The sequence below is a fragment of the Pomacea canaliculata genome, linkage group LG5 (genome assembly GCF_003073045.1).
Source record: "Pomacea canaliculata isolate SZHN2017 linkage group LG5, ASM307304v1, whole genome shotgun sequence".
NCBI classification, from domain to species: Eukaryota; Metazoa; Mollusca; class Gastropoda; order Architaenioglossa; family Ampullariidae; genus Pomacea; species Pomacea canaliculata.
The window spans coordinates 10,037,734-10,109,822 of NC_037594.1; the positions used below are offsets into that span (position 1 = coordinate 10,037,734).

Sequence of the window (72,089 nt, forward strand, 5' to 3'; positions counted from 1 at the left end):
TTCCCAGTTTACTATGGTGTAGTGGCGGAAGAAGGGGATGGAGTTGCATGCTTGCTGGACCACCATGGAAATCTCAATCATTTATTTTATGATCAGTAAATGTATTATATAATTTTGTAGCTACAGATTAGAAAATGAATTTATTAAAACTAAATACACACGCGCGAAAAAAATCACACACACAGTTTTTTTAAAGAGTGAGATATCTGTTAAAGAAACGAGAATTAAATCTAACTAAAAGCGAACACCTGTTAGTGTGTCTGCTGTTCACAAACGATGCTAGCAGTCGCAGGTCGCACGTGGCAGGTCGCAGGTCGCAGGGTAAAGGTCGTTCATAAGCAGACACGCAGATTCCACGTCTTTCCAAAGATTTGAGACTCGTAGTCGCTTGAAACCACCTTTATAGGGAGGGAAGGACATGGTTCTCATAGTCCCCTTAGGCATCGGGTCACGTATAGTAGACCGTCTTCTATAGTGTGTTTACGAAACTAACTGACCTTTTAATCAGGCTTACACAAAGATCATTACTTATCGAAACATTAATAAGTATAAATAAACGATTATTATGTTAGACTGAGAGAACACATCCAGAAAAAGCTCATGTATGTCACCGTATGAATGTATATAGAATGTGAATAGTGCCTTACTCTCTACCTGCGCGGTCACCTGATGTACAAGTAGGCGCATGTGTGTGTCTTTCTGTCCTTAACACACACACTGACACGCTATCACAATGACCATGATGTCATGTCATATCACAGTGACTAGCACACGTCTTCACACACAAAGTCGTTGCAGCCAAAATAGAGGGAGGAAGATAGGAAAGGAAAGAGAAGGATCAGCTTTCCATACCTATGAGGTTTCCTACACACAGCTGCCCACAGCTGCCCACGGCTATCACTGTGAAGGGACTGTCACCACGATACAAGACTAAGAATCACTGTAAAGCGACTGTCCGACACACTAGACTAGAAATGTTACTTTTTCTCTAATTTCTGTTGGAGTAACGGAAGTCAGCACCGGGAGATGAAGTCTGTCTCCACTAATTCCAGTCTGTCGAGCAAACAGAGCTAATTATGAATCACGTGATACACGATAATGTTTCAAGGTTACTAGTAAACTGTGTGGTGTAACACACTCAAATTTCTCAAGTTCAAAAATATTTACAAAGAAAATTGAAAAAATCGAGAATTAAATCAATGTTCTTCATTTTTTTAATGATTAACAGACAGTCAGCTGTCAACAAAAAAACAGGTACATCTTTGACTATGGATGTCTTAAGTTATGCATGGGAGTAACTATGAATCGCAACGAAGTTTTTTAACTAAGAAATAATGTATTTACATGACAGTAATGCACATTTTATAAATCTGATAAAAACAGTTTCCCTCAAATACAAAGGATAACTAGAATGTCCAAATGATGTACATCTACATAGCTACTCTTGATCTCTTCTACACCTGCAGGTCAAACATTTTCCGATCAGCTTTTTAAAACGAGAACGGAACTTCTTGGAGGCAGCAAAGTATATCACAAAGTCTACAGCGTAGTTCGCTTCTGATAAAGCCTACTGCTATATGCAATAACATTCTCGTAAACCCAGTTATCATATTCACTACGTTGAATGGTAGCAAAAGGTAATAGAAGCACATCGGAGCGAAGGTGACAATGACGACGATTGCATCCCACACCACCATCACAGAGATGGCGACCTCAACTCTTGTCTGCGTTGTCTCCCTTGACGTAACCGGGGTTGTCCTGACCATGGCCTCGCGTGCCTTTCGTTGCCGCCTGAGACTGACGATGATGAGGCAAGGAAATATGAGCAGGAGGATGAAGGGAAGAAAACAGTAGATGAAGGCTTTAATCCAGTACCAGTAGGTTATGACGAAGTCAAGAGAAGACTCCGGATAATAACAGTATGTCTCCTCTTTGTGGTCTAATTCAAGGAACTCATAAAGATAACACAAACACAGTATCATCCCCAGTAACACGGCGATGACAAAAGCTCTCTTCTTGGTGAAGTAGATTTTCTTCTTGAGAGGAAAGCGAATGGATAAAAGCCGTTCAAAACAGACCAGCACCAGAGTCCAGTTGGCGTAGCAGCTGACTAACTGTACAAACACATCGGCTTTACAAACAAAGGTATTTAATGTCACATTGTGAATGAAGATCTGGTGAGATATAAGCCTCAGTACCAGAGCCAACAGGTCAGCTACGGCCAGCAAGGACATGTATAAGGTGGCTGTAGTGAGGGTCATGGATGTGGTTACTAAGATGCAGGCGACATTGCCAGGCACACCCACACCTACCAGCACCCAGATGTACACTTTGTAAAATAGATACTGAACGGTCCAGTGGTATTTGTAGAGCTCCCATTCAGTATCGTTTGTGTTGTTCATAGTCATGTTGCTGTAGTCACGCAGAATACTGAAAACTAATCAAAGCAGAAATAGCATGCATTATTCTCAGTAATACAAATAAGTTTACAATAGTTGTAATATACAGCTAAGGCTGTTGTTTTATTTTTGTTTTGTTTTGTTTTTTGTTTTTTGTTTGTTTCTTGTTTAACATTTGTCATTTATTTTATCACCTCCAAAAAAAGTAATTACATAAATGTCTTGTATAAGGTTAAGTTTACTTCACCATCAATCGCTCTTTTTTGTCCATTTTTTAAATGATAATCGAGGTCAAAGTTCAATACTTAATCACCGTTTACAACATTTCAATCTGCATGTGAAAATGTTCGAGATGATTTTTAAGAAAGACCGCTCTCATAGAAGGTTTCTTCCACCTGGAATACAAAGCCCATCTAAAAGTAAAGCAGTAGAGTTTAAAGCACAGGAAAGACTCATTGAGCTATTTATAAAACACTAGAAGGAATATGGAAAGTTTTTGTTTAACAGCATGGAAATATCTGTACTTTTGTAAATAATCACAGCTCAGCACAGAAGATGCATCAGTCTGTGGAATAGTGAGGGGCAGACTATGGACCATGAAAGGTTCAGATTATATTCCAGAAACAGAAACGTATCGACTTAAAAATGTCCTCGGTTGTGTTTTGCAGAATTAATGACAGTATAAACATTTCTCTAAATGTACCACCATAAACACATTGCACTATAACAAAGACATCCTTTCCTGGAAAAAGGCTGCTTTAAACATCCCAAAAAATATGGAAGGTAAGAAGAACAACTCTCTGTCAGAATGATGTCCTGGAGGGAGGACTACAGAAGACAGAAGACAAGCGACTCCAAAACATCCTCCAAGTACAACCCTGTGAGTCACGACCTCCTTCATTAAGTTTATTTTTTAACGAGTACATGTGTTGCTCTGACATTTGACTGTACAGAGACGGTTCATCCTCCAATGACATGCTTCATCTAAATCGAGTTGGTCAAATGTAGAACTGTCTGGCAACCTACGACGTGGACGTCGTGTCTACAGGAACTTGCTCATCACCGCAAAGACAAGCACAACTCGCGAGCTATGACATTTCAGAGAAGCAAACAAGATGTGCAAAGTTTTTTTTTAACGAGCTGTTAACAGTTCCAACTCATAAGAACAAGAGGGGAGCTTTTTACTTTGTCTTTTTTTCCCATTGCTCCAGGTTGCAGTCACTGCAGTGTGTGTGCAGCGCTGACTCAGTCTCTGGTCCCATGGCCTCTCTACCTGCCCGCACCACAGGACGATACACAGTCCCACAAGACGAGTCTTGCTTGATTGTGCGGTAAACTTCTTTTGAAATAAGTCAAGAAATATAATCTGCCACACGAATGACCGTTGTGCAAGATGTCATCCTATCAATGTCAGTGTTTATGGACGACAAAAAAGAAAAGAAACACTGCGCTGTCAACAAAGAGCACGTAGATGAAAACTGAAGAAAAACTTAGCAAAGCTCCACGTCAGACGCCCTCGTCCCGTGCTTCTTGTGTACAATATATAGTTGTTGAAGAACATAAGAAAAAAAAGAAAAGAAAAAATTTTATACCACTTTTCTTACTGTAGTAAACCTCAATTTCTAAGGACTATAAAGTGAATACAAGTCTGACAACTACACAAAAGAGAGGAGTGATACGAAGAAATAAAGCGAATGCTATAGCAAGAGATTGAAGTAATTACTAGTGGATAGATACACGAATGGACGTGTACATGATTGGATGACGGATGCTTGATGATGTGCAGACATTAGACACACTTCTCCATATAAAAAGTACATGCGAAGACACGCTGTCTTACATACTAATCAGGAAAATTCAAAGAGATTATCTCGAGCAACATTTAACCTATCACCTAATGAAGACAACATACTCACGAGCACGGGATGGTGTTGTGTGTCTGTGTGTAACAGTCACTAGAGGCTACAGACTGCTCACACTGTTACATAACAGACCTGCTCCAACAGCAGCTACTGCAACGATGCTCGCTGAGCTCGTGCACAGAAACGCCTTTATTGCTCTCCACTGAAATCAGCAAACAACACTCGCAGCATCACCTCGTGCAGTCAGTGCATCAAATTAACCACGTGATCACCGCGCGCTGCTTAATGTGTCCGCACCTCAGTCTGTCTACGTCATACAACGTTTCCTCAAATTCTCTTCCGACAACCTTCCTGTCGCTGCTGTGTATGAGCAATAGCAGGGTGACACACGGAGAACTCTAAATTGTCCTCCACATTTGTTCATATTCTCTAACATTTGCCTTCTTGTGGAAGTTTGCATGATAGTAGAATTCATGGAAGCTGTTGTGAACCTGATGCAGCTATTTCGCGTGAAACTAATTAACTTTAATATGATTGAAGCTTTTACAGTAAAAAAAAAAACTTCATGAAAATAGTGACAGATGTACATCTTATTCGAAATGCTGAAAACGGCATTAAAAACAACCATTTTAAGGTGTGAAAATTAGATAGGGGACAGATTAAAAAAGTGTAGAAGTCAGGACTTAAGCATTAAATACTGAGATATTGCGAAGAGTAGAATATTGAAAACACTTCGCATCAAAACAACGATCAGCCCAGCTTATTACAGTGCTGTAGAACTATCTTGTCTTTGTAACAGATTAAACCAAAACTAAAAACTAAACTAAAAATTTATTTTATCCTTACTGACCGTACAAATAAACCTATTTATAGATTGTCCAAGAACTCCTGCACAAACAATATATAAGCAACCATTTTTTTTTGGAGGACGTTTTTAAAACAAAAGAAAATTAAAGAAACAACAGTTAAGATTTAAGCTCGTTTAGCTGTGGGTATTATTATAAACATCAACATACCAGTCGTCAAAGGGAGATTACCTATGTACTTAGAGTTGTATTTTCAAGACGACTTCTTGCGACTGGATTTTGTCTTTTTCGAAAAAATTTTTCTAGTCATCTTGCAATAAATGGATTTTTTAATCCAGCTGATGGAAAGTCGCCAATCACGCAAAATCACTCGTTTTAAATTCTAATTATTTCATGGCCTTTTAGCTACAGAAATATCACTTTTAAATCACAATAAAGAATAACCTTTGGTCATTCGTTCACAGCATGTTTTTGTTTTGTGTGACGGTGCGAATAATGTGTGTTTTGTGAGGATAAATATAATATTTACTATAAAATCTTTACTTTAAAAAATATGTTTTATGTTTATTTAGTAAATTAGTATTTGAACGAAGTACTTAAAATATGATGTCTTCAGGACCAAGCGCAAAACTCGTTTCCTTTTTAATTTAAATATATATCTTTAGTAAGTCTGTTAATAAATCAGTTTTTTTGATCACTTGAGTATAATTCAGTGTTGGTAGAGACTATTTTCTTATATTTTTCGGTACTATTTGTATTAATTTTGTGTGCCGGTACCTAGTTGTAGAGAAAGTAGTTTCGGGCCAGAGTTTGTAGCAGAGGATGATGATGTGGCAGATAAAATATCGTATATGAAATGTAACAAAAAGTAAAACTAGTGATTTAGGCAGTAAGAAGTTTTGGCTCTTACAAAGAAAACGGAAACTCTTCTTGTCAGGAGTTTTATACACAATAAAATTAAATTTAAACTCAATCACACCTGCCAGTAAAAGTGCATCCCTGTCTTTATGTCTCACCCACTCACATCAGCAGAAGCACCCAAGCGAGGGCGAGTCTCGTGATGCTGTTAGTGATTATTAGCATGAAAAGATAAGACTCCTCACATGAGATACTCGTAAACAAATCTCGTGTCTTATAAACCATTACTGCCTGTAATACGCTCATCTCAAGCCACTCCTTCCCCCCGTCTCGCCACATTACTTTTATTTCATGCACTGTGTAACTACTCAGGCATCACCCTCCCTGTCTTTACACCCCTTGAGGTGAGGCAGATGTTGAAGAACAACACGAAGAGCAAAAGATAGTTTACGCGATCGCAGAACGTAGCAGTAAGCGTAGGCGGAGCGGATAGCTGGTGGCTAAAAGAAATAGGGTTCGAAACCGTATGTGTGCAAAATAGAAGGTTCTAAACTCGTGACACCTAGCTGTGAAGCTGGTAATTAACTCCTATGAGGTTTGGTAAAGTTAAAGTAGCAAGGAAGGTACAAAACCACAAAACTTTGCCCTGAAGATAAGGAGCGTTGTGATACCCCAGTCCCTCTATGAGAGTACAATCATCGGATTATCTTGACCTTCACCATGAGTGCAGGCGAATTTACTAGCGTACTCACATTAAATCACAACATTAGTGTTAACAAATACCACGAACAAAATGGCATCCGAGGTAATGTGGAGACGACAATTAGCAGACTTGTTTATTAAAAGAAAAGCAGACTGAAAAGAATTTCAGTAGAAAGAGACGAGGACGGGTGTGCAGCTTGGGTACCAGCACTAACTACGAGTATATTTAGTAGCATCCTGTCCTGACAAATCTGATGAGAGGTAACCGTGAACACTCGAGCCAAGAGGTCTGTGACGCCGAACAGGAAGCTGTGTCAGGTGGCCTTAATAAAGGTCATTAGCGTGGCTGTGATAATGAATGAGATATTGTCAGGGGCGCCGCCAGCAACAAAGATCCTACTGACAAATATCCTTCCATTATGTTACAACAGTCATCACAAAGATGACTGTTATTATGTGGCTCTTATTGTGGAGACACATCACACTTTTCAAAGTTCAGATGCGCTTAACAGACTTGCCATTAGTCACCAGCGACCTTTGGTCTCCCACGTCAACTGCAGTCACATCTACGTAGTAAATCGGTCAGTATGTTCATTAAAAATGTCGGTAAATGTGTGCATCTATTTAAGTTCTTATTATTTTGTTATTTTGTCCCATCTCGGACTTTTTGCTTACTTTCTTGTTGCTTTCTCAATATGTTTTTTATAACGCACCTTTTACTTATTAGTTTTCCACTTTTGTTCAAACAATCAGCGAAGGTAAGGGTCTAAAGTTAATTCGACTTTGAAGATAATTAATGTTTGAACAGTACATTTAGAAAATAGTGACAGGAGGGCATCTCATTTAAAATGCTGAAGACGGCTGTGAAAGCAGGCAACTCAAAGTATCAAACAGAGTTAGGTGACAAAGGCGAAAAGTGGAGAAGGCAGGACTTGAGGTATTTTAGTGTTGCGATAATACATTGGAGGATAACACTGACGATAATTGACGTCAAAAGAACGATAAGAACCCCACAGTCAGTGATGCACACAACAGTGTTGTCTTTCGAGGAGATTAAACAACTCAAAGTTAGCTTTCATGATTACTAAATGACTACAAGGTGGTGCAACTAAAACTACATTCTAACTGTTCTACTCAGTCTCTACATTTTACTTGTCTGTAGCAGTACGCTGCCTCATTAAAGTCTTCATTTACAGGAAATACTTTGACCACGTGGAATCAGCGGCCATTTTCTGTCATTTGTATTCCGAGGGCGTTATTGTACAGAAGCAAATGTGTACTGAGTTGCCTCCCTGTGCTATGTAATTATAATTATAATTATGTGATCATAGCGTTGTTCTTCTCAGCGTTGGTCTCCATTCCATATGCGTTTGTCAGTCTGTAAGACATTTCTTACAAGACTCAGTGGCGGATACAAAGGGGATGGGAGTTGCATGCTTTGCTGCACAATAATAATCAGTGACAATGGAAAGCTCAATTATTTGCTTTATCACACAATGCAAAACAAAAATGGTATTATATGATTACTGTAGGCACTTCGATCAATAATAAAGTTGAATTTATTGAAGTTATTTGTAAAGAAGTACATAAGACAAGTGTCAACAATGACATGGATAGAAAAACCTGTCACATGATGAAAAAATTACAATCAGCATATGTGTACATTGAAATATCCTCTACATTATAAAAATACTTACCAAAGATATTTTCTTACAGAATGCAAATTAATAACTGAATTAAACATCATTTAGAAGGTATCAGAGAAAGTATTTTACGAGGATTCTTTCAAACATGCAGAACTTAAGCAACCACCAATGTCACACGCAATATTGCCAAAAAAAATCATATAATTCTTTTTTCAAGCAAATTTGAAATTTGAGCTAGAAAATGATTGCAAAGGTACTGACATTGTTTCGTAAACGTTTCCAAATGTTTACAAGAATGACCAAAAATTACCAAAAGGTTCTTGCGAGACCTCGCTGTTAACAGAAAACTTTCTTCAGTTAAACCGCTAACAGTGAGAAAGTGGGAAGCCGACCTGTGTACAGTACAACAACAAAAACATGTTTTACATTTATTTACTTAAATAGTAGGTTCCAGAAATATTTACACTGAATCAAACTGTTTGGTATGCCAGTTTACTATTTATTAGAAATGCGACTCCTAGAGCTTTGTCACTATATCAACTTATTATCAGTAAATGTTAAACCAGATTAGAGTAAATGTTTTTCTCTCACCCTTAATACACACATGGGCACGCACTTGCGAACACACACACACATATTATTCTAGTATTTTTACAAATGTAACCTTTTTTCTCATTTTTATTTGTCTTTCTTTCAGTAACTGAAGTCAACACCGGGAGATGCAGTGTCATTAATACCAGTCTCCACTAATTCCAGTCTGCAAATCGAGCAAACAGAGCTAATATCCACTGAATCACGTGATCCTGGGTACAAGATCCGGTCACAGAGTGATGGACAAGGCTACTAGTAAACTGTCTGGTGTAACACACTCAAACAACCGCCTTTGCTAATGACAATGTACGTAAGTGTTCTCAAAACAAAAATCCTTTCGATGTGAGAAAGAGAAATTATTTTTTATGGCATCAAAGAAATTATCGCATTTTGACTTTTGGTTATTATAACAGACATGTGTCATGTTGATGAATGTTTGTTGCATGAAATTAAAACTTAACAGAACAGTGACACACTAACACAAGCCAGCAAAATCCTCTCGAGAAAAAAAAAACGAAAGAGTGTGATGTCTGAGCCCAACATGTACAGGTAGTCACAATATTAAACAATCTTAGAAAAAGCATTTTTTAAGTGATGCATGGATGAGTAGACTATAAAAGCTCCCAATCCCAGTCAGCCACGTTTAGCATGTCCAGTGAAATATTACTTCAACAAAATGCTGCTAATAAATATAACGACTGAACATTGAAGACTTCAAGAGGAATATGCAACGAAGTCTTTAAGCCAGAAATACTATATTTACATGACAATAATGCACATTTTATAAATCTGATATAAACATCATGTTTCCCTCAAATACAAAGGATACCTAGAATGTCCAAATAGTCTACATAGCTACTCTTGATCTCTTCTACACCTGTAGGTCAAACATTTTCGGATCAGCTTTTTAAAACGAGAACGGAACTTCTTGGAGGCAGAAAAGTATATCACAAAGTCTACAGCGTAGTTCGCTTCTGATAAAGCTATTGCTATATGTCGTGACATCGCCATCGAAAAGGTTGAGCGAACTGTATCAAGATTCACTATGTCGAATGGTTTATAAATTTCCAAAATGCAGATCGGGGCGTAGGTGACGAAGACGACGATTGCATCCCACACCACCATGACAGAGATGGCGACCTCAACTCTTGTCTGCGTTGTCTCCCCTGACTTGTCCGGGGTTGTCCTTACCATGGCTTCTCGTGCCTTTCGTTGTCGCCTGAGACTGGCGATGATAAGGCAAGGAAAGATAAGGAGGAGGATGAAGGGCAGAAAAATGTAGATGAAGGCTGTAATCCAGTACCAGTAGGTTTCGACGACATCATAAAAAGACTGCGAATAAACACAGTATCTCTTCTCTCTGTGGTCTCTTTGGATGAACGCATAAAGATAACACAAACACAGTATCATCCCCAGTAACACGGCGATGAGAATAGCTCTCTTCTTGGTGAAATAGATTTTCTTCTTGAGAGGAAAGCGAATGGATAGAAACCGTTCGCAACACACCAGCACCAGAGTCCAGTTGGCGTAGTTGCTGACTAATTGTACAAACACATCCATTTTACAAACAAAGGTATTTAATGGCACTTTGTAAACGCCGATCTGGTGAGATATAAGCCTCAGTACCAGAGCCAACAGGTCAGCTACGGCCAGCAAGGACATGTATAATGTGGCTGTAGTGAGGGTCATGGACGTGGTTACTAAGATGCAGGCGACATTGCCAGGCACACCCACACCTACCAGCACCCAGATGTACACTTTGTAAAATACATAATAAATGGTCACGTACTTTTCATAAGTTTTCACGTAGTTTTCGTAGAATTCATAATCAGTATCGTTTGTGTTGTTCATAGTCACTGTTGCTGTAATCACGCAGAATGCTGAAAACTAATCAAAGCAGAAATGTAATACAGTCAAATCTCGCTACTATGCCACTCTCGGTATTATGCCACTTTTGCTCGGTCCCGACTATAAATTCAATGTAAAAAATAAATTTACTATGCCACCCCTACTCTCGCTACTATGCCACTTTTTTGTGATTGTTAAAAGACACAAGTTGTGAAATTCCGCGCAGTGCTCGATTGTTATACTGTATGGTAGTGTGGGACATCGCAGTTAGGTGGATGGAACATAGCACGCACACAGGGAGGGTGGAGGCTGGCAATGTGGGGGGTGGTGGTCGCTGGCCGGGTGACAGTCAAGTGACAGAGGGAGAGCAGGAGGGGTTCGACTAGCGACAGGATGCAGGTGCGCGGATGTGGTTGGGAAGGGGGGGGGGAATTGGTGTTTTACTAAGGCTATATTACGGCAAGCAGCCAGCCCTGTAAACAGATGCCACGTGCAGAGAAAGAACAGCGTGCCCGAGACGAGAAATGAACTCTGGGCAGCCAACCTTCACTGTATTGGTGACAGGGGCTAACCGTTGCGCCACCGGACCGCTGGATGTGGTTGGGAGGGGTGAAGGATGAAGAGGTGAGGGGGAGAATGAGAGGAGACAGCTAGTGCCAGCAGACGATTCTTGCGAGCTTTGGGCTGACGGGTAACTTGAGCAAATAAAGCCGTTTTTACGAACCCTGATCGCTATACTATGCCACTTTTGCTCGGTCCCGGTAGGTGGCATAGTAGCGAGATTTGACTGTACATTATTCTCAGTAATACAAATAAGTTTGCAATATGTGTAATGTCTAGTTTGTAGTCGGTTTGTAGTACTTCTGTTGCAGACATCATTGGGTTTGTTTTTTGTTTTTTTGAGGAGGTTGTTTGTTGTTGTTTCTTTTTTGACATTTTCTGCTGTCGTTTTATCACTTTCTAAGCATGTAAATATGCATAAGTCTCGTATAAAGTTGATTTTACTTAATCGTCAATCGCTCTTTTTGTTCATTTTTTCAAACGATAATCTAGGTCTAAATTCAATACTGAATCATCGTTTACAATATTTAGAACTGCGTATGAATGTTCCTGACCGCGTCTCGAAAAAAAAGTAAAAGTTTGCTCCACTCTGGAATCCATATGCAATCTTAAAAGTAAAGCGAAAAATGTGTCACACGTAGAAAGATCTCGTCGAGCTATAAATAAGTGTCGGAAGTGATTATCAAAGTTTTTTTTTTTTTTTGTAAAATAGCATATAAGGACTGTCCCTTTGAATAATAATCACAGTTCAGCATAGAAGATGCAGCATTCTGAAAGTGAGGTGACTATAGACTACCAAACGTTCAGCGTGATATTCTAGACACAGAAATGTGTAGACCTAAAAGATCTTCGGTTTGTATTTGCAGAATTAATGACAGTATAAACATTGTCTCTAAACATATTGCACTACTAGAAAGACATCCTTGCTGGAAAAAAAACAAGGATGCTTTACTGTCAACATATTAAAAATGTATATCTCTGTGATTAAAGGAGAACAGGGGTGGAGTGAAAAATAGAGAAGACATAAGCAAGCTATTCCAAAGCATCTTTCAAGTATAACTCTGTTAGTCACGACCTCCTTCCTTTCATCCTATAACGAGTATATGTGAAAGCACGCACAAATGCATTTCAGTGAGAAACAAAGAAACAATTGTTGCAAGAAATCTCCGACATCTAATGAAGGTGTTACCTACCTTTGCAATTAAAATCAAACCACGCGTTGTCTCTCTTCTTTGTTCTGTGTAGAGGAGGAGAGGGGCGTCAGCATCGAGAGTCTGATCTCACGCTCCTCTGACGGTTGTGTGCGTTTTGACAGCTTCCAGCAACAAGCCTTTGCCAGCATCAGTCTTCAAGCCTCAGACTTTCTTGTTCCTCTCATTAACTGGCGGAGCCCACCAGTGCGCCTACCCTCGTCGGCACCGCGAGCTTTATGCTATTAACCCTCTAGAAAACTTGTGCCAAGCCCGTCCCCCTCACTCACACACAAAGAGAGAGAGAGAAGGAGTGGGAGAGAGCATCTCCTTCGTTCTACCTGCCAAACCAAAACAACTCTTAAGCAGCAGACACACGAGAAACCAAACTCTGCTTGGAAAACCTGGTTTTTTCGCAAACAGTGGTTTGCCAAGCCCGCTTGCCAGCTGTCTCACAAAGCAGATTTGGGGACTGCTGGTCCCACAGCAAAATGTTCAAGTACAATGTTTCGAAAACTTTGTGCGCAAAAATAGCTGATGACAAAGTTCATCTGATCTGCTCATGTTGGTTTGTTTGTTTGTGTGTGTGTGGTGCATATTTGTTTTCCACTCTTTGAACAGACCTCCTCGACATTTCCATGTACGTCTTAATTACTTTTCTTGTGTTTTCTTCTGGTCCTGCTACCTGCACGCCAAGGCTCGTGAGAGGTGCAGTAATGCAAAACACAAGCTAAATCCTCACCGTTGTGTGTCAGCAATTAAAGTATATTTTTTAAGTGTTGTATAGAACTTTCTATATCATGGAACGTCTTAAATAAAGCAGCCAACACTTTTATAGCGAGCCTCACGTGACCTAGACCGCCATACAGGTAAAACAAATATTACATATATCAGGTATAAGCCACAACAAGAAAAATCAAGCACTGTGAATTTACTTCCATAGGGAAACGAATTCAATGCTGGACTCGAACGTAAACAAACTAAAGGTAATCAGAGAGGCAGACGAAAGTGTTGAAAACACCTTATTATCGTGCTTTGTTTTTCATCTGCCACTCAGTCTCATGTTATTTAAGTAGCAGCTGGCATGTGCTTATCGTAAATCTATTGTTTCTTTTGGCTGTTTGTTGTGTTTAACAGCAGTTTAGTCGATACTGACAGATTTTCTCCAGTGTCGGAATAGAACTCCTCCAGAAAACAGTTCAGCTTGTTTTATACAGGTAGTCCTCGGGTTACGACGGTCTCGAGTTACGACGTTTCGTGGTTACGACACTCATTCCCACTTACAGCGACAGTGATAACAAAGCAACTTAGTGGGCTTATTATTGAGGTGGAAAGATTATCGGCGCTTTGGTTGCAAGACCAAACTCAACGCCGTATCCCTGTGAGTTTTATGGTTATTCAGGAGAAGGCTAGGCGACTGTTTGAGGCGATGAAAAGAGAAAAGGGAGAAGGAAGTGAAAGTGAAGAATTTGTGGCGAGTAGGGGTTGGTTTATGAGGTTTAAGGCTCGTGCCAATTTCCAGAACATTAAAGTGCAAGGTGAAGCTGCTAGTGCTGATGAGAAAGCAGCAACTGAGTTTCCTAATGCATTGGCTAAGATAATTGAGGAGGGTGGTTACGTTGCTCAACAAGTGTTCAACGTGGATGAGACAGACTTGTGTTGGTAACGTCTGCCTAACCTAACACTGTTTATTACTGTTACAGCACTTACAGTACAGTATATATTTCATTATTAAACGTACTGTACTACAATATTTTACTGTACTTATGTTTATTGATAATGATGTAGGGTACTGTGTTGGGATAGGTGTTTGTATAGGCTAAGTGTTTGCAGTACTGTACTGTTATTATGGTACAGTACTGTATGAAAGTATGATCCGACTTACGGCGAAATTCGGTTTACGACGCCGCGTTAAGAACGGATCCCAGTCGTAAGTCGAGGACTACCTGTAAAAGGTAAACATGGTTAAATGAGTACGTCTAGTTTTGGTAGGTGTCTGATAAACGCTTGTCTTTATTTTTTTTCTATATTGTAGACGTTACAGACGAAGAAGCAACAGTCAGAGAAATAAATTCAAAGAGAGAGAGAGACGACAAGAATATCGGCGGAATCCTCGTGTGTCGCTACCAGCTGTGCTCGACAAGAGTTACCTTTAGCCACCAGGTGTCGCTGTGGCCAGTGCTGTATGACATGTGTCACTGTGGCCAGTGCTGTATGACATGTGTCACTGTGGCCAGTGCTGTATGACATGTGTCACAGCTTAATCAGAGGAATCGGTCCTAGGTTTAGTTTTTGCGCGTCACAATAGTGTCTCTGTATTCGGTTTTCATAATAGTAAAAGAGTGTTTTTTAAGTTAACAATGACAACAATGGGTTTTTCTGTGAGTGTTGTACTTCTTTTTAAGAAATATTTAACCCTAAACCGATGTAAGTATCAAACAAAAAATGTTTTTCCCAAATTTAATACTAAGATTTGTAGCTTATGCCGCTGTTGTCTCCTCAAGAATGACAAACTACAAGTCACGTGATAACAATGATTATCTTTCTACTGACAGTAGTTTTCTTTGTCAAGGGCGCTTTAACAAGCAGATTAGGCTCCTCTTCCAAGTGTTCACATCAGCTCTGGAATTCATTGCCCCACCATGTTCAACACTCCTCTCTCTCTCTCTCGGGGTAGGGATGGGAAGAGGGCCAAGAGGAGCGGAGCAGTTTAAGATTTGAGGGTTAGTTTTGCGAAATATTTTTAGGAACTGCAACCATCCCGGCGTGTGCCTTCTAATAAATTAAGACACATCACAGACAGCCTGTACTAATTGCAAGAGGCAGGTCGTAAAATGAAGGAGAGGAGTGGCATGGGCCCCGTGCCTAGCTCTAAGCACCAGACGTGCACGGGTAGCTTTGAGAGTTAATAAATCTGGTATTCAGAGCAGCCTGTGAGCAAGGAATTGCAGAAATCAAGCCGAGAAAGAACGAACACACAGACCAGAGTGTTGGCAGCGGGCGTAGAGATAATGTGGCGGATGGCGCTGATCTTACAGAGTTCTTAATAAGCAGACTGATAGCTGTAACTTGTTTATCAAAAAATGTTTGTCAATATCATTTTTATTATTCTTATCAGCAATGCACACAAGCAAACACTTTATCGCCACGCGTTCTTTCTCACTACAAAACACAAGACTTGTCCATGGACTTTACTTTTCTATTAAGATTCTTCGATTATCTTCTCTAGCAAATCAACGCGCTTTAGAAACATACGAAATATTTGCATAAATTCCGATGATTTATAATCATACAAAGTCTTAGAAATATAGACACTTAAACACACGAGTCCATAGAAAGTCACTCATTTAATTTAACTGGCAACGATAACTTTCAAAGGATAGCTTTAACAGTGTCCAAAACAGATAGGTAGATGAGAACAATTACACTTCAATGGTAGTCCATTTCCCGACACACGCACACACACCTTGAATTCTTTCTGAGAACACAGCTAACACTGTACACATTGTACACATTGTACACACTGTACACACTGTACACCTAATGGCTGTCAGCACTGCTGGGAAAGGGGGTTAGCCGCTGTTACACCCCGGGTATTAAACCCAGACACTCAGTGAGTGAAGAATGTGAGCAAGAAGCTGGTGAAGCGTCTACGATCATGAGTCACAAGATTAAGTACACCTCTATCTGCCAAATGGGAAGAATGTGTGGGGCGCAGTAACACGAAGCACATGTTAAACCCTCGTCGTCTGGCCTCACAGAAATTAAAGGGATGGGGAGCGCGTCGTCGGTGATTTGGTCTTCAAAACACCCGCTATGGTGTCTTTCCGCGGTTATTATATTCGTGGTTTCAACATTGAGCATGATACCCTTGGAAGTTCCCATCTCCTCTAAGTGAAACCGGCCTGGTTACCAACATGGAGGAGCTGGGTCCTGGCCGGTGCTGCATCAAGATTTTCTGTAAGGGTTAACCCCCTTACCCTTTATCTTTCCCTATATTTCTCCCAAGGTAGCGAGGTCATTTTTCTTTGCTATGCGAAAAAAATTATCTTAGAATTCATAAGTAAATCTACTTAATATTTAATCCATAGTTTTGTAATTTCCAAAATCATAACGTTTTGCAACCAATTTGAGAGTTTTTTCTAAGACCATAAATTGTTGATGCCATGGCTGGCGAGGTTAGAAGACCACGTGGTCGCCGCTACTACAACTTTTTGCATCCTCTGGGCCCGAAGTGGTCGTCGCAAACATCTGAAAATGAATTAGGTTCGTCTAATAAAGTTTGTTTGATCTTTAAAATCAGTAAGCATCTGATTTAAAAGAGATAGTCGCCCGGATGTGTGATTTTGCAGTTCCTAGTAGTTTGAAGCCAGAACAAACTGCTTACCAACCTTACCTTCAATACCTTCAAACTGATTTAAGTGTTTACTGCTTTAAAGGATTGTTAACACCCAAAGCAAGTTTAAACGAGCACTTGAAGACAAGACAGATGGATCATAGGGGAGCATTGTTGTAAAATTGTAGAAGCACCAGCAGTAAAACCAGCATCGTGAGCAACAATAGTTGATTACCATGTAGAAACTAGAGTTACCCCAGAAGAGATCGTAAATAATAAATGCTGGCATTCTTCTCAATTGGCCAATCTCCACTACTCAGTTATGAAAATGGACTAGGTTCTTTAATTCTGAAGCTGGAATTTTTGTCTACTCCAAGCTAATTGTTGCCATTTGTACTTATACCCATGGCATAATAACATGCTCAGTATATAAACAATTATATAAAAAAATAAAAAATCGCTTAGTATATCAAACGGTTTCGTTCCTTCTGCACTCCAAAACAATTGCTTCTCCTTCTGTATCTCCTTTTCTCTACTTCTGTATCTCTTTTTCTTTCTCTCTCTTCCTCTCCCTATCTATAACTAATTCTCTTTTTTTCGCTTTTTTATTTCACTCTTGTTTTAATTAATGATGTACCATATACAAATATGTACACATATACCATAGACATTAATTTGCAGATAATACATGAGTAGACATTTAAACAGAATATTATATAGATATTATACCTTCTAAATACAATATTTGATGTCTATGAAAAAAAATAAGAAATAATAAACATACCAGACAAAACAAATCCTATATACACAAGACAGAACAGCAAAAACAAGCCATTCATCACAGTATTTATGCAGAATTTCCGGTTAACATGGGAAAACAGCAAGAGAAACACTGATCTCAACCCTGAAGCAAAGCCAGAGGGCAGAATGTCACAAATACGTAACCTAATCCCCCGCCGCCCTTTTAAAACAAGTATTCAGAGCGAACACAAGGCACAAAAAGAATCAAAAATCCTCTAAAAACAGACATAAAAAAATAGCTTGCTGATATATACATATGAGACTGCATAGCAATAGCAAATAATAGGTTTTCCCAAAAAGTTCATATTCATAGACCATCTGGAAATAGATACATATCCAGTTTTCTCTTTGTTCACCCCTCTCTCGTCCTCCATCTCTCGTAGCATTATTTTAAATCAAATTCTGTTGTTGAAACAGAACAAAATCACACACACATACACAATAAAAAAACGTTCATCTTTTTTCAAAATCTATTTTTTCAGAATGCGCTACTTGTGAAAGTAGCTTTGATTGTAGTTATATAATTTGACTGATTATGAAGTGTTTTTGTGCTCGGTTGAAGAGATATTCTTCGTGATTGATAAATGACATACATGGTTAAATGAGCGTCTAGTTTCTACAGTAAATGCTTGTCAGCTTGGTTATTAGTTTTTATCATCATCATCATCAATCATCAATCATCAATCATCATCATCATCATCATTATTGATTTAATATTCTATGTTCATGGAAATTATACATTAATAAACACTACATTTCCACATGTTTTAAACATCACAGACAGGCAAAGTAACATAGTCAAGTAAGAACAACGACATGGAGCAATTAAATGTAGTAAAAGTACTTAAAGCATTTTTAAAGTCTCATGCAGGTGTTCCTGGAAACAATATCATTAACAATGCCACATACATGAGGTTACAATTTAACTCGACATAAAGATACAACATATTTTGTAGGCCAGTGTACGAGAATATATCTACATTACAGAATGTTGTTCAAGTAAAAACAGAGCAATGACATATACACACAGGCAGATTATGATTATAAAATTTTTTTCATGTACACAAAAAAGCAGACATTAAGTAAGATGTTAATTAAATATGCAAATATTATTTATCGGGATAAAAGCAGATTCAACAACATTCCTTCTAATATTTAACGGTAAATTTGATGAGAGGGAGTTCGAGTTTAGGTGTACCGATACCTGTTTGCGTGTTAACCGATACAGATTATACTTCACTTGTAACAGCCTGAGGTCCAAGCTAAGGTCTGAGATGAATTGTTACATCTTTGCTTCACTCCTGCTAGTCTCCGGTAGCACGGAGCTCTGTGTCTTCAAGGTGTAACCTACGCAACTACTGTCGGAATCTCTTCCTAGCTGAACGGAAAAACATTTTTTCATCAGCTCCTTGAAACGAGAGCGGAATCTCTTGGCAGACAGAAAATAAATGTAAAAATTGACAGCGTGATTGGCTTCTGATAAACTTACGGCAAGTTGCCGGAACATTGCCTTTGCAAACATCTTTTCTGGGGTGTCTTCCTTTATTATGTCCCATGGTTCAAAAAGATGAAATATGCAGATCGGCAAGAAGAGTATCAGAAAGACGATAGCGGTGCACACCATCATAATACAAATGGTCTGTTCAACTCGTGCGTCAGTTGTCCTCCCTGATGTGGACTGGGTTGTCGCCCCGATGGCCTCGCGCGCCTTTCTCTGCTGCCTGAGACTGACGATGATGAGGCCAGTAAAGATAGAGATTAGGATGAAGGGCAGAAAAAAGTAAATGGAGGCTGTAATCCAGTACCAGTAGGTCGAGACGAACTCATGTGCGTACTCCGGGTAGTCACAGTTTTCCTTTTCTGTCTTGTCCATTTGAACGAATCCATACACAAAACACAAACACAGGGTCAGACCAAGTAGCGCGGCAATGACAATGGCTTTCTTCGTAGTGAAGTAAGCATTTCTTTTCAATGGATAGCACACGGCTAGGAACCTCTCAAAACAGATGAGGCACGAGGGTCCAGTTAGCATAACAGCTGACCACCTGAACCAACACCTCCCCTTTACACAGAAAGGTATTTTCCGGCACATTATGATAGCCAATCTGGTGAGAGATTACCTTGAGTACCAGAGCTGCGAGGTCTGCCGCCGCCAACAGCACCACGTATACGGTGGCCGTGGTGATGGTCATTGTAGCAACTGTCAAGATGCAGGCCACGTTGCCAGGGACGCCAAAGGCTGCGAGGACCCAGATGTAGGAGGCGTAATACAGTCTGTAGATGTTGTGGTAATAAGCAGAACGATCCGCTTCAGTGTCGCTTGTGTTGTTCATTTTGTTGTCTTTCAGCAGTCACACAGAAGTCTGAAAATGAATTATTTAATAGTATACTTTATACACTGAACAAATTTACATTGACTAATTATGTAGTAGATATTACTCTCTATAAACATATAATTAGGTATGAATGCGTTTACATCTTTATTTTGGTACATGTTTCATTATAAGTACAGAAACGTTCTTTGGCCTTGGTTTCATTCCGATTCATTCATTTGTGTTTTACTTCAGTTTGCTCTTTCTGAGGTTATATCTGTTTTTCTTTTGTACAAATAGTTTAATCATCTCTAGTAGGCGCAATAATTACTGACACAATGATGACAATAAACAACATTCTTTTAATTAAAAAGTATTAATCAAGGTTAATCTATCCCATAATGACTCCAGATATAAGGTAGCCCATTGAAGGACATTTTGTTTGATTTCTCTCTCCACAGCTGTAAACTTTAGTAACTCTCTCATTGCGAACTTGGGCGTTGGTAAGTCAACTCATTGTATTTTCACAAGTCTTTTCACCGGCGTGTTTTTTTACCAGCAACGAGGATTACTTAGCTCATCCCAGAATGTGTTGCTGGTGCTGTTCGATGTCAAGCTGATAAAACGAATGATTTTTTCTGATTTCTGGAAGTCGTCGTTACAAACTCAGGATAACTTAGCAACACTGGCTTGCCGACTTTAGTCGTAAACTGTCTGGGACTCAATTGTTTTAAGCATTATTTTTAAAATTTCCTCCAAATCTCAACAAATAACTTTTATAAATATACATACCTGAGTCGCAACATTGACAATTCCGTCTTATAATTCTATATTTGTATACTGACCTGGTATAATGTTTAAAAGACTATATTTCAAGGACGCAATTTGTGAGACTCCAACGGTGCATGTTTGAGACGTACTTTGCAGATGTATCGATACAGAAGAAAAAGTATGAAAGGGACTTTAATTACATCAGCAAACATCCCTATGGAGATATGTGTCAAAACCAAAATCATCAAGCTAAAGGCTCCACAGTGCGATTTCTGCAACACAACAGCGGGAGTGTACGGCTGTGTGCTTGTTCATGTCAACACGACCTTCCACAGACGACGTAATATCACCGTAGTTGCTGGCTGGGTGAGAAAGACCATTTCCTCCCCACAAAGTTCAGGACGTTCGCTGCACAATGTTCTGTCTTTGGCTACTCCAGAAGGTGCACCACTGGAAAATAAACTTGGGCCTGTGTGTTTTAGTGCAGCAGGGAAGTTCTGCAAAGTCAACAAGCTTTCTTCCCGACCTAAAATGTCTAGATGGGAGCAATTTTCTTGTGATGATTGGGTGAAATATTATTTTTACAAATCTGTGTGAAATATCTCCTGCCGTTGTTTAGACAGCATCACCATGCACAGAAAAGAGTCCAAGGCACACACCCACGTTACTTTGTTAACCTTTCACTGTGCAGGATGGTGTGTGTAGGTGTGTATGTGGAGAACGGAAGGGAGGCAGTTTGCCTTACCATTCGGAGGTAAATAAGGATCTGCAATGAACGAAACGTTGAATCCTAGTACTCCTTTAAAAACAAGCATTGCTCTCCCTTCTTAAAGAATAATTTACTACTCATCCGAGTTTCATTTGTTTTTGTGTGTGCAATGCACACTGCCACTTATTAAAGTAAATTTATATAGCTTATCATAAATACAACTAATACTACTAGTGCCATATTTTTATTTTGTTAACGTGCATTGTTTGTATAGAACTAATTTGCTTACCTCCAAGATGCTTGTGTTAGATTAACATAACAGATGTTTCGCTTTACAGGATCATTAATGAACTGATGATAAGATTTAGGAAATTATCCCTACTGCAATCCTATTGAGAGAAAATAAAGTATTCTGAATATGTTATCGAGAACAGACAGAACAGACGGCTGCTTCACTAAACGTACTTTCATCACGTCGCGCGCCGGCGCACTCCTACTCTCACGCATGCGCTGACGTCTACGTACTCTTTACACTCCACAAAATAAATGGCAGCTCTGCCTTTACTGGTCCTGACAACATTTGATAACAAGACATAAAACTTCCCAAAGCACACTGCCTGCTTTCTTTCTTACCAGAAATTGTGTCCGTCTTGTTCTCGCATACGCTCACATGTAGGTATTGTCATACACACCACGTGTCTGTCTTGCATTAGACACATGTCCTCCCGTGTATACTCTGAATTCCTTTCTGAGCGGATGTGGCGCCACAGCTTTTGCTGTTTAGAAACATGTTCTATTAATAGAACACACGCAGTTCGGTTCTAAGCACAGACCTCGTCGGCATCCGTCACGAAAGCTTGGTCTTGTGCCAACGGTTCCTTCTGCGGGCGGGCGTTGACCTTTAGCTCTCTGCCCCCAAACTGTGCATGCTCTTAAAAATGGGTAGAATAACAAACGCAAAGTTGCGACAGTTTTAACTTAAAAACGAAGTTTTAAAAATTTAGCTTAATTTTTACAAACTGAAAAACTTCATCTACCCAGCTCTTCGGCCCAGTCGTCAGTCCCGACACGCAGCGTGTCTAGGTCCCTAGCAGGTTTCCTCGGAGAGTGAACGACTGGCCAAACGTTTACAAAATATAGTGCTTACTCGTCCAGAAACTTTCAACTGCTCACTTAACCATCCTCTCATTTCCATTCACAAGTGCCGCACACCGTGTTCACAGTCACAGGCTGCGGCAACACATTTTTTACAAGTAAATTTTGCGTAGGTTGCTGTCTGCTGCTCATTACTGTATTAGTAGCTTAACAATGGTTACGTTTTATTAAAATAGTTTCTTTGTAATAATGTTTTTAATATCTTAATGACAAAGGCTGTGAAGTAAAACAATGGTTGCAATAAAAAAAACTGACTACGATCGTGCTTACCTTAAATTTGTGAATCAAGACCAACGCTCTCACACACTGTGTAACATCAGTCCTAGCAAGTCCTCCGGCAGCAGCCCGACACAGACCTGAGCCAGCCTCCAGTGTGGTGGCTGATGTTTAGGGCTGTAATCTTTTTCCCCTTTCCCCTTAGCTGAAGCCATGAGGTTAGCGAGCTGGCCTCCCGTGCTTTACAGCATCTCACACTGATGAAGAGGTTACAGAATACAGTACAAATCTTTGTACTTGCCAGTCCTTCTGGCGGTCATGAGCCCAGAAAATGTAGGATGCTGAAGTCGAAACAAAGGATCACGTGTCAGTCTGGGGTGGTTATCGCACAGTGCAGAGCACAGCTGGGTGTTTTTATTTTCGTAGCTTTTGTGAGATGTTTTATTTGTTTTCGTGAAAATGCATCATCGTGGGTCCTGAGAAAAAAAAAAAACATGCACATGCACATATAATGTTTCTCGTCCCTCGTCGTCATAAAATACCACCGGAATCTGATTTTGTGACACTTTATGCTCTATTTCCAGTCATTTTCGCTGAGTGCTCATGTTGCCTTGTCTGCAACATCCTTCCCTTCCTCCCTTTCCGTTCTCTGAAAATAAACCCGCGCATACCTGTGGCAAGGCCACACTCTCCGCGTTTTACACTCCACAGCACAGACACTCAAAGATTCGCGATCCCTTGCAGCAAATTTTGAAGGTTTTAGAAGTCAAGCTTTAATACAATTTATACAACTTTATTAGTCTACAGGGGCAATTACAGTATTATTACAATTATTATTACTGGATATTAATGGGAATTTAATGTCCAATGCATTTATAAATAAATTGTTTATATGAATGTCACACATATCTAAGACATCCCATAAAGAGAAAATGATATGGTCAAGCAAAACCAATAATATCAAACATAACACAACATTGACATAAGTATGTTCACATACAGACTCTTTTTATAGTTCTTGATCACTTTTTCCAGTACACTTTTGGGCAGATTTGTTTTAAGATGTTTACTCAGTGTACAAAGGGGATTAATATGTGGGGATTGATTATGTCCAACAACATTTGATATTTAGGGAGACATGTATTTGTATGCATACTAAAATTTACCCATACATAGATGCTAACCCAAGTAATACCTAAAGTATTTCTCTTACCTTCATACCTAGGAGTATTATTCAAATTGTGCTTTATATATGGTGCAATTATACTTTAAGGTGTTACGACCGTAGCGGTAACTTGGCTCATACAAAGTCACTTCAGTCATCCGTTGAACAGAAGATAGAACACGTATTAAATCAGCAGACTGCCACACAGGCTACTCGCATCCTCTTACTTTCAACTCACACAGAGTACTACTAACAACTCACACAGAGTACTACTAACAACTCAGAAAATCGAATAACGACCACCTAGGTCTACCCCAGCTTTTTATAGATTCCTTCTAAAATGCTAAAAATGCAAAATAAAAAAAAATATAAAAAATTAAGACGCAGTACGCCCTGACCTTGACATCGCCACTTCCGCCAAGGCCTGTCAAACTAAAAATACTCAATTTCGTAACATAAGGTATTTTTGCTTCCCCCTCTCCTCAAATTTAATTACAAAATTTTTATACAGAAACCAGTGTTAACTTCATTCAAGACCTGCTAAGATTATTGCAAGCAAATCCCTATGTTATAAGTAGTTCTTTAAGTTCTGGAACACATGAGTAAATTCTTAGGTTTGTCTGAAGATAAAGCAGGTCTATTATTTTGTTAATGCGCTACTGGACATACTGAAGAAAATAAGTTCCTGAACATTCCTTTCCTCATTTAGTGTGTTTTCTGTGTATACAGGCATGATGTAACATGAGTCCAGCCCATAATCTTTCCGTAAGAACCATCCCTCCCCATACACAAACAACACACACAAGAATTAGCTAAATTACAAATTTAAAAGAATTCCTTTTTGTGCAGTAACTTTTTAGAAGCTATCTTAAATTGTCTAATGGCCTGCATTATAAATATACATACAGCATAACTTAAAACCAGATTATTCAGCTTGCGTTGTGCAATTTATATTTTGTTCTGATTAATTTAGTAAATATTTTATAAATAAGTACAATAGACTATGAATAATCAATATTTTCATTAAATTTTTCATATGTATACATAAATAAGCATACAAATAATAATAATCATGTAGGAATTGTAAAATGCAATATCTCAGCCAAAGGGGGGGGGGGCTTATTGCGCTGAACAATATCATAAAATAGTAACAACGATGTAAAACAGGATCACAAAATAGTAACAAAGATGTAGAATAAGATCACAAAATAGTAACAAAGATGTAGAAACAAAATCATAACAATGATGCAGAAGGAAAGACAACTCGAGGACTCACTGCGTTCCGCCAGTAAAGGGAGATCACTGTAGACTCGGTGTGGACTCCAGAGAATATAAAGTTTAGTGACATCAGGATAATACTGGGAAGATATTAAGTAATCTTGATAGTATAATGAAATGTTATCAAATGAAACATCAAAAGGATGATCATCACTTCAGTTCAGTCACTCTACCTCAATTTCGCTGCCATAAGCGAGTGAAGCAGGCGGAGTAGAATACAACCAATAGATCCAAACAGTTCGCACTTCAAAATAACATAATATACATTATATACAGTCCTGTTGCAAACAAGAAGAAGAAGAAAACGCAGCAGAGGCACATGTAAACAGGTAGGCTCAACTTTTTTATCAATATCGAAGCACGACCACAAAAAAAAACAAACAAAATCAAGCAGAGCCGATCACCTCAGCCTGTTAGGCGAAGGGACAGAACTCTCATCAAAGGGAACAAATCCTTCTCTCCATTAACAGCGTGTACTGTACTTGATAAAATGCAGATAAAGATACAGATATAAACAGAGGAATATTTGAATGATCTGACCCACATCTCCGTGTGTGCTAGTATGGAACGATGAACATGATCATCATTTAACCAAATTATAATGTTTGAAACATAAGTATGGTTAATTATCTTCAAACTGTTATAGATAAACAGTATTGCTTTAGTTGTTTCTCTCTAGATAGGAACAATATGTAGTCCCTAGTTTAATTTAGTTTTAATTATTAAATTCGTGTGGGTCCGTATCTGTTCAATTTTTGTCGAGCTTCTTACGCATTTCTTTACACACATATATTACTTCATATACAAATAGTACAGCCTATTGGTGTCTGTATTTCTTTTTTCAGATTTCTTTCCCGATGGCACAGAGTAAGTAGCAAGTAGAAGTAGCAGCCTATAGTCAAAGCTAGGTCTTCCTGTTTGATCCTTACACTATTTTTACATTTATGTTACTCTCATGTAACACGGAGCTCTGTGTCTTGGAAGTGTAACCTTTGTAAATATTTTCATGCGCTCGTCTCCGTAAGAAAGGAAAACATTTGCCCATCAGATCCCTAAAGCGAAAGCGGAACCTTTTGGCAGAGAGAAAATAAATGTAAAAATTGACAGCATGGTTAGCTTCTGATAAACTTATGGCAAGATATTGGAACATTGACGATGCAAAAAACTTTTCTGGGGTGTCGTCTTTAAGTATCTCCAATGGTGCAATACTATGATATATGCAGGTAGGCAAGATTAGCAACAGAAAGACAATAGCAGCACACAACATCATGATACAAATGGTCTGTTCAACTCGTGCCTCAGTTGTCTTCCCTGATGTGGACTGGGCTGTCACCCTGATGGTCTCACGCGCCTTTCTCTGCCTCCTGAGACTGACGATGATGAGGCCAGTAAAGATAGAGATTAGGATGAAGGGCAGAAAAAAGTAAATGGAGGCTATAATCCAGTACCAGTAGGTCGTATGGAACTCACGTGCGTACTCCGGGACGTAACAGTATCCCTCTTCTGTCTTGTCCATTTGAACGAATCCATACAGAAAACACAAACACAGGGTCAGACCAAGCAGCACAGCAATGACAATGGCTTTCTTCGTAGTGAAGTAAGCATTTCTTTTCAAGGGGTAGCACACCCCTAGAAACCTCTCAAAACAGATTAGGACGAGGGTCCAGTTGGCGTAGCAGCTGACTACCTGAACAACCACATCCCCTTTACAGATAAAGGTATTTACCGGCACTTCATGATAGTAAATCTGGTGATATATTAATTTGAGTACCAAAGCTGCGAGGTCTGCCGCCGCCAACAGCACCACGTATACGGTGGCCGTGGTCATGGTCATTGTAGCAACTGTCAAGATGCAGGCCACGTTGCCAGGGACGCCAAAGGCTGCGAGGACCCAGATGTAGGAAGCATAATACATAGTTTGAATTTTGTCATAGAAGGCATAATAATCCGTTTCATTATCGCTTGTGTTGTTCATTTTTTGTGTCTTTCACCAGTCTACCAGAACTCTGAAAACAAAATGATCAAAAGCTATTACTTTACACACTGCAATTGATAGTTAGGCATATTCTGATTGAGTTATGTATGTTTGTGTGTATAATGGATCGTTTATATCTTTTTATGTATTCATGAAAATATATAATCGAAACTTAAACGTCTCTAATTAAATTCAACGATACCTTTATTCTACAGTGTCCTATTGTGGTTTAAGTGCTAATTCAAAGGACGGTAGAAGATAGCATTTCCAGCTTTGTATTAATAGCGACTAACATTTTCAGCATTCCAAATAAAAAGGAGAGACCACAGAAATGTTGAAAAGAATGAAGTTGGATAGGCTAGTAACGAAGGGTAGCAATAAATGTATTCCATTCAAAAGTTAGTCGGATAAAAGTAGCATGACTAGACAAAAAATGGTAAGAAAAAAGGTTAAAAAGCTGACATCTGTGGGGCTGCACCACCTCGTGAGGACGTTAAAGTCTGTTGTTTGATTTTACTTTTTTTTTTTTTTTGTCTGCTCGTTCTTGCAAAGTTGTATCACTGTCGGTATGGACTTTGTCGTAAAGAATATCTGAGAAACTTCTGTAAATAAAAGTATGCCTGTGGACTAGATTGTGCACCAAAAAATATATTTGTCGACTAGATTGTGTCCGGAGGAGTTGCACTGCTAGCTAAGTTATGCATTTTAATTGGTCACCAAAATCGTTCTTTACAAATTTCTTGGCATTGTCCCTTCACCTGTCGAATGACTTCTAAATGTGCTCCGTATGTGCTCGCGAATTCAAATCTGGTAAGTCTTGCAACAGACCACGACAACCATTATGGTAATTTGAAAGCCTATATTTATTCCTTAAATTTTTAGTTCAGAAATAGATTTAAGCCTACAAGTATAATTTTTCCAGTATTTTTATTAATAAATTGTTTACTTTTTTGGAAGGGGAGTAGGGTGTATTAATTGTCTTTTGCCGAGGGAGCAGCACAGCCTCGCGTCGGTGCTGAAGTTAACGGTTCATTTTTCTCACTTTACTACAGGCGCAAGCACCCCTAGATGTGGAGGAATGTGCCTTTTGACTGTGGTCTGAAGATTACAAAGCTAGTCATTACTTCAGGTTTGCAAGTGAGGCTGCTGTGGCTGCTGCAAAGTCGGCAACAACATCCCCCCTCTCCTCACTGCAGCTTCCAAAACTGGAGCGCCGGTGCACGTGCCCGTGCCAGCAACACAAATTCCTGCTTTCGAGCCTTGTACTCGGGAGCGCAATCTTTCTGCCATGTTGTTATTATTGAAAATAAGACAAAAAACTCCGAAGTGATTTCTGTGCAGTGCAATACTGAAATTCAGAAAGAGGCATGAATGTGCATTTATGTGGCTCGAGCAAGTCTGCATGCTGGTGTGTCAAAGAAACCTCCTTCAATCAGTAACGAGCAATCAGTGAAAATGGTGATTAAATGAGGTAATTATCGCAATTACAGTCCTGATCAGAGAGAATGTTTTTTTTAAATATATGTTACATGGAACGCATTGAGCGTAGTGAGATGAGTTTTAACTTTAACCTTTTATTTAGAGTAACAGAAATATCGTAATGAAACAATTTATTGCAAGAAATCTCCGACAACTAATGAAGGTGTTACCTACCTTTGCAATTAAAATCAAACCACGCGCTGTCTCTCTTCTTTGTTCTGTGTAGGGGAGGAGAGGGGCGTCAGCATCGAGAGTCCGATCTCACGCTCCTCTGACGGTTGTGTGCGTTTTGACAGCTTCCAGCAACAAACCTTTGCCAGCATCAATCTTCAAGCCTCAGACTTTCTTGTTCCTCTCATTAACTGGCGGAACCCACCAGTGCGCCTACCCTCGTCGGCACCGCGAGCTTTATGCTATTAACCCTCTAGAAAACTTCAGCGCCAAGCCCGTCCCCCTCACTCACACAGAGAGAGAGAGAAGGAGTGGGAGAGAGCATCTCCTTCGTTCTACCTGCCAAACCAAAACAACTCTTAAGCAGCGGGCACATGAGAAACCAAAAACTGCTTGGAAAACCTGTTTTTTCGAAAACAGTTGTTTGCCAAGCCCGCTTGCCAACTGTCACACAAACCAGATTTGGGGACTGCTGGTCCCACAGCAAAATGTTCAAGTAGAATGTTTCGAAAACTTTGTGCGCGAAAGTAGCTGTTGACAAAGTTCATCTGATCTGCTCATGTTTGTTTGTTTGTTTGTTTGTTTGTTTGTTTGTTTGTTTGTTTGTTTGTTTGTTTGTTTGTTTGTTTGTTTGTTTGATCCATATTTGTTTTCCACTCTTTTAACAGACCTCCACGGCATGTCCATGTACGTCTTATTTACTTTTCTTGTGTTTTCTCCTGGTCCTGTTGCCTGTTCGCTAGAGAAGGTGCAAGGCGCAGTAACACGGAGGTGGTCCTGTTACCTGCACGCCAAGGCACGTGAGAGGCGCAGTAATACAAAACACAAGCTAAATCCTCGCCGTTGGGTGTTGGCAATTAAAGTATATTTTTTAAGTGTTGTATAGAACTTTCTATATTATGGAACGTCTTAAATAAAGCAGCCAACACTTTTATAGCGAGCCTCACGTGACCTAGACCGCCATACATTTAAAACTAATATCAAGTATATCAGGTATAAGCCGGAAGAAGGAAAATCAAGCACTGTGAATTTACTTCCATAGGGAAACGAATTCAATGCTGGACTCACACGTAAACAAACTAAAGGTAATCAGAGAGGCAGACGAAAGCGTTGAAAACACCTTATTATCATGATTTGTTTTTCATCTGCCACTCAGTCTCATGTTATTTGAGTAGCAGCCGGCATGTGCTTATCGTAAGTCTATTGTTTCTTTTGGCTGCTTGGTGTCTTTAACAGCAGTTTAGTCGATACTGACAGATTTTCTCCAGTGTCAGAATAGAACTCCTCCAATAAAAGAAAAAAAAACAATTTCTTCAGAGACTACTTCTTGTAGATGTGGCATCGTTCGTTATCATATAGTTTGACTGTGTATTTGATATTTTTCGTAGCTGGTAGGTAGGATGTTCAGCTTGTTTTATGAAAGATGTACATGGTTAAATGAGTACGTCTTGTTTTGGTAGAATAGGTGTCTGATAAATGCTTGTCTTTATTTTTTTCTTCTATGTTGTAGACGTTACAGACGAAGAAGCAACAGTCAGAGAAACAAATTCAAAGAGAGAGAGAGACGACAAGAATATCTGTGGAATCCTCGTGTGTCGCTGTCAGCTTGAGCTCGACAAGAGTTACCTTTAGCCACCAGGTGTCGCTGTGGCCAGTGCTGTATGACATGTGTCACTGTGGCCAGTGTTGTAAGGCATGTGTCACAGCTTCAACAAAGGAATCGCTCCTAGGTTTAGTTTCAGCGTGTCATAACAGTAAAAGAGTGTTTTTAAGTTAACAATGACAGCAATGGGTTTTTCTGTTAGTGTTGTACTTCTTTTTAAGAAATATTTAACCCTAAACCGATGTAAGTATCAAACAAAAAATGTTTTCTCCAAATTTAATACGCAGATTAAACAGCTTATGCCGCTGTTGTCTCCTCAAGAATGACAAACTACAAGTCACGTGATAACAATGATTATCTTTCTACTGACAGTAGTTTTCTTTGTCAAGGGCGCTTTAACAAGCAGATTAAGTTCCTCTTCGTAGTGTTCACATCAGCTCTGGAATTCATTGCCCCACCATGTTCAACACTCCTCTCTCCTCTCTCTTTGGGGTAGGGATGGGAAGAGGGCCAAGAGCAACGGATCAGCTTTAAGATTTCAGGGTTATTTTTGAAACATATTTTTAGGAGCTGCCGAAATATTTTTAGGAGCTTCAACCATCCCGGCTACTGCCTTCTATTAAAGACACATCACAGACAGCCTGTACTAATTGCAAGAGGCAGGTCGTAAAATGAAGGAGAGGAGTGGCATTGGCCCCTTGCCTAGCTCTAAGCACCAGACGTGCACGGGAGTTGTGTAGCTTTGAGAGTTAATAAATCTGGTATTCAGAGAAACCTGCGAGCAAGGAATTGCAGTAATCAAGCCGAGAAAGAACGAACACACAGACAAGAGTGTTGGCAGCGGGCGTAGAGATAATGTGGCGGATGGCGCTGATCGTACAGAGTTTTTAATAGCAGACTGATAGCTGTAACTTATCTATCAATAAATGTTTGTCAATAGGATTTTTATTATTCGTATCAGCGATACACTCACAATGCACACAAGCAAACACTTTATCGCCACGCGTTCTTTCTCACTACAAAACACAAGACCTGTCCATGGACTTTACTTTTCTATTAAGATTCTTCGATTATCTTCTCTAGCAAATCAACGAGCTTTAGAAACATACGAAATATTTGCATAAATTCATGATTTATAATCATACGAATTCTTAGAAATATAGACATTTAAACACACGAGTCCATAGAAAGTCACTCAAATAATTTAACTGGCAACTATAAATTTCCAAGGATAGCTTTAACACTGTGTCCAAAACAGATAGGTAGATGAGAACAATTACACTTCAATGGTAGTCCATTTCCCGACTTCACACACGCACACACACCTTGAATTCTCTCTGAGAACACAGCTAACATTGTACACACTGTACAAACTGTACACACTGTACACACTGTACACCTACTGGCTGTCAGTACTGCTGGGAAAGGGGGTTAGCCGCTGTTACACCCCGAGTATTAAACCCAGACACTCAGTGAGTGAAGAATGTGAGCAATAAGCTGGTGAAACGTCTACGATCATGAGTCACAAGATTAAGTACACCTCTATCTGCCAAATGGGAAGAATGTGTGGGGCGCAGTAACACAAAAAACAGATGTTAAACCCTCGGCGTCTAAAGGCATGGGGAGCGCGGTCGTCGGTGATTTGGTCTTCAAAACACCCGCCATGGTGTCTTTCTGCGGTTATTATATTCGTGGTTCGAACATTGAGCATTATACCCTTGGAAGTTCCCATCTCCTGTAAGTGAAACAGCCGGTTGGTCGGCCTGGTTACGAACACGGAGGCGCTGGGTCCTGGGCGGTGCTGCACCAAGATTTTCTGTAGGGGTTAACCCCCTTAGCCATCATCTTTCCCTGGATTTCCCCCAAGGTAGCCAGGTCATTTTTCTTTGATTATGATTGCTATGCGAAAAAATGGTTTTAAAATTGATAAGTGAATCTACTTAATATTTTATCCATCGTTTTGTAATGTCCAAAATCGAAGCATGTTTTGCGACCAATTTGAGAGTTTTTCGTAAGACCATCAGCTCAAAATTGTTGATGCCATGGCTGGCGAGGTTAGAAGACCACGTGGTCGCCGCTACTACAAATTTTTGCATCAGCTGGGCCCGAAGTGGTCGTCGCAAACATCTTAAAATGAATTAGATTAGCCTAATAAAGTTTGTTTGATCTTTAGAATCAGTAAGCATCTGATTTAGAAGCGATAGTCGCCCGGATGTGTGATTTTGCAGTTCCTAGTTGTTTGAAGCCAGAACAAACTGCTTACCAAAGTTCCCTTCAAGCTGATTTAAGTGTTAACTGCTTTAAAGGATTGTTAACACCCAAAGCAAGTTTCAACGAGCACTTGAAGACAAGACAGATGGATCATAGGGGAGCATTGTTGTAAAATTGTAGAAGCACCAGCAGTACAAGCAGCATCGTGAGCAACAATAGTTGATTACCATGTAGAAAGTACAGTTACCCCAGAAGAGATCGTAAATAACAAATGCTGGCATTCTTCTCAAATTGCCCAATCTCCACTACTTAGTTATGAAAGTGGACTAGGCTCTTTAATTCTGAAGCTGGAATTCCTGTCTACTCCACGCTAATTGTTGTAATTTGTACTTTGAACTTTTCATTTCATTATTTATCCTCGCGCCAGCGAAGTATATATAACAGCTGAGGTCGGTCTGTAATTTTTACCTCGATTTTTTATATCAAAGAAAGGCGAAAGTAAAATAGAGAGCCGTGAGGGCTTACACATATATATATATTCAAATATCACGCACATTATACACAGCCTCCACTTTAGCGGCTTTCACATTCGGGACTGAAACGTCAGTTGGCGCCTTGAGTGAGTGGCTGGTGTGAGTGTCAACTGCCACCAGCATGGAATAATTAAACAAAGAATTCAGAAAAAAAGTTTAATACAGTTATCGATAAGGTCATAGACATAAGTTCCTCTCCGTGCAGTCGAGCATAGACAGACGAAAAAAAAATTGTGGCGAGTAATAAATTTTCTAACTGTGAAATGTTGATACTGGCAAAGCAAGGTGTAGACTAAAAGCTGGGTTTCTGTGTCGGAAAGGTCCTGCTGTACTGAGGCACATAGAAGCTGTTGTTACTGGCCGTAATCTTCAATGAGACCTTTACCACTGTTATCTACACTTCGGTCAGACACCACATAATGATAATTACTCGGCCACAGGACCGGTCCCCTCCCCTCCCGAATCTGTTAAACGCTTGTTTCGCTACTTTATTGCTGAGGGTTTGCAAAGTGTGGGAGGAAACTGCAGGCATGGCCACCTCCCAGTTCCACATCCACAAATATTTGTGTAAAACGTTTCTTGTTACATGGCTACATCACAAGGCCGGCAGGTCTTAGTCTTGTCTCCTCAACAATTCTCTTCTGTCTTGAGCACGCGCACACACTCGCACACACACACACATACACACACGTTTCCTCACACATCCACATACAAGTGAGACACTCGCGGAGGGTGCATGTGGAGGGACCCGGCGGTCCGTCTCTATACGTTGCACCTGTGGACCACAACCAAAATGTTTTGCTTCTCTTCCTATTGCCATGTGCAAGCAGTAGGATGTTAGATGACAGGTATTTCTGTTGACATGGATTATTCTTCGGTGTTATATTATCACAATACATTCTCAGCTTATGACCTCAGCATATTTTAAAGTTAACAGTAACTACTGGTTTAGTCCTTAAAGTCCCTTTTTTATTTGTTTTATAGAAAAACGGAAAATGCTGTCGGTTTTTTGTTTTTTTCGCAGGTTGTCCGTGGTAAGAAAATAACACTAACTACATTGTATTATTGTCGGTGACTTATACTCATGGCATAATAACATGCTATGTGTATAAACAAATAATAAATCGCTTAGTATATCAAACGGTTTCCTTCCCTCTGCACTCAACTCCACAATAATTGCTTCTCCCTCTGTATCTCCTTTTCTCTACTTCTGTCTCTCTTTTTCTTTCTCTTTCATTCTCTTTCTTTTTCTTTCTCTCTTTCTCTCCCTTTATACAACTAATTTCCTTTTTTTCGCTTTTTTCTTTCACTCTTGTTTTAATTAATGATGTATATACACATATACCATAGACATTAATTTGCAGATAATACATGAGAAGACATGTAAACAGAATATTATACAGATAATCTACCTTATAAATACAATATTTGACGTCTATGAAAAAATAAGAAATAATAAACAAAGCAGACAAAACAAATCCTATCTACACAAGGCAGGTCAGCAAAAACAAGCCATTCATCACAGTATTTATTCACACTTCACGGTTAACATGGGGAAACAGCAAGAGAAACACTGATCTCAACCCTGAAGCAAAGCCAGAGGGCAGAATCAACATATTTATCATTATTGATTTAATGTTCTATGTTAATGGAAATTAAACATTAATAAACACTATATTTACACATGTTTTAAACATCACAGTAAGGCAAAGTAACATGGTCAAGTAAGAGCAACGACAGTTAAGCAATTAAATGTAGAAAATGTACTTAAAATCATTATTAAAGTCTCATGCAGGTGTTCCTGGAAACAATATCATTAACAATGATATATGAGGTTAAAATATAACTCGACATAAAGATACAACATATTTTGTAGGCCAGTGTACGAGAATATATCTACATTACAGAATGTTGTTCAAGTAAAAACAGAACAGTGACATATACACACAGGCAGATTATGATTGTAAAATATTTTTTTCATGTACACAAAAAGCAGACATTAAGTAAGATGTTAATTAAATATGCAAAGATTATTTATGGGGATAAAAGCAGATTCAACAACATTTATGCCAATATTTAACGGTAAATTCGATTAGAGGGAGTTCGAGTTTAGGTGTGCCGACACCTGTTTGCGTGTTAACCGACACAGATTATAGTTGTGACTTCGCTTGTAACAGCCTGAGGTCCAAGCTAGGTCTGTGTTGAATTGTTACATCTTTGCTTCACTCCTGCTAGTCTCCGGTAACACGGAGCTCTGTGTCTTCAAGGTGTAACCTACGCAGCTACTTTCGGAATCTCGTCTTAGATGAACGGAAAAACATTTTTTCATCAGCTCCTTGAAACGAGAGCGGAATCTCTTGGCAGACAGAAAATAAATGTAAAAATTGACAGCGTGATTGGCTTCTGATAAACTTATGGCAAGTTGTTGAAACATACTCCACGTAAATATCTTTTCTATGGTCTCTGCATTTATTGTGTCCGATAGTGTAATGAGATGATAGATGCAGGTCGGCAAGGTGAGTATCAGAAAGACGATTGCAGCACACACCATCATGATACAAATGGTCTGTTCAACTCGTGCCTCAGCTGTCCTCCCTGATGTGGACTGGGTTGTCGCCCTGATGGCCTCGCGCGTCTTTCTCTGCTGCCTGAGACTGACGATGATGAGGCAGGTAAAGATAGACAGGAGGATGAAGGGCAGAAAAAAGTAAATGGAGGCTACAATCCAGCTCCAGTAGGTCTTGACGAACTCCGGGTAGTCACAGTCTCCACTTCCTTTCTTGTCTATGTTAATAAATCCATACAGCAAACACAAACACAGGGTCAGACCAAGTAGCGCGGCAATGACAATGGCTTTCCTCGTAGTGAAGTAAGCATTTCTTCTCAATGGATAGCACACGGCTAGGAACCTCTCGAAACAGATGAGGACGAGGGTCCAGTTGGCGTAGCAGCTGACTACCTGAACCAACACATCCCCTTTACACAGATATGTATTTACCGGCACTTCATGATAGTAAATCTGGTGAAAGATTACCTTGAGCACCAGAGCTGCGAGGTCTGCCGCCGCCAACAGCACCACGTATACGGTGGCCGTGGTGAGGGTCATTGTAGCAACTGTCAGGATGCAGGCCACGTTGCCAGGGACGCCAAAGGCTGCGAGGACCCAGATGTAGGAGCCGTGATACAGTCTGAGAATGTTGTAGTAATAAGCAAAACGATCGGCTTCAGTGTCACTTGTGTTGTTCATTTTGTGGTTTTTCAGCAGTCCCACAGAACTCTAAAAACAATAGACTATTAGTTACAGATTTTAACATATATTTATGCATTTCATTACTCATTGCATTAATGTCTGTTTTATAATGTTTTAAGCACTATTCATGTACGTGTATAAAAAGAAATCTGCAATCGAATTGTGAACATACCTAATCAAATGCAACTATACCTTCATTCTCCAGTATCCTGTCTTGCTTCACGTGACAGAGTTCAGACGACAGTAGAAGATACAATTACCCAAAACATTCAATAGTAAGGCCAACTGGAGGGAGGTATTCTGCATCACGTGGGTATCCAGCATACAAGTGATCTTTCACACAGTTCGAAGCCCTATGTTTTAACCACTCCCAACTATAGCAGCTCTTAATTTGCCTGATTCTGTAAGCATCGAAATACTAACACTGCGTGCACCCAGTAGTTCAATAAAGATCACGTGACCTGTTTGTTTTGAGTGTTTACTTACATCAGACAGTGCTAATGGCCACTCACAACACCACCTCTACCCTTCCATAAACCGTTTTATACTTTTATAAACGATTGTCATTCATGTCAATGACTGATGCCTTAAAGCGAAAACTGATGAAGAAAAGAATCTTTTTTCGTTATTTCCTTCTCATGTAAGTTTATCACGTTAATAGCATAGTGCTGACAGTTTTGAAACCAACTGTTTACTAGTGACCGTTATAACGTCTAGACCCAGCTCATCCTGTTAATCGTGATCATCTCAACAAATAAACCACTCGGCTAGCGGCTGTCTTTCTCAGTTTACTACAGACCCAAGATCATAATTATACATGAAGAGGCAAATCTTGACTGTAATTCGCATTAACTTCAGATCACAAATGAAGTACTTACCTCCGCTTTGGAAGGCAATCTGTTGTGATTTCTGTGAAGTTCTCTCCACGGTTTCCAAAACTGGAACGCAGACAACACAGGTTCTTCTTTACACTCCTTATCACACGGAGGCGAGCACGCGATCCCCCTGCAATCTTAATATGCTTGGCAATGGCACAATGTCAAAAAAAGTGCTTGACTGCAGTTCCCGTCCACTGTTAACATTCACAAAAAAACATTTTTTAAAAAATAAAAGAGTTAATGTTATGCGGGCAAGTCTGCATCCTGGTGTAGTATGCCAAAAAATCTCTTCCAGACTAATTAGCGTCAAGCTCATTAATCCAAATGGGAGTGAAAATGAGGTGATTATCGCAAGGACAGTCCTGTTTAGAGACAATGTTTTCCAAATACAGTATGTGTTGCATGCAATACCTTCAGCAGACCTGTGTCGGTCTTCACTTCCCTGTACTTACAATTAGTTACACTGTTACAGTGTCATCATAACTATTAGAATCCTCAAATCGTTGTGTGTAATAATGGCACCATTGTTGTCATAATTTTGTTAAGCAGTTTATTATTAGTAGTATAGTAATGTAAATACCATTGTTGTTCTTTGACAACTAAGAAAGGAGTTGCCTACCTTTGTGCATAAAAATCAGAGCACACGTTGTCTCCCTTCTCTGCTTGTTTCGAGGGCAGAGGACAGTAACAAAAGTCCGGCCACACGCTCCACTGACGTTTGTGCGCCTTTCTGCAACCGTCCAACACCAACACAGGCCTGAGCCAGCCTCGAACCTGAGGAATAATAATAATGCTTGTGCCTTCTACTGCCTCTCACTATCTGGCCCTCCCTAGTCGGCGCCGCGAGCTTTATAGCTTCCCTCCAGACCTCTTCAGATCCCGATAACACACACACACACGAATACACACACACACACACACACACACACACACACACACACACACACACACACACACACACGCACGAACACACGCACGCACGCACGCACGCGCACACACACACACATTTTGAACAGCAAGGGGAAATAACAAACATAACCACAAAGAGAGCTTTGGAGAGCCATGCCAAGATGTTGTGAAGAGATTGTTGTGCTAATTCGTCAGTCTATTCTACTTACACTCCTTGTTTTATTTGGCAGCAGTGCAGTAAATATGGACAGATTCTCTCAAGTATCAGAATCAAACTATACCCACCCGTTCTTTTTTATAAGGATGCAACAGATGAAAATATGTCTCATTATTATAGAGAAGCATCTTCAACAACAGCGAGACCTCTGTCACAACTTCATCGACTTTAAGAAGGTGTTTGACAGACAATTAGCAAGTAGCCAGCACGGACAAGAAGAAGACTCCCTCTGACCTTCTACCCCACCTACATGGAGCAGGGTGGACAAACAGCAATGCTTAGAGGGAGAGGAATTGCTGCAATTTTTGAAATTTTCTTATCCCGACAAATGGTTGATATCCATTAGTTGGATGATGGTGTTGATGATGATGATGTAGTCAGGCACGTAAACACACAAACAAAGCCTCCAAACCCATAAACACTCACGCACACACGGGAGGAAATAACCCATTGCTAACCACACTAAGGATGTAAGTGAATATTCAATCTGGAAACCCATAAAACACCTGAAATCCACTATCTGTGGAGGAATGCAGAGAGACTGCGCTGTAGCAACATGCTTGCGGAACCAACACAAAAGGCTCTCTTATAAAAATAAATGTGGGAATGCAGAAATCTTAAAGCATTCACATGAGGTTGCCAAGACAAGAAATCCAATGCAGTGTGAGTAGTTCTCGGGTATCCTAAGTGTGTGTGTGCGCGCAAAGCTAGTTGAGCGTCGTTTGTCGAGTTGTTTGCGTTTAGCGATGATCTAGAAGTTAATATACAAATATATATTACAGACCAACGATAGGTAAACACACCTAGCTCCACGATGTATTATCACACTAATGCCACCGTGCAAAAACCAGGAACTCTGTAAATCAATCAGCAGTCTCTCTTACGAGTACGAAAGAGATATAACCTATGATTGCTAAGAAATGCACATTTCATAGTCACACGACTGTCGTAGTCACAACTCATATCGGAAAAGGTTGCTCTCTCCACAGATGTGAACAGCGCTCATTAAAGCCGATAAAATCGTCAGGAGCGAGTCGAGTGTCAGGTCCACAAGCTGATGATTGATGAAGGCGATAAAGTTTGTAGACGACGCGGATGTGCGCCTGGTGACGATGAGTCTTCAGAGGACGACGAGGAGCATATGGAGTCGGCTCAGAAAAGAAAAGCATCATCAGTCTGGCGGAAATGAGGGTCCACCCCGGGGACTGAGTGACTTCATCGTCGTCACTCCACCAGCCCTAGTGGGACCATGCGAGACTTGAACCCACCACTCACTGCCTCCACTTGCTGTTGTCGATGGTTTGATGGTGTGGCTTTGAGCGGCTGTTATCAAGTGTGTGCGGGAGAGAGTTGACTGAGGTTTGGGTGTGGTAGGGGGTTAATGTTAGGCATCCCACATAGATTTAATTTAATATATTATAAATATAAATATTATCCTTGCTGCATCCTAACATGGTCAACACTTAGTTCTGCTCTTCCACTCCTCCCTTTAAACCTTTCTAGTTGTAGGTAATGACACTTGACACTAAAACTCAACAAGGCTGAAATATTCAGTCTTTGCTGAATGTACCTGATACACAAGCCCGTCACTAAGAGCCACGTCTAACCACAAGAAAAATGAAAAGTATGAGCAGTCTTTCATCATACATGGGTCACTTCCTGGCCATCGCCGTCTCCGCGATTGAAAGGAACAATAATGGTGGCTAAATGGATTGGGAAACACGTCAACAGTGACCCTGTCCTTTTCCTACACCACACAGTTCCTATATTCATGGTACTTATATTATGATGCACAGTTGCCTAGAAATTCTCGCGGTTTCTTTCTACGACGTCAGCAGTGAACGAAGACCAGGATGTGGCGAGGAAGAGAAACGCAACGGCCAAACAGCCATGACGTCATCAGTAGGAATCGTAAGAACAGAAGGAGAGAAGGAGATGTTGACGGAATTCGAACTATCGGAAACTGATACCGAGACTACTGATGGTACATCTCCGCTATGTACAGACCTAAGCCAAACGGACATCTTTTCCCCGCTTTTTCTTTCCTGGTCACACATTCTGTTGGCTTCAGTTTATTTAAGAAACCTTTTTGCCTTCGTCGGTGTTTGATGTTGTTGTTGTTGTGTCCCAGTCCTTCTATTTTGTTCGCTTAACGTTCCGGATGCTGCTCGGCTGTTGCGAAGGTCATACTTTCCGGTCGGAGGATGATTACTAGGCAGACGTTACACACAGTATCTCCACCCATGGCTTCAGATGCCCAAAATATCCTCCAGCCTTTTCCACTTATTTCCTTCCTACTTTCCCCGAGCTTTCCCCTGTTTCACTCCGCAATGCTGTAACTGTTTCATGGCCAAGTCACCTGATTGGTTGCGCCAGTTCCCGGAAGTGATACCTGGCAGGACACCTGCCAAATTCTCCTCCACACCAAAGAGAATGTACTGTTAAAGTTGGCACAGAACCCACAGAATAGTTTTGTTTGTTTGCCATTTCATGCTAAGGTGCACTTTTGTTTTTGTAGTGTTGGGGTAAGACATCATAAATTTTATCTGAAGGGAAGTTTGCGTTTTCAACTCAGCTTAATCTACCCAAACATGTTCCAATCTCTGTCCAACATATGAATAACATCTTTGTGGCTGTTTGTCGTGTTATGTTACATGTGCAAAAATTATTTATGCGATGATAGAAAACATGACATTTCTGAATCTAAAGCACGCAAGGGCTCGAAAACATTTCATTTGAAAGATATCTCAGCCAGGAAAATATAGAAAAAAAATCCTCCTTTCGTTACTAGCATCGTTTACATGATCTAGCCCTCAGTGTTATTTCAATCATCTTTCAAAACTTTCTTTGCAACTTCAAATCACGCGCGCGCGCTCGCGCACACACACACATACACACACACAAACACACACATAACATGCATATTCATCTAATCCACACATATATCAATAGCTTAGTGAACGTTTCCTCCATCGTCGCAATCTAAGAGTGCTGAAAGTGATGATCTCATCTACCTCCATTGTGCGCAGAATATTTGGAAAAAGCTTTGCAGGCACTTAACCATCGCTAAAAGCAGCAGACTGCGATATTTGTCCACAGAGCAGTTCTTAAATGTCTGTCTGCAATCGTCTCTGCGATGACCTGTTGACCTCGTGCAGGATAATCAGGGATCAACAGCTGCTGCTTGAAGTACTGAAGCTGTCTGTGGACCGGTGTTTGTAACCGTTAGTCACACAGTACTGTGTCTTATACAAAGCTTAGTGCGGATGATGCTCATACCACCGAGGTAAGTATTTGACACAAAGCAGCGTTGAGTCGGTGCTTGTAACTCCCGGTCCTAAAGTGCGTTTCTACAGCATCCATCCACTACTTGTAGCCCCGAAACTGTACACTATACGGCACGAGGAGGGTGCTTACAGCACTGCACCATGCTGACATCAACAACACATGGTCTGGCATCTTTGGCACAGCCAACAGTGCAAAGAAAAAGTTAATGGACTGCCGGAGTCTTCTTGCGGGGAAAACAAATGGCGTTTCATTATCTTCTCAAGAAGCCTTTACGATCGTTTCCAAAAAGGCCTCCATAGCTCGACAAAAAATAAATAAAGTCTCGTAGGCAAAGCATCTCAGGCTGCTCCTTGAAGCAGGTGCACAGTACATCAACCAGCTGTGGATGACGGAGTTAACGATAGCGTAGACATCAGCCTCGCTCGTTTAAGATTTTATCTTTTTATTTGACGTTTTCACGCTACCTTACCTTACCTTACCTTACTTGTTTTGCCAGATCAACATTCTGAGGGAAATATCTATTGGAAATACGGAGGCGTTCTGCTTATAACACAGCAAAATTTTTTTCATTTTTGAAATCAGGTTAGTGAATTGTACAAAGCCTAAAATGTGGGTCAAGATCGCTGACATCACCACACCTGACAACTAGGGACAGAAGAACAAACAACACATGCATGAGACAGAAGGATAAACAACAGTACCAATGACAAATAAAAGACAAATACGGAAAACGCAAAGAGAAGCCAAGTAGCAAAGACTGAAAATATCAGGATTTTGCAAACATGAGTAGGTAGGTAGCAATAAGTAGCGATAAGGGGGAAGGTGTGGAAAGCATTGTGTGTCGTTAGTAATTCTCAAGGAAGATGTATGTATTCAGTGTACATTTAAAAGATTTAATTGTAGGTTAGCGGATATGGAAAGGGAGAGAGTTCCATTGTTTTGCTGCACAGTAACTAAACATCCTGTGACTATATGTTGTTGTTGTTCTGGTGACAGGAATAGTTAGAACACAGTCATCGGACGAAGAACGCAGTTGTCTGGCATGTAGGAAAAGAAGTTCAGATATAGTCAGGGCAGGAGGCTGCCAAGAAATTAAAACGAAGAAAAAGTGAGTGAAATGGCTCGTTTCCTGTCACTGGAGTTCTGTACTTTCTGGAGTTTATGGATGAGGTGTGTAGGGCAGTCGGCAAGCAAGGAGTTACAGTGATCATTGTCTTCAGCACTGCTATGGTCACCTAGCAACGTGTCCACTTGTTACAAGGTTTTACTATTTAATCATTTTTTACTCTTTGTGAGTTATGATAATCATGAAAGTCATATCCTACCTGAGTACGGCAAGTAATATTGTCTTGCAGAAGCCGTCAGACCAAAAATCTACTCACCTCTGACCTTTCAAATTCACTGGAACAGTAGGCAGGATCGCTGTCCCACCCTGTTACCGTCGGGGACTGCTTAGCTTCTCGAAGAAAAAGGTAGGGTTAGGATTATCACTAAGAATATTCTGGAACCACTCAGATCAGAAGATGGCCGAGTATTTCAGAGCACGAAGGATGCCACTGGTCCACACTTAAGCTATGCTTCCAAAGAATAAATGATTTTGTTTTCCTGTGTGGTTTCACCGCACGACGAGACTTGTTCTAGTGTGTTCATGCTATACAAACGGCTGTTTTTGAATGTGTGACTAAGACAAATTATTTATCACAGATATCCGGGGTGAACTGAACAGGGCATTCTCTACAGAACAAACCCTGGCCTGTCCCGCTCGGCAACGGCGCCAACGAAACCTCAATGACCCTTCTAGTACCTTCGCTGGCATTTCCTGTCGTTCTTGCGTATCCTTCTCTCTTTCTTACACACCCTCACACATGCGCACAAAAATGTATCATGATGTATATTTTTTAGCATCTCAATATTCCTGGAGGGTGAAAAAATAAAGTATCTAGTATCGTGTAGACATGCAAGCAGGAACGACCCCAAGACCCCGCGCTAAGAAAAGCACCTTCTGTAATTTCGTTTTGCCCTGATAAATATGCTGTGCCGGCTTCCAAAGGCTCCGCAGTTGTTTTTTTTTTTTTTTTTGTTTGTTTTTTTGTTTTTTTGTTTTTTTTTTCCTCGGCCCCGCATCCCCCTAGCACCGGCTCTGCCCCTCCTGAAAAGGTTTTGTGAGTCAGTTGTGTCCACAACAAAATATTGTATATTCAGCGTATGACATTTTGTTTGACATTCAGAAAAGCGTTCTGCACGCCGCTGTGAGAGTGTGTTTGAGTGTGTGTTTGTGTATATATATATATGCTCAAGTATATATGCCTACTTTTCTGTCGGTCTGTGCGCAAGCTGTTGTTTCTCTGCATGTGGTGTGTGTTTACAGGGCTGGCTGCCTTGCCATGGGTCTGAGCTGCTGGCTCGGCATGAAATATCAACTCCCTCTCCTTGTCTATCTGTATGTTGGTGTGTGTCGGTCGCTGTTTGCGGCAAGTGTACTGTCGTGTTGTTGTTTTTCTGTTGCGTCTCCCTTGATGGCACCGCCTGCTGTCGGCTGAGCATATTGTTTATCTTTTTTCTCATATTTTCTGATCAACAATCTTCGTGAGCTTCAGACCCAGAGAAGTCGTCCTGCAGTACAACTGATACTCTACAAGAAGGTCCATATCAAGGGAGAGGGTGGTTCCTTGAATCCACTTCATGTTTTTTCTGCACTCAGCTTGTTCCTGCTGGCACCGAACATACAAGACACACTCGTGGTCTATCTAAACACATGTCCTGGCCTAACACTTCTCTTTTTGCAGTTACGCCAAGAAGAGTGCGCCCTTTACCAGAGAAATTGTAATCTTTATAAAGAATACGATAATAAGTCTTAGCAGCCATCACCAGAATAACATGGGGCTGTGGGATCTGGTGACGGACTAAATGGCTGTCAAGGCTCACCCCTTCTATTTCATCTCCTTCTCTGTGACCAGTTCATCCTAGTGCTTCGCGATAACCGACAGTTCGCCACAAAAGGACCGAACTGGATCCACTTTGTGATAACTGCCATCAACAGGGTCACAAAAACTTGTACATGCACCGCGTGCCTTTGCACATTAAATTAACAGTTGCACTTCTCGCGTGTCTGTACTTTGTCGGCAGAATGAGTTCCCAGAAACCGGACAGGTGTCTAAACAATTAGCATGAGAAGGGGCCAGGGCAGGGTAGGAGGGGGTGAGTCATGCACATCACCACAAGGAGAAAAGGTGTATGATGGCATGAATGCGTACCTTCTTATCTTTAAACGGTGTAGTTCACGAAGCACAGAGTGTGAAGAACTTTCTATGATGGCGATTACTTCATAATTCAAGCCGTTCTCCCTTTCCTGACTCGGCTCTTTTCTGCACTACAGCTTGTAATTAGCCTCGACACCTAGCACAGGTTTAACGAGCCGAGGAGATTTTTTTCCAACTGCACATCTTATTTGTGAAGGCTGAACCTTCTTTCAGTCTGTGGAATGATAAGAGAGAAACATGCATTTGAAGATTTCTTAAGACACATCTTACAGGTGACCGCAGTAAAAGAATGCAGACTAAGGTTTTCTGTCTTCGGGAATGACTTTTATATTTGAAAAAAAAAACCGATGATAACTGTTCTGTTAGAAAAGGCAACCAGAATACAAAATATGTAAGTTTGCATAAATTTGTAACTGCAACAAAGATGGGTTTCTGTACTCTCCTTTCTCGTCCTTGGTAGACGCATGTCTTTCTTGCTTATCTAAGTCACCACGAGACAATAAGACAGGATGGTAAAGTGGTCCAACCAACAAATCGAAACTATTGCTGAGACCAGGGGGAGGTCCACAATCGACAGCAGAGGCAGTGGAGGGATGGATAAGGTGGTAGTAACAACTGCGCTTTCAGTATTTCAATAAGGTATTTACACGACTTTTGAAAAAACGCTTTAATCCTTTTGGTGGTCTTGTGATGATGCTGATGATGACTGCTGCTGTCTCTTTCTCTTTAGCGTTTCTTTTGTGAGTTAATGATCACAAAAATGTCCTCTGGGTTATCTTTTGCTGACAGGGCTGTCCTTTGAGAATCAATACAGCGAGAATGGGATGTGCTGGGATCAGATCTCACCTTGACCACGCTCTTCTTTTTCCGTCTGCGCGTGCAGTTCGGACCCCAAGGCTCTACTCACTCGGCTATCCGCCTCCCCTTGGCCACCAGAGGAGATGGCTAGTCCACACCCTCCCGTCAACACCCGGCGAGTCACGGCGACACTAATTATTAATGGCTGGCTGGCAGCAGGAAAGGTTAGTGGCTAGGGTTTATCTCTTTTGCGTGTTTTGCTTTGGAATTTTCGTTCTCTAATATGAACTATTTTTTGTCAAGCCTTTCACGAAAACCCATTATTGCCAAGAGAAATCATGTAATCTAGCTGTGTAACCTTATCGACATAACCTAATCTTTACTATCAGACACTGATGTCAAAATGTACATATTTTAGACTCACAGATGTTTCAAACTGCGTCAGTAGAGTAATAATAATAATTGCTTTTGAAAGAGCATATTTTTTTATTTTTATGTGTGTGTTTCTTTCCTCAGTGCAAACCACTCCCAGCCACTGCGAGATTCAGTTGTTGGACACATCTTTGCGAAGTGATTTGTATGTCCTAAATCATTTTAAACGATCGAGTTAGTATTTAGCGAGGGTTATATAGGTAAAGTTTACATTTAAAACATGAGAAAACTAAAAAACTGATGTAATGTAGTGTGGTTACATTTTTAGTATTGCTGAAACTCAACTGAAACTCAACTGAAAGGCAAAAGCTGCGCTAAGCAACAACTTCAGTCGCTTTCTTTCTAAAAAGCACTCACTCACTCACTCACACTCACTCACTCACTCACTCACATCACTCACTCACTCACTCACTCACTCACTCACTCACTACACTCACTCACTCACTCATCACTCACTCACTCACTCACTCACTCACTCACTCACTCACTCACTCACTCACTCACTCACTCACTCACTCACTCACTCACTCACTCACTCACGTCATCACTCACTCACTCACTCACTCACTCACTCACTCATCACTCACTCTCATCATCACTCACTCACTCACTCACTCACTCACTCACTCACTCACTCACTCACTCACTCACTCACTCACTCACTCACTCACTCACTCACTCACTCACTCACTCACTCACTCACTCACTCACTCACTCACTCACTCACTCACTCACTCACTCACTCACTCACTCACTCACTCACTCACTCACATCACTCACTCACTCACTCACTCACTCACTCACTCACTCACTCACTCACTCACTCACTCACTCACTACTCACTCACTCACTCACTCACTCACTCACTCACTCACTCACTCACTCACTCACTCACTCACTCACTCACTCACTCACTCACTCACTCACTCACTCACTCAGCTCACTCACTCACTCACTCACTCACTCACTCACTCACTTCACTCACTCACTCACATCACTCACTCACTCACTCACTCACTCATCACTCACTCACTCACTCACTCACTCACTCCTCACTCACATCACTCACTCACTCACTCACTCACTCACTCACTCACTCACTCACTCACTCACTCACTCACTCACTCACTCACTCACTCACTCACTCACTCACTCACTCACTCACTCACTCACTCACTCACTCACTCACTCACTCACTCACGTCACTCACTCAACTCACTCACTCATCACTCACTCACTCACTCACTCACTCACTCACTCACTCACTCACACTCACTCACTCACACTCACTCACTCACTCACTCACTCACTCACTCACTCACTCACTCACTCACTCACTCACTCACTCACTCACTCATCACTCACTCACTCACTCATCACTTCACTCACTCACTCACTCACTCACTCACTCACTCAACTCACTCACTCACTCACTCACTCACTCACTCACTCACTCACTCACTCACTCACTCACTCACCACTCACTCACTCACTCACTCACTCACTCACTCACTCACTCACTCACATCACTCACTCACTCACTCACTCACTCACTCACTCACTCACTCACGTCACTCACTCACTCACTCACTCACTCACTCACTCACTCACTCACTCACTCACTCACTCACTCACTCACTCACTCACTCACATGTCACTCACTCACTCACTCACTCACTCACTCACTCACTCACTCACTCACTCACTCACGTCACTCACTCACTCACTCACTCACTCACTCACTCACTCACTCACTCACTCACTCACTCACTTCACTCACTCACTCACTCACTCACTCACTCACTCACTCACTCTCACTCACTCACTCACTCACTCACTCACTCACTCACTCACTCACTCACTCACTCACTCACTCACTCACTCACTCACTCACTCACTCATCACTCACTCACTCACTCACTCACTCACTCACTCTCACTCACGTCACTCACTCACTCACTCACTCACTCACTCACTCACTCTCACTCACTCACTCACTCACTCACTCACTCACTCACTCACTCACTCACTCACTCACTCACTCACTCACTCACTCACTCACTCACTCACTCACTCACTCACTCACTCACTCATCACTCACTCACTCACTCACTCACTCACTCACTCACTCACTCACTCACTCACTCACTCACTCATCACTCACTCACTCACTCACTTCACTCACTCACTCACTCACTCACTCACTCACTCACTCACTCACTCACATCACTCACTCACTCACTCACTCACTCACTCACTCACTCACTCACTCACTCACTCACTCACGGTCACTCACATCACTCACTCACTCACTCACTCACTCACTCACTCACTCACTCACTCACTCACTCACTCACTCACTCACTCACTCACTCACTCACTCACTCACTCACTCACTCACTCACTCACTCACTCACTCACTCACTCACTCACTCACTCACTCATCACTCACTCACTCACTCACTCACTCACTCACTCACGTCACTCACTCACTCACTCACTCACTCACTCACTCACACTCACTCACTCACTCACTCACTCACTCACTCACTCACTCACTCACTCACTCACTCACTCACTCACTCACTCACTCACTCACTCACTCACTCACTCACTCACTCACTCACTCACTCACTCACTCACTCACTCACTCACTCACTCACGTCACTCACTCACTCACTCACCTCACTCACTCACTCACTCACTCACATCACTCATCACTCACTCACTCACTCACGTCACTCACTCACTACTCACTCACTCACTCACTCACTCACTCACTCACTCACTCACTCACTCACTCACTCACTCACTCACTCACTCACTCACCTCACTCACTTCACTCCTCACTCACTCACTCACTCACTCACTCACTCACTCACTCACTCACTCACTCACTCACTCACTCACTCACTCACCTCACTCACTCACTCACTCACTCACTCACTCACTCACTCACTCACGTCACTCACTCACTCACTCACTCACTCACTCACTCACTCACTCACTCACTCACTCACTCACTCACTCACTCACTCACTCACTCACTCACTCACTCACTCATCTCACTCATCACTCACTCATCACTCACTCACTCACTCACTCACTCACTCACTCACTCACTCACTCACTCACTCACTCACTCACTCACTCACTCACTCACTCCTCACTCACTCACTCACTCACTCACTCACTCACTCACTCACTCACTCACTTCACTCACTCACTCACTCACTCACTCACTCACGTCACTCACTCACTCACTCACTCACTCACTCACTCACTCACTCACTCACTCACTCACTCACTCACTCACTCACTCACTCACTCACTCACGTCAATCACTCACCTCACTCACTCACTCACTCACTCACTCACTCACTCACTCACTCACTCACTCACTCACTCACTCACTCACTCACTCACTCACTCACTCACTCACACTCACTCACTCACGTCACTCACTCACTCACTCACTCACTCACTCACTCACTCACTCACTCACTCACTCACGTCACTCACTCACTCACTCACTCACTCACTCACTCACTCACTCACTCACTCACTCACTCACTCACTCACTCACTCACTCACTCACTCACTCACTCACTGACTTCACTCACTCACTCACTCAACACTCACTCACTCACTCACTCACTCACTCACTCACTCACTCACGTCACTCACTCACTCACGTCACTCACTCACTCACTCACTCACTCACTCACTCACTCACTCACTCACTCACTCACTCACTCACTCACTCACTCACTCACTCACTCACTCACTTCACTCACTCACTCACTCACTCACTCACTCACGTCACTCTCACTCACTCACTCACTCACTCACTCACTCACTCACTCACTCACTCACTCACATCACTCACTCACTCACTCACTCACTCACTCACTCACTCACTCACTCACTCACTCACTCACTCACTCACTCACTCACTCACTCACTCACTCACTCAACTCACTCACTCACTCACATCACTCACTCACTCACTCACTCACTCACTCACTCACTCACTCACTCACTCACTCACTCACTCACTCACTCACTCACTCAACTCCTCACTCACTCACTCACTCACTCACGTCACTCACTCACTCACTCACTCACTCACTCACTCACTCACTCACATCACTCACTCACTCACTCACTCACTCACTCACTCACTCACTCACTCACTCACATCACTCACTCACTCACTCACTCACTCACTCACTCACTCACTCACTCACTCACTCACTCACTCACTCACTCCTCACTCACTCACTCACTCACTCACTCACTCACTCACTCACTCACTCACTCACTCCACTCACTCACCACTCACTCACTCACTCACTCACTCACTCACTCACTCACTCACTCACTCACTCACTCACTCACTCACTCACTCACTCACTCACTCACTCACTCACTCATCACTCACTCACTCACTCACTCACTCACTCACTCACTCACTCACTCACTCACTCACTCACTCACTCACTCACATCACTCACTCACTCACTCACCACTCACTCACTCACTCACTCACTCACTCACTCACTCACTCACTCACTCACTCACTCACTCACTCACTCACTTCACTCACTCACTCTCACTCACTCACTCACTCACTCACTCACTCACTCACTCACTCACTCACTCACTCACTCACTCACTCACTCACTCACTCACTCACTCACTTCACTCACTCACTCACTCACTCACTCACATCACTCACTCACTCACTCACTCACTCACTCCTCACTCACTCACTCACTCACTCACTCACTCACTCACTCACTCACTCACTCACTCACTCACTCACTCACTCACTCACTCACTCACTCACTCACTCACTCACTCACTCACTCACTCACTCACTCACTCACTCACTCTTTTTATTTGTCACTGTCAGATTTGAACACACCACCTTTCAGTCTTCAGACCTCGTCTTTAGCCACCAGGCTATACAGCCGTTACCAACTAACGTGTCTAAAACTTCGTGAAGAAGTCAAGTTCGCCGTTTACAACAATGAACAAATCCGCTGAACCGAGACGCACACGCCCCAGAACGGTGACGTCATCGACAACGAGGCTGCTGTTAACCGAAGATGACTAGTGCACGACGGACCACAAACACCCTGCTACTGTCCCCCTAGGTACTCCAACTGCCAGGAACACACACGTCATCGGAGTGACAGACGGCAACAACCTACCCGATCCTCTCCCTCCAGACATCATTGTACGCGTGGTCAGAGTTACCTGCCCAGTCAATGGAGGAATCGAACGGACTACAGTACCCTACAAAGACCAACAAGAAATAAGTGACAAGATGGTCCGGCCCTCCACAGTTCATGACAATTGCTATCCATAATGTCGGGGACTTTGTGTGGACGGCAAGACACAAGCAAGACAAGGGAGAGAATAAGTTCACTGACCAGTGACTACGCGACACGAGGTGTCCGTGCTAACCGTCACCAGGACACAGCACGGGACTCACCCCTGAAAATATTTCACATCTTCAACTGCGACATCGACGGTTTGCTCGTGAAAACACACTATCCTGGCTTTGTACAAAGCATTAACGTGTTTGTTATTGTGTCTCACAGACATTGCTTGACGTCAGCAGTACACTGCAATGTTTCTCTGACTTCCAACGATACTTCAGTCCTGCTTCTACACTTACATCGCAAGGAAGAGTTGCCGGCCGATATCCTTGTTTTAGTAAAAAATGTATTTAATAAGTTTTTGCATAGACTGCAGTGTACGTTGACAATTTGATTTTATTGCAATTTGACACCGAGTTTAACGAGACAAGTTCTGGACTTAAACCCACAGATGAAACGCAGGGTTCGGAGACAGACCAGGAGGAGATCGATCCTCGGCCCAGAACCGGATCCGCTGGGGTGGTATGGTTGCGGCACTAGGAGGACAAAGAAGACTAAAAAGATAAGTGGGTTTGTGTGTGTGTGTGCTGCTTCCACCATTTTGTAAGTCTATGATCATGTTGAAAGCACAGTTACATCTGGACTTACAGGCCTACCACAGAGACGTTAATATTCGAATACCACTTCTACCTACCACAGCGTTCTCAAGGCTAGTCAAGCAGCTAGTCTATCATGCCTTTGGCTTGAGTTTGTACTGAGCAACGCAAGCACTCGTAACCAAGCTAGCTATGTGCTAGCATAATGCTAGGCACTGGCCAGGGTGAACAGATAAAAACAAACAGCTAGCTATGTGCTAGCATAATGCTAGGCACGGCCCAGGGTGAACAGATAAACATGAATAAATGAGCGAAGTAGTTTACTGGCATGGATCCTGTAGCCTAACTGGCCGAAGTGGCTCATCATGTCTAGAGTACGTCCCGTGGAAGCGGAATCAAAGCTTTCCCTCCGCCACATTTACATCTGTAAGCTTTAAATAGCTCCTTATAAATCAAGTAGCCACTTTTATTTTTACTGAAAAGAATGAGCAGGATGGAGAGTGGGGGTGGGGTGGGGAAGCAGAATCCTATCCACAGGCCACAAACAGTGACCATATGCAGTAACTTCCAGAACACGAAGTCTACTTATTCTAAGGGGTGACTAATACATTTACTTTTGCATTATCCTAACATAAAAAATTCCATTTAAAATGACAGAAAAACTGGATAAAACATAAAAATACGTTAAATGAACAATGTCAGTGACACTAACTCAGATGAAGTGATGATCAGACATTTTAGAGTTGGCTAATATCGATGCAGTCTTGGCTTGCATCACATTAGAATGCTAAATTTTGATTGCCCGAGGGTAGTCACGTGACCGTGGTGACGGGCCTGGCGACCTACCCGGTCGTAAAATATGCGGCGTTCAATCGGAGCGCCAGTTGAGAAGGTGAAGAAAATGGGTGATTTACCAGTCGTCACCACGTGACCTATCAGACGCGCGCGCGCAGCAATCAGCGGAAGGGGGTAGGGGTTCGGTTACCAATTAGGTCGGGGAGTGCCGGCGATTAGCTGCCGAGCCTTGCACCTTGGCCCAGTGGGCCGCGGGCGGACCGCAAGTCAAACAAGTGTGCCGCGCGAGGACCGCGCCAGTGCACGTGCGACGCGCGGCGACACGGTGCGCCTAATGAGGCGGTCACCTCGTGCCGCGAGGGGGCGCCCGTGCACAGACCTGACGTCGGGCTGTTGTGCGGCGTCAAAAGTTGCAGCAGCTCGTCGAACGCCGCCGACCTCGGGTCCGAGTCCCCCGATGTACCACTCCGTGCACCACCCAGCCTCAAACATCCTCAATGCCTCCCCTGGCAAAAGAGAAGTGGTGCGCGGGAAAATGACACGCCGGAAGTGGCATGAAAGTGATGGCGATCCTTCACACACCAGTTGGCAATCATTGACTAGTTACAGCAGCTTATTCTTCCATTGTCAGAGGAAACCAGCGAGCAGTTTGCCCTCGCCCCCCGCTTCTGTCAGACTGTAGAGCGGGACCCACATCTGTGTGCGCGCGTGCGAGAGAGAAAGAGAAAAGAGAAAAGGATAATCTTTAAGGAGTGAATAAAACTTACATTGAGAAACACCTCCAAGAAAAGACAAACGTATAGTTCAGAATAAACGCAAAAATAAAAACGGTATCTTGAGAGAATGTCGATGCCAGATATCAGATCTCAGATATAAATTATAGCAAATTGTATTGAAACAGATTTTTCAATGGTGTGAAAGAGACACGCTGGGTCATTAGTGTCAAAGTGTCAAATGATACAGTAAATTATTTAACACCTACATACAGCAAGGTACACGACAGTAACCAGACATTATTGTGACTGTCTGTGGTAAAGTTTGTTTTAAATATACATTATTTTTTCATAAAATAAGTAAACTATAAGCTAAACTACATCGTCGTCGTCATGTTGTCATTTTAAAATTTGGACTGACATGTAGATGTTAAATTGTGACATATTTTTAAAAAGTTGATTTTGTCAGAGCTTTCTAGCATCAATGCTGTTAAATTACAATAGATAAGTTGATGTGTTTGGCAAAAATATTATATTTTATGTGAAATATGTTTGCCACATTCCACAGCTGGTCCATGCACAAAAAAACAAATTCCAAATTTCCGAACCCACAGTCCGAACACTTCCACTGTCACAACACATCTTATGTTCTTCCGACCATTCAATTCCCTCCCCCCTAAAAAAAAAATCTCCAGTTGAAAATGACACCAAGTCTCCACTTGAATATAACACAAAGTTTCCACTTGCTAGGTAACACAAATATGTCCACTTGAAAGTAACACAAAGTTTTCACTGACACCGATGCTCTTCCTGAAGTTATTTCTAATTCAGCTCTGGTTGGTGAGCCCGAGGCGGATACGATGAATAAGCGAAGATCAAACAACAAAAGTGAGAAAAAAAAACCCACAAAAACCTGGAGAAAAAAGTCTTTAGCTAAATGGCAAGTTCAAACTTAACTAACATTCTTCAAACATTAAACACACGCTCACCGAACAATCAACAAAGATACACACTCACCTCCAAGATACAAATCTGGTCAGATGTGCCCAGTCCAGTCAAGGCTAACTTCCAATTCTGTTCAGGATTGTTAAATAACACAAATCTGGTCAGGATGTGCACAGTCCAGTCAAGGCTAACTTCAATTCTGTTCAGGACTTGTTAAATAACACAAATCTCAGGATGTGCCCAGTCCAGTCAAGGGCTAACTTCCAATTCTGTTCAGGACTTGTTAAATAACACAAATCTGGTCAGGATGTGCCCAGTCCGGTCAGGACTACAACACCAAGTCGGTTCAAGACTTGTTAGAAACAAAACGTCCGGACACACTGATGACACCGAGGAGACTGTTACTTCTCCCCGCCCCCGTCAAGGAAAACTCACACAACAACATCCAAACACTCAACACTCTTTCCTTTGTTCTTTCGAACAAACAACCTATCACACCAGTTGATTAAAAAAAAACAACAAAAAAAACAAAGCCGGCCGGCCATCCCTGTGTGGCGCGCACTCAGACAGTAATTGCTGTCTTTCACCTCCCCTTCCAGTTACTTTTTCCCTGTCTCCTTCCTAGCTCCAAAAAAAAAAAACATTAAAAAATATAGCGCAGCAGGTTTGTGACATACTTCAATCTCATTTATTATTACATTCTTTGTTTAAACGTCTGGTCAACAGATTTCTCAAATCATGAAGTGGAGTCATATCTGGCGTCCTGTCGGTAGAGGTTGTTGCTACTAATCCACTGAAAGACTTTGCAACTTACATATCTTGTATTATTTTAATTTTAACATAATGATTATTTAAAATTGGAACTTTTGTAGTTAAAATAATTTTTTGTGCATCAACACTCTTGGCCAAACAGACAACACAACAACAAAAAAGGAAAAAAAAAGAAACAATGTCTAACTTTTGACATAAAGGCACGAGAGTGATTAGTGTTCATGGAGTGGTGAAATACTAAATTAAGGATGAATGAAAACGGTCCAGCTGATATTCAGTCTGCATCAAACTTTAAATGTCATGTCAACATCATCTTGTGTGATAATGTCTGTGGACTGCCACTTGTTTGGCAGTAACAGTTGGTTATTTTAACTAAAAATCAAAAAAATCAAATCAAACAGACTTTATTGTCTGCCAGGAGGACAGAAAATTTGTCTTTGCTCACATACCCATACAGACATTTAACAAACAGTTAGGAGTAAAAGTGAGGAGTAAATAGTGTTGATTGCACCAGTCATCAAGGCAGTGTATGTTTATCCTAACAACAAACCTTGGGTGACCAAGGGCCTAAAAGCACTGCTGAACAAAAAGAAACATTTGTTCATCACGGGCAGAAGCCCACGGACAGAAGATTAGTACATAGAGAGGACATGATGCTATCCCGTTGGGTGGGCAGAGGCTCTACGAGCATACTAGTTAGTCGCTTTCAGTAGTTTGCCGGTGGACCAACGAGTGTCGACGAGATTGAACAGAGGTCGAGTTAGCTCTCGCCATAACCCGATGTGTCAGAATGCGGCTCGTGGTTACATCTTGAGCTCGCTGGAGGGACTGCCAGACGTCGAGTGTTGATGCTTCCGCATGACGCAATAGATACGCGAGAAAGATCTTGGGTTCCTAGTGGAGGCGTCGGCGACGGAAGGATGTCGACATCGTGAGTGCCACAGCAACTTTGAGCTTTGTCCGTCAATGGAGAGAAGCAGCCAGAGACATTGGTGTGGAAGGAATGTGCCAATGTCGCATTATGTAAAAATACTGTCATGTTTGAAATGAGATGTAATGGCGAAGCCTGCGAGGAAAATAACTTTGGTACACGGAAATGGCCAAAGCAGCTTTACATGTCGATCATCGAAAACAAATCGTTTCCGGTCTAGGTCGCGCACGACTTCTCGATTTGGGTATGGGAGCCCTCACAGGGTGCAAACGTACCCCACTCTTTGGTTTGAGATCATAAAGCATCTTGTAGTGACGATCATATAATAAATCGTGCTCGAAAGGCAAGTTATATGGATGAGTTTCTCATGACAATGGCCACATGCAAATTCTCTGTTCGGATCAAGTTAATTATACATCTCAGAGGTTTTCTCTCAGTGATTCTTTAATTGTGTGGAGGACAAGACACTCTACCACGCCTAGCTGGTATGTTCAGTCTACATTTAACTGACTGATGACATTTGTCACACAAGGAATCAAAAGAAAGCAAGAAGACAAGACCCAAGTTCGTAACGCCAGGCTGGCAGCTTTCTTGTCCTCGGCAATATTACCAAACGGTTGTTGCTCGGCAAGAAACAGATTTTTCACTCTTGACTAGAACATACAGGGGGGGGGGGGCAGGAATATCCTTTTGCCCCCCCAATATTTGAGACGTAATTCCTCACAAAGAGTTAAGAACTGAAGAAAGGTAGGGGAACGTAGAGAGGAGACGGTCATCACCGTCACAAAAGCGGGCCCTGAGGCAAGTGGAGGCTGTAACACCTCTGACGATCAGATCGGGGACAGTCCGTTGGTCTTGTTTGCATGCTCATTGCAGGCTGTGTTGAAGCCTGAGTGAAGAAAGCAGCCGGACAGTACATCGGTACAATCGAGTGTCGTCTCCCTCCCCCCTCCCCCATAATGCGACGCCTTTTCTTTGGCGGTTTTCGTTTGACCAACATCAAACATCCCCCACCCACTCGCTGTCACCCACGGTGTGTGACCGAGTGTGACTGGCGTGGCCTGTGCATGCGCGCATGTGTGCATAGTGTGTGCGCGCTGAGTGTATATGTGCAGAGCTTGGAATGTTGACCGTTGCTGTCACGGGGGTTTGGTGTTTTCTTTTTTAGGTATAATGTTTGGTAGTGTATTTTGTAATAGAGGTACTGGAAGAGCTGACCAGTAGGTAACATGGGAGCGGGGGGATTGCTCTTGGCCGGAAGGGTTAGTGAGAAGATGTTAAGCGAGATCGATAAGCTTTGAAACTGTATCTTACTATCCCAGTTACCACGGCAACTGCCTCAGAACGCAGTTTTTCTGCCTTAAAACAAAACAAAACATACCTGAAAAGTTCCATGACACAAACGCGCTTGAATAACTGTCTCATTATGCATGTATTTAAAGAGAGGGTTGATCTGCTTAATCTGGACGAGATTGCAAATGGAGTTCATTAATAGAAATCACGAAGACGCAGTTTTTTTGGACACTGACTTGCCAACCTTGATTAATATGATTTATATGATTATAACGTTTATCACATTTCTTGTGAATGCGTTAGCGGGGAGTCATTCTTTAATTTGCTTTTTCTTATTTAATGCTGCTTTGCCTTTTAACAATAAAGCAGCGTCTTGTGTTTTAAACGATCGAGTTAGTATTTAGCGAGGGGTATATAGGTAAAGTTTACATTTAAAACATGAGAAAACTAAAAAACTGATGTAATGTAGTGTGGTTACATTTTTAGTATTGCTGAAACTCAACTGAAACTCAACTGAAAGGCAAAAGCTGCGCTAAGCAACAACTTCAGTCGCTTCCTTTCTAAAAAGTGGGAAAACCATTCAAATATAAAATGTATAATACGTTTTTCATATATTCATATAGAGATAGATGTAAAAAATATAACTTTTGCTTATTTTGTTACCCTCGCAGGGCTTCTGCTAAGGCTAAATTCTTTGGGGTCCCAGGGACCCCTTCTTCAGATTTCTAAGGGGTCCAGGCTAACTCTAAGGGGTCCCTTTACAAAGTTGGAAAAAAAAAACCCTAACAAATCAGCTACTTTGTTCAACTGTCTTTCAGGCACACAAAGCACTGTAATGTCTAGTCAGAAACGGCGAGATTTCTGTGCCATGAAGTCTGTGCAAGCATCTGTGATGAGCTTATGCTTACTGTACTTGGAGTGCTCACTTTCTTTCCGTTTCTGAGACGATGATTCTAACCACGCTGGCAACGACATCTTGGATATAAGTTAATGGAACTCTTCCCGGTAAGGGGAAAAAAACCTCAGTGCAAGGGAAGTAACTCTCACCTTGCAGCAGACGAATAACAAAAAAACTAGATTGGGCTACGATGTCAACACTACATTACCCAATTTTGTATCTGTTCTTCGCCCAAATTTGAAGGGGTCCCCTGGGACCCCACTGACGAAAATTGAAGGGGTCCTCCTAACTTTTACTGACTATTGTACGCAACGTTTTGTGGAAGCAGAAGCCCTGCCCTCGTAAATAGAGATTTATCCTTTGTCAACAATAAGGTAACAAAAGTTTTTGTTCAAACCTGGCTTTTCTTCTGTCAGACATTCTTAAAACCCTATTGAAACATGCAGAATTAAAATTCAATGTCCAAAGGTTTACTCAGAACCCTCAGAAGGCATGTAGAACAAACTGAATAATGAAATATGTAATAAATGCACCGTATATTTGAAGAACTAAAATACACAGAGTAAATGAAAACAAAATAATTTTGAAACCAGCTTGATATTCTTATGTACTATTTGTTAACCCTATCTTACAGTTACTGTTGGTAATGGTGCTACAGAGCTTGCCACTCATAACACAGACTATGCTTCTATTGTGATTTCAGCACCCTATTTATCAAACAACATATTTTAAAAATTCATTAACTTTCCTCTCATTACTACAATTACTCATCACTTTGTATGGTGGCACTTTCCTAGGTTTTCATTGTTTTTTACACACTGGCTTGTGTGTTGCTTTGAGTTTTTTTTTCTTGGCAGGAGGCGGCAGCTTTCTGATAAATTGCTCTTTTTTGTATTATCACAAAATTAGGCATTTTTTAACAGGTTTCTGCCAGTTTGCAAGCACTGCCAAGTTTTGAACACCCCACATGTCAAACCTCAGACTTTGTTCGTAATTCTACTTTACAGAGACGGTGCTCGTGATGTTCACTCATCTAACCTACTTGCAGTTAAACATTGTCTCGGTTGCTTTGGACTCTCATTTATTTTGCCTTTACCTTTCATCAGTTTTAGGCCTGGAGTTATTTTGCAAGTCGCAATTAACTTTATGCAGCCCTTCATAGTGTTTAAAAGTTGTTGAATTAGCCCCAGAACAAGTTTCAAAGCTGGCAAAGAGTGAAGCGAGGGTTCACTTAGCACGGACTGTCATTGACGTCACGCTTCCGAAGTTTTTCCGTCACTGCGACGTTGACCAAAAAAAAAACAGCTACCATGACAACAGACAAGAAATCCGCCAATCAACAACCAGAGTTACACATATACACACACAAAATAGTTATCCTTTTTTAATGATAAAAAGGCACATACAAAAAGCATCAGCACAATCTCAAGGATTTGGTCATAAAAATATTTTTTAAATTTTGAGTGAAACACAGAAAAGCAGGACTTAAGTACATAAATACATATAAACGAGAACCGAAGCCATAAAGGCAAACCAGGATTTGTATCAAAAGTATGAAGAAGTGTCTTAGACACCATTTTGTTTTTTTTGGCTTACTGAACAAGATATTGAAAAAACTGTGATCAGCCAGCCATGCAGGATATTAAAGTGATGAAGTGTAGATTTGGCAACACTTTTTACTGACTGTCAATATGACACATCATTTAAGATAAACTTTAAACTAACCCTGTCCATTTTACATCAATAATACTACCGTCGTGATATTACCTCCCTTTGGTTATGTTTTGTTCTTGACAGCTAACAAAAAAGGAGCAATATCTTTTGATTCCACAGTTCTTTGGTCACATCGACGATGCAGATGTGGCAAAAAGTAAACAACTTTTTGTTGTAAATCATGAGTAAATCTGTATTAGTACACACATGCATACAAACACTGTATTCGTCCAAGGAATCATTTACATTGCCGGTCAATGGTTTAAAATTACCAAAGTTTTAAATTCTTGCTTCTTGGTAAAAAGATGTATTTCATGTTCCTGTAAGCTACCATACAACTCTAAACACAATACCAATGAACCCTTTTTAGAAAAAAAAGTATTCATAAATGCTTCAACAGCTAATAAATGCCTCAAAAATGTCGACTGCATGCGTTGAGTATACAGGTGGTTTTTCACAATCCTCGTTTTGATACATATACAAATTTGACAATATTTACAAAAGGAGTTTGTTAAATTAATTTCACTCTTCTACCAGAATAGCAGTGTTGATAAGAGCGAGAATATTATATTCCGTCATCCAAAGGATTTGCTGTTATTATCAGATGCTGGATATCCAATGAAGATTAAAGTGGTGAAGAAATATTTAGCGGTCGTTGTCTTCAGTATTCTCGTCATTCTTCTTTTTTAAACATCATTGATATGTAGTGCATGGTGCATAGAAGAGACGTCCCATGGGATGATAGATGAACATTCGCACATTTGATCTCAGAATATCCTGGACATGCAGTGGTGTGCATTTTCGCTTCAATCAGGCAGAAACAGTCTGCAGACAAAAAAGCAGAACGAAGTAAACAACCAACTTTCCTAAAGTATAAATCAATAAATTAATCAATAAAAGAAGTAAATTATGAAGGTTATGTTTGATCATCTATGAGGAAAATTAATATAATAATTATAAAATAAGACTTTTCAGAGACAAAATGAAAATAAAAACGTTACTCTGTGTGTGTGAGTAAGAAAGAGATTGCCTGGTGTGTCAATAAGATAATGTATATGTTAATTTATTACAGACAGAAATATACATCTAAGTTTGTATCCCTTGATGTACCCGTGCACCCTAATGGCCGTTCAGATGTGGCGAGAATGTTTGTCTAACCGTTCATTAACAGTTACCAAGCTGCAAGTCAGTTTTGGACAAAGCAGTCTATTAGTCGTCTAAACTGTTTGCATTTAACCTGGTTACACCCAGAGAATCCTGAACCACTTAAGTAGCCTTCCACAAATAAAATGAGAGAGGTTTGGGGCGAAAGGTTAAAGATAGAGATAGAGTACTTTAAAAGAAAATAAAAAAGTAGAATAAGGAGCCAGAAGAAGCAAATCAACTTAGCTGTCTTGACAGCTGAAACAAGTACCCAGCGAATAATACTCATTATGTGACTTAATTAGACATACACTAAATTTAACGATGACCTACCGATAATGAAGCAGGAGAGAAAAGGGGGATAGTTAAGATGAGGAAAGTGTGGAGAAGAAAGAAATAGAAAAGAACTGAAAAAAGGGAAGACAAGCAAAAACAAAGAAAGAGAGAATCAAATTTTGGAAAGAACAAAAGCATAATGCTCTCAATGTGATTGCTACCAGGCAACTGTATAGTCTTTCACAATAATTCAATCCACCTTGTCAATAATGTTTAGCCTTGAGTTGAAATGTAGGAGTATTTCTATTCTTTTATATCATTAAGTGGTAACAGTTTTTGCCGATAAACACCCTTGGCAATTCATGATCAGAAATTGGCGATAAAACTACCCAAACTATGGATGTTTTAAGTAGTTTTAAGTAGACAGCCTTTTGTGTACTAAAACAAATGAGGGGAGAGAAAGTGGTATTCCCAAATACTTACAGATTTATGTCTCCTCAACAGAACAGCCATGGCAGAAAGCTCAATGCGATAAGGATGATGATTAGACCCAGAGAGACTCCACCAGAGGTTGGACCATCAGCTCCAGAGGAAGCGTCTTAATTGGAAAATAAACATGGCCAATTTAATAGACAATATAAGTACTCTTTTATGTATTTTGTTCTCTTCAACAAATTATTTTACCCTGCTTTTTATCCTATTTCTCTGTGTGTGTGTGTGTGTGTTTTAAAGACATAAGGCCTTTTTAGAGAAACATGATTTGCTGAGTCCACCAAGTCCCCTAAACAACAAGCACAGGTTCAGTAACTGAAGTGAACTGATACCATGTCTCATTAGCTCTACCCAGAAGAGTCAAAATAAAACGGTTTCAGAAAAAGTCCTTTTCTTGCAACTGAGAATGGCTGTACATTTTATGGACATATACAAAAAGGAAGGACATTTTTAAGACATGTGATGTGTTTTTATTGGTGAATTTTCACCGTTATGCAAAATGTAGATGCATTTCAATCTTACAAAAACTTTAAAATATTCATTTCTTTTCATTAATGTTTACAGTTGCTATGTACGTACGATTATTTATTATTTTATTTTCTTTGGAAAACAATGTAAAAATGCTCTGTGCTTCTAAACAGCATTACACTGTCACGCTTCCTGACCAACTCTACTTATTACAAAAATAATAAGTACATTTAAATGGCGCCTTTCTCCAGTATCAGCTATACTTTCATTACAATTTTGATTTTGAAGCAATAACTATGTCTTTAGCTTCTTTTGCTTATCTAAATGACTCTCCCTGTTTTAGCTGTTGATTTTTTTCTACTTTTTCATCTCTTTTGAGTCTCGCAAGGGTCAGGGTTACTCCGTCTTTTTATTATGTATTACACAGAAACGTGGTACAAAATCATAAAATGTTTCTCTTTCTACTCTGTTATAGCTTGTCCAGTCTCAAACTTTGGCTTCCTAGAAGCAAATAAATACAATTACTATTAAATAACCAAAAACCTCACAGCAAAGTACTAACCATAAGTAATTCTGCAGGACTTGTCGGGCCCTGTAGACTGTCCGCAAGTAGGTAATAGACTGTAATACTTAAAGGTAACTTCTGCACCCTCATATTTGGCCCTGTTGTCGGGTAAAACCAAACTGCAATTGAGGACATTTTCTTGGACCTCTATGCAATTACATACACCGAGATTAAAAGCTTCATTGCATATGATTGACTCAAAGTCCCCGGATGAGAGTTTAAGATTAATTACAGGGTTTTCGTGTTTTGTCAAACACTCTTCCTCGATGTCTTCTGGTAAATGTATGCTGGCATTAATTTCTATCTCTCTTCCCTCTAGATATTTCATTGGGCATATTATATCATTGCCAGGTGCATGCCCTGCAACAAATAAAATAATCAAATAAAGGTTATTTCAGCTGTGGTAATGTGTTTGTTAAATTGAATACATTAATAACATGCAGTGTTGATAATAACTTTCATTTCCTTACACTTTACTGTGTTAACATGAAATAATGTGTAGGAATAAATTTACAAAGGCAGTTTGACTTTGAGAAGCTCTGCTAAAATAGTCAGCACAATGGTATCTGACCAAGACTGGACAATTCTTCTTCTTCCTATTCATGACATGCCTGACAGTGATTATTCATGACTAGTCTACTACCACAGGCACAAACCTTTGTAACACTTGTAACACTTTGAACAGCATCAGTTTCCAGTAAAATAGTGCAATGCACACCCTAAAAGTCTCGGTGTAAAAATAAAACATACAATACAGTAATTTTCATCTCAATCTCATGAGGATAATGACATTACACAACCTTTGCACAAATGTTTGATAATGCGAGTCTAGCTTGAATTGTGTGATATTTTTCTCATCTACCTCCGTTTACAAACACTGTAAATATGCAAGAACTTTGAAAGGATTGAAATTCAATACATTTAAATGTTTAAAATCAATTCAATAGCCCATGAGCTTTGCTCTGAAAAAGTTGAGACCCTCCCTTGATCCGCCTTGGCCGCATTATAGACATATAATAAACTAAGGCTGCGCGAGTTTATATAACTTATATTAGCATTAAGTGCCCCACAAAAAATGTGAATACTTAAGACCACTTAACCAGTTGCAGACATAACAATGCATGATGTGACAGCAATCATGACGAGTTTTACAGCTGCCATTTGTTTCACGTGAATGTTAACCGGATGTGACATACGTGTGAATATCGGGAACTATGTTTTAAATAAAAATAAATATTAGAAATCTAAAATGGTTATAAACGTTCTATATTATTTATTAAAACATGCTTGCGAACAGCTCTAGGCTGTCAGAGAAATAATTGGAAGAAGCAAATGGACTATTAGTGGCGCATAAATACACCAGCTTGACCTATTTTGCAAGATAACAATGGCGTCTACTACTTTACTCTCTCATTGACAGGTTGACAGAAATTTGTCTATAATTGTCTACGTTTTGTAGGTTTGTTTTTATTTTATTTATTTATTTTGTAATTTTTTTTGGTGAATCTGTCACCAAACCCTCACACGTCTAATTGTTTGCATGACTAGACATGACTAGGCTTGACATGACCCGGAATATATTTAGATATTGACGTAAATGTTTGTACACATGCGCAGAAAAACACATACGATTAGTCCTGTGATTACACATATTTTCTAGTATCTTCTTATGATTTTCATGTTACCAATGTTTGAGAGAAAGGAGAACAACGACGAGACGAAAAAATAATAAATGAATTTGATGTCTTATTGACTTGAATTAAGCCATCTTCAGCATTAACAAAAATAAGTAATTCAAGCCAGTAACAAGAATCTGCTTACTTTTCTCCCCGATGAGCATGCATATAGTTCAGCTTAAATCATCGTCCCACGTCTTCTTGGCTGAAACCTGCAATAAAGCTTATGACAAAGACTTCGTTACCAAGTCAAAACTCTCCCCGGTTTTGATGTTCGCTTCCTGCTTATTCTTCCGACCAGAAGCCATATCAACAAACTGAAAGTTGTTTAGCTGCCAGAGGTATATATCCCAGAGCTTTCTGAAACTCATCGGGTGAGTATGATAATTTCAACCACAAAAGCCGACGCTGGAATCTGTCGGAGGTTCAATTCCGTTGTCGCGCCACAGCATTTTCTCAACACATATCCATTGGAGGTGCCTTTTCCTAAAACAAAGTAGCACCAACATTTCATGCCTACAGTCTTACTACACATTGTAGGAGTTTAGTAGACTTGTACAGGTCTGGCTTCGCAATCACCGTTGCCTAATTCAAGTCCGTAATGCAGACAAACAGGTCTGTGCAGTGACTCCAATGTTTCTGGACAAAGCCGGAATTGATTTGACAACGTATCCACGTAGTTGGCGACATGCCAAATAATCCAAGCTGTCGCCAAGGCTAGTTATTGTTCTATGTATACCGGTTCGATCACCTCTCAGCTTTATAACACTGTTAGAATGTTCGTAGCCACACCGTGCTGTGGATCGCAATTCACGACGCTGAATATAGCCGACCATATATCCCTTTCAACCAACACACAAACACTAAGAGCAAATAGGTGGGTGGGTGGAAGACTGGTAAGAGACAGGTCAAAGAAATGGAAGATAAGAGACCAGATTGTATATTCGAAAAAATACCATAGGGCCACTGAGTTACAACCAGCAGTGCGAAACATTGGTCAGATATTAAAGTGGAAATATATATCTCCTTACACGCAGGAAATATGTATATCCTCACACACAGCTAATGACTTCGATACCAACGACTGAACTCACACAGCGTCTTTGTCATGTGTTAATTTAAGTGGGGAAGTAACAATCCCTCCAGTTAGGTCTAGGGTGGCTTGTTAACAAGCCGGAGGACCCTTCGACAAAGAAAAGGCGGGCGGGTATATGTGCCAGTGCTGAGTTGTACGAGCCCAGAGGTGTTATGAGTGGTTATAGCAGCCAAACGCGACCAGCCGGCTGGCAGAGGTGTCAATGACGTCTATGAAGAGAGTGACACCTGAGGGGCTCCTCACCTGTCCGCCAGGTTGACGGGGAGCGAGGGTTAGTCACCTGTCCACTTCTCCACTGCAGGCGGGGTGTAGCGTCAGTAGGCTGGTCGTTCTCTTGTCGATGCTGGCTACTTGGCTGGTTAGTGAGTGAGTGGACAATGGTATCCCTCGTGTGTGTCTGTGCGAATGCGCCAAGTAGAATAAGGGAACGGAGAACCGGCAGGTCACCTCTCGGCATGACGTCAGAGTGGACGGAGCAGCTTGTCAGCAGTCGACTTTGCCCCGAAATGAATTTTCTGTACGGCAGATCACCCTATCTTGAAAATGTCGAGCGCGAAACTTGCGCGAAAGGCTAAAATAGACAAATCTAAAAAAAATGTTCCTAGAGACAGTTGCCACTGCTGCTATTAGAAATTAGATTACAACAACAGCAACAACAACAACAACAACAACAACTACAACTACAAAAGTAAGATCCAAGGAGAGAGTTGGTGATAACGGTTCACCATAATCTCGGTAAGTTGGCATCGTTTATGGTCAGAACTACGACAGCGGAAAACTTTAGTTTCATGAGAACAGCCAGCAGAGTTGATGAAGCAACAACTGCGAACTGATGGAAGAGATGACTAAATCGGTGTTTTGTTATTATTTTAACTGTAAATAGCTAATGACTAAGAATGACGCATAAGTAAGCATTCTAACACCATGCATGGAAAGCCACTTAATAAATATATTTTATAGATAAACACACGGGTAATGATATGAGAGTGGTTTCCCTTTGCCTAACTTCTATAATTTCTAGATTGAAATTTCCTCGAGTTTGCAAAGCACATGGAACTTTACGAGCAGAAAGACAAGAGCTCAGAGTGTGTATGTTCACTTACATGACCAGTAACCAAATATTTTTTATCATTTGTAGAAATGGCGAGGTCATGCTGTGCAGATGGTTGTGCAACCTACAGACTAAACAAGTCTTTACATGTGTAAGCAGGAATTTTGATGTTTTTTTTGCATGCTGACGTGAAAATGTAAACACTTGTCCAAACATACTTATCCATCGATTAATGCGAAGCACATCAGCACACATGCAAGCCACATTTGAAGATTTTACAAGATATCAAAACGTATTATTTAAAATCTGATTAAAATACCTGTTTAATTTAAGTTATATATGATGCAATGTCAGTAATGATAAGTTAAATAAGTTGGTACAGTTAGAAATTATGAATGATAACCAAAAATGTGTGTACATCTGTGTAAGGCTAACATTCATACTGTTACAAAACTGTAAATTACCAATTCACATTAGAAATAGTTTAAGGCTTTGCGCATTTGTAAAAAGTTTGTATGATATATATATATTTTTGCAGAAAGCTACCAGAATTATGACTAAAAGTAAAGATTAAATGAAACAGAGGAAACTGATAACTGTGGTAGGAGGTGTTGTGGATTATTTCTTTGAGCGTAGAAATGTTTGTTCTTTTCAACTATGAATATTTTTGTAATTTTTAATGACTGGTTCTTTCAGAAATGATACTTTTATCAAGCATTTTTTTATTAAAGCAATTTTTTAAGATGCAGGAACTAACAAGTAAAATGATACTTCAAAGGCACGTCACTTCGTCATCGCTCCATGAAAGACAACTTTCGGACAACTGAACATCGGGATTAAATATGAAAATATAATTGAATTTAATTCAACAAAAAATACAATTTCTTTTTTTAAGAATTTAGTCTACCACGTCAGCAGACTGGTATTCATCTATAACATAGCACCGAATAAAAGTACGTGGACTATCAAGCAAACTAATCCCATATAAACATTTAATGTTTAGCATCTGTTCACGAGTCAGTCTGACAAGGGTGTGATATTTCTGTGGAGATTTTGAGCTTTGACCAGGGTATGATATTTCTGTGGATATTTTGAGCTTTATATATTTTATGTCTTCTGGTCTGCAGGAGATGGCGCAGAGCTTGGAGGCCGCCGCTTGTTGTAGTAGCCGCTCTGTCTCTTCAGTCGCTCCAGCTTGGCTTTGTCCGCACGCCGGAAGAAACCCAACTGCCGGAGAGCAAAATATTTCTTTTTAATTATAGATGTCACGGAGATTCATAAACACACAAAATTCCAAATTAAGGTAAACCAAGTTAACTTTAAGCACGCATGCCGCAGTAAAGGTGTTTAAAGTATCAAATAATCATTGTCTTTTGTTGTAAAGGTTTATCAACATTGATTGCATATCTAAAGAAAATGAGATAATGATATAGTTAAGGAGAGGAAGGCACTAGCAACAGTTACAACGGACTGTTAAACACACACACAAACACACTTGCATTTTCATACCTCAGAAACACACAAACACACATGTGTCACGTGCATGGTAATGTTAACAAAACCTCTAACCTTCTTGAGAATAAGAGCTATAATGATAAGTAACACGATGCCTCCAAGAATTCCACCGATAATAATCCAGAGGTTGATTCCCTCGCTTGATTTTATGTAAATGATGGTGGAGACCTGATCAAGGAATTCAAACATGTTTATAGCAATGCATCACACGTACGGAAGAGAAGACCATGGTAAACAAAATCGCAATAATGCATAACATATATTGAAGTGCACATCTGGTAAGCAGATTAAAATAGTGGATTTGGACTTGGAAACATCCACATTTAGGATCTGAGCGGCATCCTCAAAAGATGATATTCTCTGTAATAGGTTGCTTACTCTTTCACATCTTTTGGTTTTTTAAAACATTAATACCGTATAAACAATGATAAAACTTTTATATTTGTTTGTTCAGTATTTCAGTATGCTATCTTTCTAGATGCTTACTTTTGCCGATGGAAGTTTGGACCATTTGTAGAAGAAAGGTGTTGACGGTTCCGCCACAGTGCTAGAGGTGTTGTAGAAAATGGCGTCGACTTTCTGGAGCATTGCAAACAAACACATCGCAAGTCATTAGTAGTAAACGGCAGTGACTGTGTCAACAAGAAGCATACACACATAAATACACATAAATGTGTAGAAATCCACATACGGAAATGCATATAAAACATACACATGCATTCACACATACACATAGGGACAAATACACATACAAATAGACAAATATGCACATATACCTTTCTAGCCATATGTATGCATCCACACATAATGCATAAACATTGGTGCCTGCATTTTCATACCTCAGAAACTTCCAGAACCCTTTTATTTAGGACCAAGCTGACCATAATCGTCGCCTGTCCGTTCCTATGTAGCGTCTGCAGGTTGCACTGGAATGTCTTACACCGGTAGGTCTGGCAATTCTAATGATAGAAATAACAAAACCTGTAATTAGCATTCATCTCGATGTCGTCAGCAAACGTTTCTATGACGAGGGATCGTAAGCACGACTAGGTACACCGGGTGTTCAGGGTGGCATTGTCTCTGTGCATGCTTCACCCATGCAGCTTATGTCACTGTAAATATCATTTCCAACAATTATCTAATAATATTATACTGCTTGACAGCGACAATAATATTTTACTGCTTGACAGTGACAATAATATTATACTGCTTGACAGTATTATACTATTTTACTGCTTGACAGTGACAATATTCTAGCAATGGCTGAGTAGTTTACGAGGATGCCGTGGTTGCAAGGACTCACTATTTGTAGTGAGCGCTCGCTGCCTTTGTCCTGGTCCGAGTTGTCTGTGGTCTCGACCTGCTTCTCTTCTCCTGCCTCGCGGCGGCGACGTCGTGACGGGTCCACCGGACCAAATGTCGGTTCTTCCGGTTCCCTGGTTGTTCGTGTAGCACCAGACGGCATTGGTTTCTGGGTAGTCGTGGCCGTTCCTGGTGATGACGTAAGAGGTGTTGCCGGTGTTGAGGCTGTAGATGGTGGTGTTCTAGTTGTCGTGAGCAAAGAAGCATCAGACACACTTGTGGGAGTGCATTGCATCTCTGAACCATCTTGGTGCTTTATCTGTTAAAATCCAGAGAAAGTTTGCAAGTGAGAGATAAATAAATGAGGTGATGTCCAAACAAGTTTCGCAGAAACAATATTTCACAGTATTATTTATCTTCAGTAATCCTTGCAGCTTCTTACTTTTACCGATGATTAAATGCTTTCTTTGGATTAAGGGAAAGCTGGAGGAAAGTATGGCAGAGGATATAAACAGATTGTTAGTAATTTTGCTCTGAACCATCAAGATGTTTTACTTAATTATAAGCGATCGCAGAGTTGTTTTTTTCAGCGGGAAAGATGTTGTGTTTATAGTTTTTCTCGTACCATATACAACTAATAGCTGTTGACTGTGCTTTTATTCAGTAAAAGTTGAAAACACTTTAATTATATAAATAGAGAGTTTTGTTTTCTTTTGTTGTCTAATGAAAGCACCGTGCGGAGCTATAACCATAAAGTGAGAGAGTGAACATTTCATCGACGAGGTCACATTACATCTGTCGCTCACCGACACATTGTGCGATGTCAGCAGCTCCCTGCCCTCCATGTCCTTATAAGGGAGACTGATGTTGACGTATGTCGGTGGCAAAAAGCTCGGACCATGATTGGTCACCAGAAGTCTCTGGACAGCCACCAGCTCAGGAACGTTGGAGTCGATGACATACAGGGCCTTAGGGTCCGAGGACCTGAAAATAAAACCGTCAGCATCTACCTGTGCCTTATGCGAAATTTGATCCAAGTTCGAATTCAGTTTCAAGTTGTACAGCAGTGTACATTCAAAGGACTTTGAAAACCCAGCCAGGTAGTCATGACTATGGTTGTCCGTGGTAGCATGACCATACATGGCTGAATCACGGCTAGGACTAGATAAAGTAAATGTGTTTTCTTGTTTGCATCATCTCATATATCTACAATTATAAATGGAAAGAAATTTAGCAACAAACATGGATAAGCTATAAAAGTAAAGCATCTCGAGATAATCAGCGCTGTAATCTCCCAGGTCAGACTTCAGATACTAGGTACCTGGAACACCAGCACCCGGATTAAACCTACCCGTCTATGTGCACTTCCGCCACGATGACCTTTGTTGAATTCAACGTGACAACGTTGTCTTTGTCGTTCACCTCCGGGTTTTGAAGAGGGTCCGAGGGCATGGCTCTGACTTCGAAACTGATCACACGAGATGTATCCTCCAGAGGAACCGACACTGCATCGAACACCAGTCTGACGGGCAGCACCTCGTCTTGCGCCAAGGGAGACCAGCTGTTGCAGGTGACGAGACTGCCCACTGTGGTGTTGTCCCTGTCCTTGGCTTCACAGCTGACGTGTGAGACCCCCTGCTCACCTGCAGAAATAAACAAATACCAAAAATAAATATCAAAAGCTGTATATGTATCTGTAGAATCAAATCGGAATTAAGTAAGCAGAAAGATGCTCAATGGGAATGTGATTCTGTGCTCTTATATATAAAAATAGTTTTAATTTTATATTTATATACATTCCAACCTGTAGCAAAACGAAATCGAATCCGTCCTTGTATTTGCGTGGTGATCTTGACTCCGTAGGCGGTTTCTTGTTTATTGACGAGAGTGAGGTCAAGCTTGACCTCGCTCGTTATGTTCACGATATTCAGATTCATGTCTCGCTCCACAGGCTCGTGCGTCACGCGGCCTTCCAGAACGAGGTCAGCGTTGCACGTCTGATCCTCGCCGCATTTATTAATGAACCGCAACTACAACAGGCAAACAACAACAAATACAAATCAAACGCCAATTTAAGAGAATTTACAATAAAAGGCAGGCTCAATGAAGACAACAAAAGATGCGTGCTACAATTCGTTTAAATGTAGATATACAGAAAATAATATAGATACATATAAAGACATTAATCTACATATAAAAGTATATCAATTGATACAGATATAAATCACAATCGTTGCTATCATTTCTCCA

The 72,089-nt window shown here is 40.8% G+C and overlaps 5 protein-coding genes and 1 long non-coding RNA gene across 7 annotated transcripts in view; all 6 read right to left on the reverse strand.

Annotated features, from left to right (window-relative positions):
- Positions 1-1,490: 1,490 nt before the first annotated feature.
- Positions 1,491-4,680, reverse strand: LOC112563959 (putative G-protein coupled receptor F59B2.13). Its single transcript, XM_025238438.1, has 2 exons — positions 4,316-4,680; positions 1,491-2,437 (listed from the first exon to the last, which is right to left on the reverse strand). Exon 2 carries the CDS (start codon positions 2,406-2,408, stop codon positions 1,491-1,493), a length of 918 nt encoding a protein of 305 aa, XP_025094223.1. The 5' UTR covers positions 2,409-2,437; positions 4,316-4,680.
- Positions 4,681-8,164: 3,484 nt separating this feature from the next.
- Positions 8,165-12,791, reverse strand: LOC112565442 (putative G-protein coupled receptor F59B2.13). Its single transcript, XM_025240913.1, has 2 exons — positions 12,467-12,791; positions 8,165-10,751 (listed from the first exon to the last, which is right to left on the reverse strand). Exon 2 carries the CDS (start codon positions 10,713-10,715, stop codon positions 9,720-9,722), a length of 996 nt encoding a protein of 331 aa, XP_025096698.1. The 5' UTR covers positions 10,716-10,751; positions 12,467-12,791; the 3' UTR covers positions 8,165-9,719.
- Positions 12,792-24,260: 11,469 nt separating this feature from the next.
- LOC112564643 (D(2) dopamine receptor-like) lies at positions 24,261-29,118 on the reverse strand. The gene is made up of 2 exons (XM_025239602.1): positions 28,835-29,118; positions 24,261-27,212 (listed from the first exon to the last, which is right to left on the reverse strand). The coding sequence occupies exon 2, from the start codon at positions 27,179-27,181 to the stop codon at positions 26,132-26,134; it is 1,050 nt and encodes a 349-aa protein (XP_025095387.1). The 5' UTR covers positions 27,182-27,212; positions 28,835-29,118; the 3' UTR covers positions 24,261-26,131.
- Positions 29,119-34,693: 5,575 nt separating this feature from the next.
- Positions 34,694-43,127, reverse strand: LOC112564644 (adenosine receptor A2b-like). Its single transcript, XM_025239603.1, has 4 exons — positions 43,103-43,127; positions 37,926-38,036; positions 37,307-37,433; positions 34,694-36,455 (listed from the first exon to the last, which is right to left on the reverse strand). The coding sequence occupies exon 4, from the start codon at positions 36,423-36,425 to the stop codon at positions 35,388-35,390; it is 1,038 nt and encodes a 345-aa protein (XP_025095388.1). The 5' UTR covers positions 36,426-36,455; positions 37,307-37,433; positions 37,926-38,036; positions 43,103-43,127; the 3' UTR covers positions 34,694-35,387.
- Positions 43,128-59,913: 16,786 nt separating this feature from the next.
- LOC112565200 lies at positions 59,914-65,642 on the reverse strand. The gene is made up of 4 exons (XR_003099368.1): positions 65,021-65,642; positions 63,197-63,559; positions 62,158-62,272; positions 59,914-61,080 (listed from the first exon to the last, which is right to left on the reverse strand). It is a non-coding gene; the product is annotated as an uncharacterized LOC112565200 (long non-coding RNA).
- Positions 65,643-67,858: 2,216 nt separating this feature from the next.
- Positions 67,859-72,089, reverse strand: part of LOC112565132 (integrin alpha-IIb-like) — a 9,522-nt gene continuing 5,291 nt past the window's right edge. Inside the window, exons 10-18 of one of the 2 annotated variants that reach the window (XM_025240438.1) lie at positions 71,644-71,869; positions 71,191-71,482; positions 70,646-70,823; positions 69,841-70,158; positions 69,377-69,496; positions 69,024-69,116; positions 68,592-68,705; positions 68,113-68,249; positions 67,859-68,074 (exon numbers count right to left, since the gene is read on the reverse strand). In XM_025240438.1, the coding sequence (XP_025096223.1) occupies positions 68,130-68,249; positions 68,592-68,705; positions 69,024-69,116; positions 69,377-69,496; positions 69,841-70,158; positions 70,646-70,823; positions 71,191-71,482; positions 71,644-71,869 (1,461 nt within the window). In that variant the 3' untranslated portion in view covers positions 67,859-68,074; positions 68,113-68,129. Of the gene's footprint in view, positions 68,250-68,591; positions 68,706-69,023; positions 69,117-69,376; positions 69,497-69,840; positions 70,159-70,645; positions 70,824-71,190; positions 71,483-71,643; positions 71,870-72,089 lie in introns of both variants that reach the window. The other variant, XM_025240437.1, reaches the window with a different exon arrangement.

What these genes read in the sequence shown, in the direction of transcription:
- LOC112563959 (XM_025238438.1), bottom strand. Translation starts at nt 2,408, where the DNA reads ATGACTATGAACAACACAAACGATACTGAATGGGAGCTCTACAAATAC.
- LOC112565442 (XM_025240913.1), bottom strand. Translation starts at nt 10,715, where the DNA reads ATGAACAACACAAACGATACTGATTATGAATTCTACGAAAACTACGTG.
- LOC112564643 (XM_025239602.1), bottom strand. Translation starts at nt 27,181, where the DNA reads ATGAACAACACAAGCGATAATGAAACGGATTATTATGCCTTCTATGAC.
- LOC112564644 (XM_025239603.1), bottom strand. Translation starts at nt 36,425, where the DNA reads ATGAACAACACAAGTGACACTGAAGCCGATCGTTTTGCTTATTACTAC.